This window comes from Poecilia mexicana, unplaced genomic scaffold (assembly GCF_051168715.1).
Source record: "Poecilia mexicana isolate PSO_F unplaced genomic scaffold, ASM5116871v1 scaffold_10, whole genome shotgun sequence".
In the NCBI taxonomy this organism is placed as follows: Eukaryota; Metazoa; Chordata; class Actinopteri; order Cyprinodontiformes; family Poeciliidae; genus Poecilia; species Poecilia mexicana.
In genome coordinates this window covers 14,108,232-14,180,320 of record NW_028263379.1, presented here as the reverse complement: position 1 = coordinate 14,180,320, position 72,089 = coordinate 14,108,232, and the positions used below count along the sequence as shown (strand labels likewise).

Sequence of the window (72,089 nt, the reverse complement as noted above, 5' to 3'; positions counted from 1 at the left end):
AGGGTGCTCTGGTGAAATGACTTAATGACCCCCAGGCAGATTCAGATAAACACTTTAGGTTAGGTGAATGGGTGTGGGTATATGTGTGGTTCTACAAAAAAAGAATAAACTACAAATTACAATCCATCATAAATAACAATAATCATTTTTCAAGCTATAAACATATTACAAATTTATGCTTGTCTTGTAAGCCTTACTACTAGGCCCAAAGGCCCTTATGACCTAAGCTATATTTGGTGAATGAAATAAAACGTTCTTCTCATTATTTCAGTTTTATGTGTCAGTCACTGATAAGGTTAAATAAAATAAGAGCGCAACTAACCAAAGATTTCACCATTTTAAAGCAAAACTTAGCTCTGCTTAGCCATAGCTTCTTCTGAGCAAAATGAGCTAACAGAAAATGTCTAAAGTAATAAAACATTATCCGTCTCAGAATGTAACTTACCAGTCTTATGGATGCACACTCTCATAAAAAACTTGTAAACTACCTACAAACAACTTTTGCCAATTGGCACTGCTTCCTGAACAGCATCTTTAAAACTGAACATAACATTGTTCACTAAATGGCCGCGCCCCCTAGTGCCGCAGCTAAAAACTACAATACAGTCCTTTAGAACAGCAGCAGTTTGAACCCTAACCCTATCCCTAACCCTATGACTTCACCTGCAGTTATGTGGACTTTGCTTTAGTCTGTAATACCTGTAAACAGCATGTGCTTTCAGTTTTAAGATATTTTATAAGGCATAATGATAATTATTATAATTCTATTTAGTAGGTTTGTCTGAACCCAAACAAGACTCTGAAAACGCGTTTTCTGTAGCTGTAGTAAAAAAACATTATGACTTGACACCACTAACAGGCAGCTGTACCTTTGCCCACCCAAGATCAAACAGCTTAATTCAATTCAGATTTTTATTTATCAGTAAGTCACGACAAAGGCACTTCACAAGACAATTGTATGTAACTTGTATTAGGCAAAAAAAAAAAAAAAGAAAAAGAAAAAAAAAAACAACTCTGCAAATAAAATGATGCAATATCAGTTGAAAACAGACAGTATTAATGAGGGTCTGGTGATGACGATAAACCAAAATGTAAGATGACATTTCTCAACTGCCACACCAGTGCAACACTTGGCCAAATAATTACCAAGCTGAACAAATAGGGGTAAACATAGATAGTAAAAACAGAAACCCCTCACTCAAAATTAGAATATTTGGAAGTATTTGGAACTTATCAGTATTTCTAACTTTGATTATGATAGCTACCTAGCTATCTAGATGGACATATAGATAGATCTTTTTTATTCTAGTTTATTTGTATGATCACATTTGAGGCTGTATCTCACCCGCCTCTCCTGAAATTGTAAAATGTCAACATATGAACTGAGTCTGATTGTCACGTACTTCTAAAAGGTGCAGATAAACAGAAAGCCATGACTGATTTTTTTCTAAATTAACAACCTTCTTTTATTTATCTGCTCTTATTGACGTTTGTAAACTTCAAGGAAATTAATTAGATTTAAAGAATGAGGTGTCTCAATAGTTTTCACAGTATATATATCAGAGTTACAATTTCATACATAAGAGAAATCTAGTTTCTTTGACAAAAGAGCAAAATTGTAGTTTGAAGTTGTAGTGTGAATGGAAAGCTTTTTTTAGCCTTCTGCAACAGTCACAAACTCATGAGCTGGTGATCTGTAACGATTGATTTCCGACCAACCATTTCCTGCTCTTTTGGATTCCTGATTGGCCTTTAGCTCCACTAAATAGTTCCTCAGGGTGTTGGGCAAGTGGGAAATGGAGCCATTTGAGGATTCTTTGCTATTTAAAATCTCTAAGCCGAGACTGAACTATTTGTTAGACCATTTGGCTCATAAAAAGCAAGATTACAGTCAGACATGGGAATGGAAATGGGTGTAAAGAAGTCCCACCTGTTGTCTGTGTTCCTCGTCAGATCCTCGTCTAAAGTCTTATGTCATACATTGAAGCTCTCCAGTTTAACTGTGAAGTCCTGGTTTGCTTAGCTCTTGTTTTTCAGTCTTCAGTTATCAGTTGCTACCGGTATTAGCTGTTTGCTAACTCTCTGCCGTGCTGCCTGTTCTGGACTGTTGTTGAGGTTTCATCATTAAATTCATCATCATCTTCATCACAACCTGGGTCTCTGCATTCATTCTCACCACCACCAACCACACACTTTTATTCTACTAAAGATCAATTCATATAATGATCACATTAATATTAATCAGCTACACTGTATCAACATTTATATAAAATGTCCATAAATATTAGAAGTAAACAGACCAACTTATAAAAGTCATCTAGCCAGATTTATTTGTGTAGTAAAGTTCAAAGAGCTTTACATGATTAAAACATAATACATGACAGATCATTCTGCTCCGATCTGACTTGTTACTGTAGCAATTAAATGTGCTGACATTTCAGGCATAAGCCCAGATTTTTTTTTTAAATCTTCTGCATGTGTGTTTGAAAGAAAGATAAAAGAAATATAACCTCTTTTATTAAAGAAAGGTTCCTACAGCACTGCACCTCAACCACTCACTGTGCATTACGAGGCCTGAGAGGAAAAGCATTGATCTCTTCTCATCCTAACCGTTTAGGGTCTGCTGCCAGCAAATACATCTTCATCCCCTACAATTAATCTCATCAGCCTTTTTAAAAGCATCTATTACTGCAAATGCATGATCGACTGGCAAGAGCAGAACAGTCACTGATGAATAATCAGATACACGATAATACTGATTGCCTAGCAGATCCAAATATCTCTTAAGCCTGTTGTACTTGGAACCATTTATTATGTAATTTTCTAATTTCTGTCAAAGGTTTTCATGAACTGGAGATTAGAGTAGTTTTTTACATGTGCATTTGGAGAAACAAAAAAAAAAACGGTTTTGTGCATCGTCAATTCCCACCAATTAACAGCTGTTCACAGACTGTGGCATTTTAATTTCTCTGTTCCAGAAGTGAATTATGGGTGGGGAACCACATGCCAATGTCTGTAATTAGCATTGGAATCGCACAACACCACATCACCCATGTAGAGGAAAAAGCTGCTATTGCCTGGTTCTTTAGCAGAGTGAAAATGTATATTCATAACGATAAATATGCCATGATTGGTCAGTATGGCTCATTATTATGCAGCTCACAACATTCCTATTACCCACAACATAGAAATGTTGGCATGATTGAGAACATGTCAGATTGGGAACAAACAGAACAGGAGGCACAGATTCTAAAAAGTTATGTCAATTCACAGATAGATTTTCTTGAATGGTCTCGCATGTCATTTTTTTATTTATTTATTTGTCTAAAAGGCTTTTAGGTAAGCAATGCTCTTTGCCTTGAAAACTCTCCCATGAAAGTCACTTTTGCCTACTCTCCTTCTTCCTGTAATTCGGGCCTGCACAGCTTTTGTGACTTTGATCGTTGAGCTTCTCTGCACTTCAAATCTGGAACAAACTGACAGAAAACTGCAAAACAGCTGAAACACCGAGATCGTTTAAATCAAGACTTAAAGCCCAACTGTTTAGAGTTGTTTTGAACCATAATAAATGGAACATTGACCAACATATTTGATGTAAATTGATGATTTTAAACAATGGCACTTAACAAAATAAAATGTCTGTTACTGATTTTCACAGTTGACTTTGTGATATGTTTGATGTTTTTATGTTTTCATGATGTAAAGCACTTTGAACTGCTTTGTTGTTGAAATGTGCTATATAAATAAATTTTATATAGCACAAGACTTCGTGTCTGCAGTGAACTCTTCAAATAGTTTTAGTTGGCAATACTCTCTGAAGGTGCTAAAAAGCAGGCCATGGCCACCAAAACATGTAAATATAGCAGATGCAAATTTATTTTAGGATTAATATAAAAGAACAAAAATGACATTCCTGTAAACATCTGTGTATTTTGGATTGTTGTACGCTCTGAATATTTACTGTTTCAAATATTTTCACTAGAAATATGTCTTCTACTTTCCAAGAATCTGGTGTTCCAGCTTGCATAGCCATTTAATTTGACAATGTACCCTCCTCAGTCAGCTGTGTAGGTTTTATAAATACACATGACTACGTGGAGACAGTTCTGTGGAAAGGGTGAGAACATGCTATGAAAAAAAATGGGTTCACAGAACACATAACTTGAAGCTTTTGCTGCGTAGGCATAGAAATGGATCTCTGAAATGAATGCAATTTCAGGCTAATAGGAATAAATGTGGAAGGAAAAGGAAAATGACTCAAACTCTGATATTTTCAGTTAGGCACTGATGAAGGAAAACAATCCCTTCACAAACTAGGGAAACATGGTCCATGAACTGAACTCCCCTTCTTTTATCAGATTTCCTGGTAATTTCATTTAATTAAACATGGAGTTTGTGACTCTCTTCTTTTTCCATCTCTACAAGTCTTGCAATGTCAGAACAAGTTGGGTGGTTTTTCATGTTATTGGTTAGACCACATTGCTGCATCAATAATCAGCAAGAAATCATTAAAAAGTCTTGCCTAACTCTCCCAAATTGTTTTGTGAATGTTTTTAGTTTTTTTTTTTTTTTTTTTTTACTATGACAGAGTGTTGTGCTCTTTGTGGAACAAGGCAGAAGAAGTGTCATCATACTCATGAAGTGTGGTCTGTGCACACTGATATCACTTAGTCATCAGGGTTTAATACAGGAATGGAGTCTGGCCTCATGCCCAGTCTACAACCTTATCATGCCCACATTAAGCTGGAAGCAGTCCAACTAAGACGCCGCAATGCTTTATGCTGTGCGGCTGCTTTGCACATCTTTCATTTCTCTCCCTTGACTTCGGCCAATCACAGCACATTCTCACTACACTCTCACCAGTGACTGCAACAACAAATCCTTGTCAAGGGTCAGGTGTCTTGCACAAAGAAATCTGAGCTGCACTTGCTCCTGGAGTTGGCCTTACAGATAGAGGAACGGACATAGATGTTACAGCCTCAGGTCGGAAGTAAGTTCAAAGAGTTTCTAAGCCTGCAGCCAGGATGCGCCTGTACATACCGCACTGTCAAAGAAAAGCCCTAGCAGTATGTTAACTGTTGAAGGGAGAGGATGAAGTGAAGGATAAATAGCTTAAAGCAGCGGTCCCTTACCCTGCTCTTCAGTGCCTGCTGTCCTGGATATTTTAGATGTTTCCCTGTTCCAGCACAGCTGTCCTCCTTAGGATGCCTCTGATTTTTACAGATGTCTGCTAAAACCCCATTCATTTAACCTTAACCTTTACTTAAATAGGTTGTCCTGTTGAGATGTAAGATCTTGTAAACAAAAACATTGTGTATGTTTTTTTTTTAAATGTTTTTCTGATTGGGCCCACCAAGATTTCCCGAGATATCATTTACAGAAAGTTTTTCCTTCCTGCTAAAAAAAGCTGATGGTGTTACTTCCACCACACTTGGGCCGAGTCTGATGGTGGAGGCAAAGGAACATCCCAAATATATAGTGAACTCTTGAAGATAATGACAAGGTCATGGAAACAACCTAATGCAAATTTGATATGTGACTCAAAAATGAAATGGAATAATGCACCACAGAACTGAATTTTAATATTCCACTGCTTGGCTTTATGTGACCCGGAAATTGTTCTGCATGTAAAAGTGCAGGTTATATCTAATGGCAACATGACAACGCTGGAAATGCACACAATTTGATTATAGACTTATTCAACTCACATATTTCCTGCATGCTGCAGCAGATGCTTCAAATGCTGTGCTCAGAAATGAGTGTGGGGATATAAAGAGACCGTCTGACCTTGTTTCACCCACACCACTGACAACTCATCTGTCTCGCCATCAACTCAGGTTAAGCGTTTGGGTACGTAATCTTTTCAGACCCACATCAACAACGTAACCTGGTCCACCTACTTCCACCTACATAATATTATCCTCCTCTGCCTGTCCCTCTCCTACCACCACTGCAGTGACGTGTGATGAGGTTCGTCAGTGGTGAGGCACCGACTCCCCCAGAGTCAGGCATAAAAATCCCAAATCCAACATACATTACATATTAGGTTTGACCATAACTGATTAAAATGTTTAGGTGTGCTTTAAGAAAAAAATATTTAAGAATATTTAAGGTCAAATTACATTGTTTAAAATGTTATTTTCTTTAACTGACATGTACGGAAGAGGATTAGGGCCACTGGAAAAAATTAATAATAATAATAAATTCAGATTTTAATCTCAGAATTCTACAAAAAAAAGTCAGAATTCTGACTTTTTTCTCAGAATTCTGACTTTTTTCTCAGAATTCTGAGATTAAAGTCAGATTTTTTTTTCTTGTTTCCAGTGGCCCTAATCCTCTTCCGTAGACCTCTGTTCTTTGATTATAAATGAAAATTACGTACGATCTGAAGTCCATGCACTGATCCACTCCATGTAGATGAAAAGGCTATGCATCAATTCAGCAATTTTATTTTACCATAAAAATGTTTATTAGCAATAAAACAATTAACTTAATGAGGAATAGGTATTATAGGTATTTTTTTTATCATCGTAGTTAACACCTATTTTACTTATGTACTCATTTCACTTGTCAAGCTTACAGGTGAGGCAATGCCTCACTTGATTCCCCTTATTGCACGTCACTGCACCAGTGCAGTCCTGCTCACATCTTACCCAGATTACTGCAATCCGTTCCCTTTAGTGTCCCCCATAAATCCACTTATACATTCCGGCTGGTCCAGATCGCTGCTGCCCATGTGATTTCCAAAACACTATCCACCTGAACTTCAACAGCTCCACTGGCTCCCAATCAGATACCGCCAGGAATTCAAAGTCCTTCTTTATACAGTTGAGGCTATCCATCATGTCGCTCCTTCCTGTTTGTCCGAAATCCTCCGCATTAACACTCCCTCTTGATGTATTAGGTCAGCCTTTTCCATCAGCCTCATTGAGCCACGTGTCTCTTTTAAATCTTGGATTTTAGCATTTTCACTCTGACAAAAGAGGAGTATAGTGGGACATGTTGATCAATCTGTTATCTATGTTAAAGTTGTTCTTGCTTTTTTCTTTGATAGGTGACCCTCTGTGCCCTGAAAGGCACCTTTTAAATAAAATGTATTATTGTTATCATTATTATTATTATTATTATTACAGACATCTGTAAGATATACAAAGTAAATTTATATTCAGATTACCACAGTTTATTTAGCAAACATTGCCATTAAATGTCAATTTCCGTGACAGATGGGACAATTATATGGCCAGACCCTCATGGGTGCTGTCATCAATAGGGCCGCATGCAGAAAAAGGTCAGGTTAGAAGAAGCTTAAGGGTGTGGATGAGTTTGACGTCAGCATACAAAGTCTCACTGGACTTTCTGCACTGGGAAACATACTGAAGTTTGGCTTCAAATGCCCACAAGAAAAGTCCTGGACTTCCAGCAACAATTCCAATCTCATGAAGCTTGGAAACATTGTAAAGTGAGACAACAAGAGAGTGGCCAGATATCAAGAGCTGCCCAGTTGTGTCTGGGAAGTGCTACTTCTTTTTTTCAACTGGACAATTTTTGTTGACACTGATGATGGGCAACCTGCCTGTGAAAAATATTGATATTTTGTTGATTCATCTTGAAATGGAGGAGCTTCTGGTTACACATTTTTTTAACATTTTCATTATGAGATCCATGTCCGGGTGTCTGACACATCCATCAACAGAATGTGAACAGGTCTAATGCTTCCTGAAACATATTTTTGGCATTGCCGTTTTGCAACAGGCCTGTGTCATCATGGGAGGAAAAATAAAATCTTTTGGTTGAAAAAATATGGTCACTCAATATTTCACAGATCTCAGTTTAAAACATGATGTTAATGAGTGATGAACAAACTAAATTAAGCAGTATTTCATTAAGGCACTGAAGTTTGTGTGGTATACGCCGGACATCATGTATGCATAATCTCATCTGGTGATTTTCTTAACATGATATTCCAACACTACAGCCAGAGGTGCGCTGATGTCTTATCACTGCAGTCCAACACTGAAGTTTAGATCAGGAGTCTTCAACCCTGGCTCTCAAGATCAAATGTCCTGCAGGTTTTACATGTATCCCTGCTTCAGCATAGCCAAATCAAATGAACTGTTTGCTACCAGGCCTTTACTTAATGGCATGCTGAAGAGGTGATTCAACTGTGTTGCAGCAGGGATGCAACTACTGCAGGACAGTAGAACTTGAGAACTAGATTTGGAGAACTATTGCAGCCCAAGCCTGATCCAAAATTTGGGCCTGTCTTGCCAAAGTTATATATTTTATAGTCAGATTAGACTCTGGAATCTTCTTTTTAGATACATGAAACTAAAGGAAAATGCAAAAGCATGATATAAAGTTGTCTATCTACTTACTCTATTCTAAAGAGTAGAATGGGTCGTTTACAACTACTGCGCATTTTGGCTCAGACCAGGAGAGGCTGGAGTTTTTGACACCTGATCTAAACTCTGTGCAGCACAACTACTACTTGTTCCAGGCAATACTTCCAGATTCGGAAATAGCCAAATCATTCACAAGTGGAAAAGATAAAACAGGCTACATTTTAAAGAGAAAGGAAGAAAGTGACTACCATGCATGGAAAAGAGAGAAATGCTTTGCAAAATGAGCTCCAGTAACTGAAAGAGAAAAACAGATATTGATTCTGATCAACTAGCTGAGTAGGTAGAAAACAAATCCAGCACAATGATGGCTGAAATGATAACTAAATTTAGCAATATGAGGAAAAAATTATGGAACAAATGCATTGTACTGAGAAGCGATGTAGACTTAGGACTATACGGAAAAGCTTGCAACCTAAGGCACATGACTTGATGTTTTGTTGAGATACAATGTGTAATCATGTATGCATATTTTCTGTCAATGGCAAAAAATTAGCACTAAAATACCTTTTTAAAAATACCTTTGCACTTTATGCGTTCTGGGTAGACGTCATTATAATGCCAAAAATTACATAAAAATTGGCATTAAAAAGCATTCAGTTTGGTTAGATGATGTCTGCAGAAACCTGAATCCGTGTCACATACCCTGACCTTCTTCTCCTCCTCTGGAGACGAGACTTTTCTTTTTATGACATGTATAAACTTCACTGGTAGCTAATATCATTATCTTTTAGTTAATCTTTTTAGTTCATCTCCATGAGCCAAATTTTGATTTTGTCTCACAGAAAAAATGACATTTGGTTGACTTTTACCTATTAAATACAACATGTCTCAGCTCAGAATGAGAACTAATCGAACATTTAAACAGCCTCAGGTGATAATAACTACAAAGTGACAGGCCCTATACTCCACCTTGTGTTTTTATAACCAGAGTTTATAAAAACTGCAGTTACTTCAGGAACAGAACAATAAAGCTGACTCAATAACAGATGCGTCATTAAATGCATCTGAATTTACAAAGTAAATGTAAAATGATTAAAGATGACAGTCTAAGTATTCCCTTATGTGTTTGCTTTGTCAGACTGAGTCAGGATGTTACTTAAGCATTTGACATTGTGTGATATGTAGCAGTCAAAGAGTTCAGTGTTGCTCTCTCTCTCAAAAGTCCGTCAGTCACAAACACTGTTTCCTTTTGTCAAGAGGATGTAGAAAATCCCCTTGACGACACCATACAAAAAAAATGAAATTTTAAGGAGCTGAATCAAACTTTTAAAAGCAACAAAATATATAAAGTTCAAATAATAACGGGAAACCATGAGGAAAATAAAATAAAACCTGTCATGGAGGGCTGTCAGTCAAGGCAGCGCCTGAGAGAAAAAATACTAAGCTGCCAGATTGTCACTCAAAAACACGGCTATGGAGTGAAACAAAAGGACAAAAACACCAGTTGGTTCTGCACAACAATGGAATCATAACAACATTGAAGGAGGTATGAATATTGTTCAAAAGGAAAGCTGTTTCATGTATTCTGAACTCCAAAAATGAAAGGAAAAAAAACAACAATTCAAATCACAAACATGTTTTATAAGTGTCACTCATTCTTGAATTAAATAACTTGAACTTTTTCTTAGAAAGAGAAAAGAGATTTGGCAGCATTTTAAATAATAAAACATTTGGAAGAAGATTTTCTAAAGGTATCTTGTTGTTTTGAGGCAAAAATGTCAATTTAAAAGCCATTTATTTCAATCAACTGTCCAACTGTCTTCTATACCTGGTGGGTCTTTGTAGGGATGTTGTTGCCTAGATTTAATGGTCAGTATCCAATATACAGGGTAAAAACTCCTAGGCCATTACAGAGCAGCACTGAGACAGCAGGAAACATTTAAAGTTCAAACCAGAATTTAGATAGATTGAATAAGAAAACACACACATACTCTATATTCGCTCACAGTTGAATATTAAATCAGTAGGGGGTCTGGCTCTTGCTTTAGAATAACAAAACTGTTCCTATTTAATAAACATCACAAAAATGAAAGACAGAATATTGTTTAATTTACTTTGTACTTCTTTCGAATAAAGGTGATGGGAAATTGTTGCTTTCATTGTCTTTCAAAGCTGCAGCATTAGGACATTGACCAGCACATACACTAGGTTGATTGACAATGCTAAGACATTCCTCCTGGCTCTGATGGGCTGTTTATGACTAGGAGCAGTGTATTTCTTCAGATGGCAATAGTCGCACCAAGAAGATGTGAAAGAGCCTGTTTTTTTTTTCCACATATTATCTATCGAGACACAGTGACTGTCTTAACAAATATGTAAAAAACTTGTTTTTATAAAAGTTACACATCCCAGCTGTAAGATCAGAGATGAAGACCATGAAGACACAAGCAGATCCTGTCCTGTTCTTAGTTTTTCAAAATATGCCATTTATATTGATTAACCTCAGCCTTATCGCAAAACTCTGTCCAATTTAGAAACAATAGTGGGATATGTTTTGTGAACTTTATTAGATGCATATGATTGAAAGTTTTTTTTTTTTTTATTTCCTATCTGATACATGTAATCTGCATTATTCCTGTTGTACAAAGGCGCCTCCGGTCTAAACGGGTTAATGGTCACATAATGGTCTGAATTAATCAAAAGGCAGCACACTGACCAGTTAATGTCTTCTCTTTCAGCTAAGTGGGTGTCTGGAGAAAGAAGTAGCCACTGTGATGTGGGCGTCAGACAGAGATACTAATCTATACTCTCTTTGTTTCCCTCCCACCTCCTCCATCCTTCCTCTGCTTTTTGTCTTTCCCTCCCTCAGTGGTGTCCCTTTGAAGAAATGAAAATGCTCTCTTCAAAGTCATATGTTATTAGAGTCGAAAAAGGCCAATGCTTTTAAAGTCAGCCAGTTATGGACCTCTTGCTCTTTTATTCTAAGAATAGACTGCGAGAATTATGTGCATGTACTGCACAGAAAAATCCTATTCTACACACCAAACCTGTGTGATGTGATTATATACCTCTCAGTACCGCAAAACTTTTAGCAAGTGTATCACTACACTGTAAAGAAGAGCCAAATCTCTCTGTCAGCGATCATTAAGATGAATTACTGTTATTATCTAGCTCCAGTAAAAAAGCCGATGCAGTGACTGAGCAGCATTCGTTGCCTTTTTTTTAAATTTCCTCCTCCAAATTACCTTTATTTAAACAACACACCTTTAACACAAAACTGCACAGACTAATGGAGCACACTGACTTAATATGCTGAGGTCTTATTCACACAACGTCCATGGTAGAAAATATCCTACAATAATAAAGAAAGCAAAGCGCTTTATTCAGACAAATGGTGTAAGAAACTATACAGTTAATGTGGGACGTGCTGGAGATTTAAGAGGGAAACTCGCATGACTGAAACACCTAATCTATTTTATACATATGTTAGGATCTCTCAGAAAATTATAGGATGTCCTTTGGCATTTATACTAGTGGGAACTTCTCACAGCCACTTATGTATGTGCACAAACTCCTTTTTAATTAAATGTGGTCATCTTTAGGGGAAAATAAAGACAATACCATACACCCACTCACAAAACAGTGTGTGAAATGTTCAGGTATTTAAATTAACTTTTCAGGTTCTAAGTTTCACACTCTGCTTTAATAGTACAACAGTGCTATTAAGAAAAACCTACTAGAATATATTTTAGTCTTGCTATTTTCACATCAAAAAAACAAATGTCATTTTAAAAATATTTATTATTTACTGGAAATAGCGAACAACATATCTCATGGAGTAATGCAGTTTGTCCATGACAGCCATGTTTTATGGCTGTCATGGACAGCCATAAAACTTTGGTCTTGTGCTTGTTTTATTTAGGTTTTGTCATTCTTTTTATATTCTATTAATTACTTAGATTTAGTCATTAGTTACTTTTTCTTGATAATTAGTTCCCAATTTCCGGTTTCTTTGTTATCTTTGTGTGTGTGTTCCCAGATCAGTAGCTTCATCAGTGTCTCAGCTGCCTGCTCTTCCAAGCTGTCTCCCATTTGCTCGTTAACTCACCTGTCTAGCATTCTAGTAATCAAGTTGAACTAATTACCAAAATCTGACAATTTTATCCATTTCTTTCTCACTTTCTGTAGAAAATATCTCTGAACAATTTCTCTCAATGAAACTCAGCTTTCACTGATGAAACAGTTAGCAGTTGTGGACCGCACACCCAGAGGGTGTTTAATTATGTATTCATGTAAATAACTTTGCACTTTGTTTTTGTACAATGCTGTGAAATAAATGGAATCACAAAGATTATAGGAAAATGTGGAACAGTGTATTCAGTGTCTGGTGCTCATTTTCCTCACTTAGTGTAACAGTAGCTATTACCGTATGGTGCAGCTTGAGCATTTGGTTGTGCCACAAAGATCTGACTTTTTTGCATTAGGAAATACTTCAAGTGAACTGCTATAATGACCCTGACTCATTCTGTTGACATGAGTTCTGGCTTTTGAGAAATGAACTATCCATTCTGAACAAGTGACATGCTTTTGATAGGTTTTGCGATTCGTACTAATTATTTTAAGAAATGCACTAGATGTGGTGCAATTGTTAATAGTGATGCCAGAAATGCACCAAAACAATATCACATATGCTTACTCAATAGAGAGGAAAAGTGATAGAGCATGTGTTCAACTCTGACAACTCTTGCTCTGCCAGAAATGTGTCAAACTTGAGAGTGATTCTATAATTGGAGATACATTTGGCACTTCAAGAAATGACAAAAAAAAACTTTTCATTTCTTAAAAATTTTCTTAGGTAGTCTATTGAAAAGGCATTAAACTTTAAAAAAATCTGTAATTGCCAAACATTAGCTACATATTTTATAATTTTTTCTCAGAAAAAACGTATATTTTGCGGTATGTTATGTCAACTCTGTTACGGACAATATAGACAGTGAGTGAAAAAAACAATAAATTCTAGCAGACTAAAATATTTTTATTCCATTACACCAAGTGTCCTACTACCCAAATACTTTAAATGGAGATGTTTTACTTAAAAATACATTTTAAAAAAATCAAAAGATACTCAACTTTTCACAGAGTTGTTCGCATAGGGTCAAACGTTTTTCATTAAAACTCATTGAAAACCATCATTCTTTTAGAAATAAAATTGGTCAGTAATACTAAATCACAGCAGAAGTCAACCAACAATGTATATGGTGCTCTAGACAACAGTTTTCCTTTTTTTTGGTGAAAGTATGTCATAAACATGTCAACTCTGTTACCTAACAGAGTTGGTGTTAGTAACAGAATTGACAGGACCATAATAATTTAGAACTGAAAACTCTGTTACTGTCAACTCTGTTACCCTATTTGGTAACAGAGTTGACAGTAACAGAATTGACAATTTCAAACATTTTTATTAAAAACTCCACTTGTGAGTAGAAATTGTGAAAAAACATGACACCACTGAGATAATGGTTTAAAAACCATTAAATAAACTTGTCTCTGATCAAAAATCTGTGGTATTTTTCTCATGATTCTTTGGTAACAAGATTGACGTTGAAAACGATAACACCTGGTGATTGTGATTTTTAAACTAAAATATTTCCCAGAGAATGGCACATAGACCTCTACGTGTTTCAGGTCTTATCAGTAAAAGTAAATGACTTAATTTTATGCAGTTTATATAGCCGTAGAAGGCAATTTCCCAGATTTACAGGGACAAAACCATATGGTAACAGAGTTGACAAAAAATTCTCGGACACATATTTTTTCAAAAATAAGGGTATTTTGAGTTAATTTAATGTGATGTTGTTATTAAATTGACCTTTTAGGCAGTTTAAAAAAAGACAGAAAAAACAAATTCACCAAAGAAAAATAATAAAACATAGGTTTTTGCATCATTTTTCAGGTTAATAAAAAAGACAGTACCCAACTCGGACGACAAGAAATCTTGGTTTTTCAGCTATATAAAACAATTTTAAATGTATTTACTTAAATGTTTTTACTTGTTAAATATTATGATCCATTAAAATGAGTAATAAATTACGAAAACATTTAAAAATTGAAATATTTTAATATACCAGACCAAAAATAATGACTCTGGACATCAAATGTATCTGCAATTATAGAATGACCCTTGAGGTGTGTTTTCGGCTCTGTTTGTGCGCTGTGTGAGGGAGCTCAAACAACGTTCTGGGCTCTGACCGCTGTAGCTAGGTTCTGTTCAAATATGAGATTGAGACATATTCGAAGAGACCGCAGGGAGACTCCTCCTCAAGAAAAATTTGTACTTTTATATTGATATGATATGATTACTATATTTATTAGGAGTTTTCATGAGCTTGACTTTTCTTTGTGACCCTCATCAGAGCTGAGAAACGTTTACTAAACCTGTAAAAATAAAAATAAAAAAACTTGTTTTGATTTTATTGATGTAGATGTAACAGAGAGGTATTGTACTAGGTGACTGACAACTAAACAAGAAGAGTTAGATAGAAATTAGTCTTTTGAATCTAATTTTGAAGTTTATTTATAAAATCTAATGTTGAAATGTATTTATAAAATCTGCCAAAGACATTTTTGGCTCTTGTTTTGAGCCAAAAATCTTAAGTAGTTTAACAATTGATCAGGTTCATGTCCTGTGCTGTAGTTAAAGCAAACAGAAACAGGATGCATTTCACTGACTAAATTTATTAATTATCATCTTGGTTAGAAGGGCTCCTGTCTCTTTTAAATTCTGTTTCAATCCTCACTGACTTTATTTGGTTCCACTTCTATGATGATCAAGATTGCTGTAAGCCATTTCTATCTTTCAACTACACATTAAATATGGGTCTATGCGAGGTGCAGCACAATACTTGTTCAAACTTTGTTACTTGAACTTGATGTACTTCAGCAATTAATAAAATGTACCTAATTTTTTGGGATCTGGTGAACATCTTCACTCTTTCTGATGATGATGATAAATGATTGATGTTATGTTCAAATCAAAGATTTATTTATTTATTTATTTATTTATTTATTTATTTATATTTGTGTTTTAAATAAGTCTATGAGCAAAGTGCATTTTTGCAAAGTCAAAACCTAATTTTTCTAAATATGACCTTTGACCTTTATGTAAAAGTTGTTCAAATCATTGTGGTTTTAATAAGCAACACAGGCAAAAAAAAAAAAAAACAGTGTCTGCATTCCCACCTACTAATATTTTGACGTTAACTGTGATGAATTACCAGTCTGATGTTCTTTTCAGTTCAGAGCTGTTGGTTCTAACACAGAACTCCAGCTAATAGTTGGAAAAATATAGTTCTTCCATAAATTTAAAACACTGGCTTGGGGAAGGTTCCACATAATATAACAACATAAACAAACAACACATTGAGGCCATGTTTGCATCAGGGACTTTTTATGTTTATATGTTCTGCTCTAGAGCTCTGGATTTAATTTTTAAAAAAGTAATCACATAACCATTGGTTTTTGTTTTTATTCAGACTACTAGCAGCAAAACCTACTGGATAAGTTTTTGCAAAAAATGTGAAGTCACTTTTTTTCATTTTTAAAGACAGAGTACTGCAAGTGACTCTGCTTCCTATTCAGTCAGAATTGGATTTACAATATCACTATTTTGTGTATTTTATTTTATTTTGTTTTATTTTATTAAAGCATTCACTGCACCAGAGAAATATAATACCTACACAGAAGTGATACAAGTGCAAACTACCAATTTCATTAAAACCTGTCATGCAGAGCACTGCTGCCAATGTACAGCATGAAAGCAGCCACAGTGGATATAAAAGTTTACACACTGGAAAAAGGATTGGGATGAATAATTTCAGAACTTTTTCCACTTTTAAAGTGACCTACACTTAATTAATTTAATTACCGTAGTTTAAGGGAAATAAATATTGCAGTTTCCTGTAACTGGCCGTATGTTTTCAGAATTAAGCTCATGTTCACCCACATGTAAAGTCATATAGGAGTGAGTTTACTGTTTAGTTCAGTTTGAGCTTTGTTTTAATTAGGGTTTTTCTGTCATTTTCTCAGTTCAATCTAATTGCAAAAGCCAAAATTTGAGAATTTTTGCAGCATCAAAGAGGTCTCACTGTTCAAGTATAGGTGGCATGATGGCAGCCTTTATTTACAAAAAAATAAATACGTTTAGCAAAAACAAATCCTAAATCTCCCGAAAGCATACGAAAAAAATGTGTTCTTGAATGATGAAGCTAGAACTTTGTGGCCATATTTACAAAACATATGTTTCAAATAAAAACAACACAGCACCAAAAGGATTTGCCAATAAATCCCCAGACGAGTATTCATTTAAATTGTAACTATCTATTTTAAAGTCCATAAAGTTTTACATATATATTCAGTTTTTACATATTTGCTCTTCTTAAGTGTTGTGCCATTTCATTTAGATACAATGGAAACATATGCAAAGTATGACAAAGTGTCTGTTCCTAATTGTGTAAAATTCAGGCTGTCAATGATTACTCTTTCTTTTTCTTTCAAATGTGCCTCACAGTCTCTCATCTTTTAACTCTGAAAAATGCAGCAATTCTCAGCGAGATCTAAAAAAGAAAGAAAAAACAATCGCTAAAAACAATTGACAGCCAGCAGCTATCAACGCATGCAGTCACATAAGCGACAAAGTTTATTTACAAGGCCGATAGGATAAAAACAGATTTTCTTTCAAAGGTGGGAAATCACTAAATAATTAGCATGTTTATTTATGGTTCTGTGCTTGCTAAAATCTTGCTGTAATAGTCCCTGCAGAGCACCCTCCTCCTTGAGTTCTCCTGTAGACATAAATAACAAATCAAATCAAAGTGACAGACATTAGGGGTAGAAAAGTTCAGAGTTCAGTTACATTTTTGTGCAACAGGCAATGTTCACTTTAACTTCAACTTCTCGTGTTCAACACTAACCATATTTTAACAGGATGTGTCATCGAATACAAGCACCATCCTTTGGTGCAGAAAGCATGGTTCAAATGTTCAGTGTCACTGAGCACAAATGTTGTTTCAGATGGGAGGGAGAAAGACTTGGAGTTGATTATGATGGCTTTGTGCTGAACAGCTGTAATATGTAAGTTTCCAGCAGCATCTGGGGAAACAGTGATAAAGAAATATTTTTTTTTTGATGAGGGTTGGAATATGAACAGTAGTCGACTGTTACATTGTTTTACTCAAACTTTTGATTTGAAAACTCAGCTGAGTTGAATGTGATATTGTTTCTTCTAAATTGAGACCAAAAGCTAATGATCTTCTTTCAGGTTTCAGAGGAAAAAAGGATGATACCTTGGAGATGTTAAATCATCTGGGGTATTCTTTATCTTTTACTGTCAAACTTAAAAGGTAAAGTCAATGACTGATGGTGAAAATGTGTGCAAGACCTTGTGAAAAGTTTTCAGTCTGTTCCCAATGTTTCGCTGTGCAGCTTTACAAGGAATGTATGTCTATTTGATCACATAAAGTATTTTTCTCTGGGTTCTTGTTCTCAGGGGTTTGCAGGGAGAAACGAAAACAGGCAAGAAAAATTAGATCCTGCCTTAGATATCGATTTGCTTCAACATTAGTCTACTAAAAGAGGCCTCGTGCTAAGAGCCCCTACATTTGTGTCAACACACAATGGGAGGGGCTCAGTGAGTATTCAATGAACTGCATCTCTCTGTAGTCACGTAAAACAAGTGAAAGATAGATCCATGCATTTTATAGACACCTCCATCCTTTAGCACAGTGGGCTGCAAAGGGTGCTGCAGTGGAATGGATCTCTTTTTCACCTAATGGGTTCTCTGCAATCCATCTACCTACAAATGAAATTGCAACTCTTTCACAGGAGCAATTAACTCATTATTTGGTCATCTACTCTAACTAATGAGAGGTCACAAAGTAAACCTCTGATGCAGCCAAACAAAACAGATGTTTGAAAGGAGTTTAAAACGTATTAGGAGGCTTTTGTGTTATATCTTGTATGTAAAAATCGAACTCCACTGTTGTCTATTGCGTTCCTACTTAAAGCACAGGAAGCTACCAATTAGAAGGTTTAACAATGTATTAGCTGAGAATTTTTTTTTTTTTTTCTGTTAAGGGTCATCTTTGTAGATTTATCACAAACTTGTGTCTATTTGGATAAAAGTTAAATCTGTGATTTATTATGCCATGCATCTAGTGGCTAGTCCTGCTGTTCATGTGTATTTGGATGTGTCTGAATCTTGTGACTGTGAATTGAAGCTCATGGTAAATAGGGATCCACACACATCTGCTATGATTTAAAAAAAAAAAAAAAAAAAACTTTCAGCTGTTACAGGTGTGTTTTACTGATGTGTTTTTAGTCCCAACATACAGGCTTTGTAAAGCCTGTATAAGGGAAAGATGCTAACTCTACATCAGAGGAAACTCATCAGATGTTAAAATAACAGCATCAAAACAAACAATTGAATATAAAAATACTTGCAAAATCAAAGTGTATTTCTTCATACAAATAGTTAGAAATACAAATGCAAAACATTTTGTCAGTGTTGTACTTGCAAAATATAAGTAGTTAGATGAACCAGTTCAAATGTGCTTCATCTTTTGACCCCAAAAATTATATGTTCAATAATCACTCCTGAGGCAATTTTTTTAAAGGTTTTGTTGGCTCTAGTGGCCTTTATTTGAATGTAGTTTGACAGGAAAGAGGGTTATGGGAAAGGGGGAAGACATGCAGCAAGTGTCACCAGGCTGGGAATTGAACCTGCGACCACCAGCATGAGGACAAGGGCCTCAATACATGGATCATGCTTTGACCCTGCACCACCACAGCACCCCTCTGTGGCTTTTTTTTTTTTTTTTTTTAAATAAGCCTAGGATACTTACAGAGAAAACAAAAACAAGAATGCAAAATATAAAGTTGTGTTAATCTACTCATTATAATCTAAACAGGGGAGCAGGAAGTTTAACCTGTTGAGGAAAAAAAAAACAAAGTCAGATGCAGAAGTTAATTAGACCGTAACAAGCACACCACACTACACAACTAATCCGCCCTGCTCCGCTTCTATCAATCACACATCCCACAAGACTTGCATTTCACTCACACTGTGGTAACAACAAGCACCAAAAGGAAGCTGAAAGATGCTTAGCAAAAGCTAAAAACAGAAGAAGTTGTAATAAGTCAGCAGAAAGCAAACTCAAAGATCAGGAAGCATTTCAAACTGGCCGTAGTTTAAAATAATATGTTTACTATGGCGCCAGGCCTCGAATTAGTGTTAATTAGTCATGTTGTATCGGACTTGGACATAATGTCTGTTGGCTCGGGTTGGGTTGGGTTGGATTTTTTTGGCTGCGTATAAACTCTACATCAGGCTTTAGAGCAGGGGTGTCAAAGTCAAATGGATGGAGGGCCAAATAAAAAATTTAGCTACAAGCCGAGGGCCGGATTGATCGAATGTTCATTGAATTTTTTTTAAATGACGCATATAGTCTAGTGAACCTAATTGAACCTACTGAAAACCTAACAAATATATTCCAATATGATCAGATAAATAAAGCAATATTTTCTTATGGCTCTGTCAGTAATCTTTAATTTTCAACAGACACAACTGAAATATTTTTAAAATATAATTGGATTGAAATACAATAAAATAAAGTGCAAAAATCTATTAATCCACATATGTCAGAGTCAAGGCATTTAGATGTGTCGCCGGCGACACATCTAAATTTGCAGTACCGTAATTCCGCCACACGTAGCGCTAAGTGGAAAAATTCCAACGGTTTCTGAAAGGGGAGATGTTGCACTTTCCAGCAAGTATCGGGTTAATACGGTAACTTCGCAGCTGCAGCTGCAGAGAGTGTAATTAATCCGGGGGGCACTCGTTTAATAGACGGTATATTTCGGCAATAACTTGGTGGATATTGAAAGTTCCGGTTGTTATGGATACATGGGTAAGTACATCATCTCACAGAACATTTAAAGAACTACTTACAGTTCAAATAAGGAAGATATTTTTTTTCAGACGGGGTGCCGGCTTGCTGCGGTCTGCGGGCCGGTTCTAATAATAAATCAAGATCATCCCAGGGGCCGTAAAAAACCTTCTCGCGGGCCGGATGTGGCCCGCGGGCCTTGACTCTGACATATGTGCTTTAGAGCATCAAATTAAACCCAACTCTCCACAATAATGCACAAAACAGCACATGCCAAAATGATATCCCCCACTTTCTTGGGCTTGTACAACAAAGCTTCTCCACTGGAACAAAATCAGGACTATCTCTCCTTCAGCACAATGAAGAACTCTGCCTCAGTGTCTAAAACCCCCAGTATAAAGACCACCTGCTCTGTTTTGGCTATGGAGAGACAGGTTTCCCTTTTTAAATGTCATTTTAGATTCTGGAAAAGCTATAATGACTGCCAAATGTTCAGAGCAGCCATATCAAGACTTGTGACCCATTGCCTGAAAATTTGCAGCTCTGTAGTTCTTCTTTTAAAAACCAACTATTACATATTAACAGCATTTGCCCTTAAGCAAAAAAGTTTCTTTTGAAGCAGCTCCTGGAGATTTCCATCAATCTTGCACGCCACATCGACACACCAAGGTTGGACAAAGAATGAGTGGCACTTTATGTTCCCTGAAGGTAAACTCCACACATGTCTGATGACATGTGTTTATCACCCGGGACAGACATATGAGTGACTGTCATGTGCCATAAAACTTGACAGGGAAATTCGGCGCACTGACCTAGCCACACAAAGGTACATCATCATCATCGTCGTCCAAGAAAATATACAACGCAGGCGTAACCTCCAGGAGGTCCATTCATCTCGCCGTTCTGTCATCAACTGTCAGGGGTGAGTGATACACTAGCAAGATGCTCCATGAGCTATGCAGCTATGGTCAGCTGCTTTATCCATTAAGCCTGTCAGAATGAAGGTCATTGTTTTTGCTTGAATACTTAACCTTTTTCAGCTGGTGCCATGATTGACTGGAGCTTTGACTAAATACTTGCAGAGGTGACATGAGGAGAAGGAAATAAAGATGAAGTAGCAGGCAAAATGTCACAAGAATAAAAGACTTAAAGGGACACTAAGCAGAATACGGCAATAACTGGAACATTAAACCCCTCGTTTCTTGCTGCTGAAGTAAGGCTAAACGCACATAAAAGATTAAAGTGGGCTTTCTAAATGTGCATTTTCTGGCTAAAAGTTTCTCAAGTATGATGTAATGTAATGAGTGAAGGGAATGCCAGAAATTATGAATAATCCTCAGGTACACTAGGTTCTATGTTTAGAGGGGTTAAGGAAATATATTCAAGAATCAAATGTTTGACTTGTATATCTTCAGAAATCAGATCTGTTTTACATTCACATGACTTCAGATAATAATGTGGATGTTGTTGTGCACAAATAGGCTCAAAGGGGTGTTTTCATAAGTGGCTTTTTAATACTTTCAAAGAACTATAAACACAACAATGTTGTTGTTTACATGGGGTACTCCTACTGACAAACAGTCGTTTAATAAAAATACATTAAACATCAGTTTTTGAACGGGAGCAGCTGCTGTCAACTGAGATTTCTGGCATCAAGTTTTTAATTTAAGTAACAAAGATCAGGTATGTCTGATTCAAAGATCAAATATCTGTCACTACTTTGAACAATCTCCCTTGTGCCAACACAACACACAGCTTTTCTTTCTCCAATAACATTTCACAAGGTTGGGGCATAAAAAAGGAGATAGTTTTGGCAATCTGTATATAGTCGAGAGTCCTGGATCCTCTCTGATGTTATTTTTCTTCAGGTCACCCAACAGGTGTGTAGTATTTAGGTCTTGGGATTGTGATGGCCATGGGAGAAGTTTTTTTTTTTTTTTTTTTTTTCATCAAATTGGTTCTGTGTTTATTAACCGCGTGCTTTAGGTCACTGATGAAAGACCTAATGACTGCCCTTTCTCAGTTAATTGCTAGAGGCCACTACATTTTCCTCAGTGTTTTTTTTCTTAATGAGTTCAGTGTAGGTACTTAAAAGTGGGAATGAAACGTTTTTCAACATCTTCTTGTCAAAACTCTCTAAATTGTTTGTGTCATCTGAATGAATTACAAATTCATCTTGTTTACTACTGGGATGAATCTAGGACAGAAGAGATGTTTGATTGACATGTCTTCCAGGGTTGACATGCAAATAGCAAATAATGGGGACTTGGTGACACCAAGATGCAATTTTTTGCTGCAGTTCTCTGACAGGGAGGGTTTTGTTACCCTTTTCACCATCCTCCTCACCGTAGGTGGTGGCCAGATAAAGCTGAGTGTTTAAGAGAGTTAGGGCCTTTGTGTCTCACCATATTTATACTCCAGGGAAACAGAAAAGTATTTCAGATACTCAGATCCATTTGAAAATCTAGAATATAAATAAAACATGTCTTTATTTACCAAAATTTAAAATTTTATAGAAACTGCTAGGAGGGTCAAATAAGTAAATAGAAAGTAATTTCAATTACTTCTCAGTGTGTGATATTTGTCCTGCACAATTGCAAATTGGAGAAATTCTGATATTATCCTAGTGCAATCAACATATGCATCTGTCTAAATGCTGTTAGCTCATCTTTATTTAAGATGTCAATAAGCACGGACGGTGTCTAAGGATCACACTGATGAATCATGCCAGTGTGTAAATGGTACAAATGTCTGGCTCAGACTTTAAAATAAATGTGCTGGTTTACAAATCACTGATTTGTGCCAACGTTCCAGGTCACTCTGGAAAACCACTCTCCTTCTCCAGAATGAGCGTGAACCGAACATGGAGAAGCAGCATACCGTTTCAATGCATTCAAAAAACTGGAAAACTACTGAAACACTGAGTTTCTGTATTTCTGTAAATCAAGACTCAAAGCCATTTGTTTAGAGGTGCCTTCAATTAATACTAACTGGAACACTGTATTCCAACATTTCATTATTTTCCTTTATTTTCCCACTGCAATGTAATGTAATTTGTCTGTTGTTTTGTTTTCATCATGGAAAGCACTTTGGTTGCCTTGTTGCTGATCTGAGCTGCACAAATAAACTTTCTTTGTGCAACTCTTTCCCTGTCAGCTCCAGATCGCCTCGTGCCAGTGCACTTACACTGCACATGTGCATAAATTACCCTCTATTAAGGTTGGGGGATTGAATTAATTTATCGACCGTTGATGATAGGTTGAGTCCTTCAACTGTTATTGTTTTAAGAGCAATTTTCTTATGCTTTGGCCTATGAGTTACTCTCTTAATTAGGGTAATAACAATGCCTGATTGAAGCCAAAAGAAGCAGTTCATGGGAAAATCAACAACTAATGGCATTTTTAATGGTGCACACAAACTCCTTCCAGCTGCAAGCAGAGCTTTTACTTTCCCCAGAGTGCCTCCAAATGCAGTGGTGATTTGTTTACTCACTTAGAATAGAAAAGGAGTGTCCTATGTTCAGAAAATATAGTCATTTAAATAATAACCGTAATGTTGGGATTAAGACTGGCTGTTTCCCTAGTATAATTGTAAATGTAGCAGTGTGCACAATAAACCATTTTAACATCTTTACCAACAGTGCTAAAGAGAAGTTCCAAAGGTGTGCAAGTTCTAAATATACGTGACAGCTTATATCTTCCTACCATTTGTGACGTCAATAGGAAGCATTTTTCATACATTCTTATTTGCAAGATATTTAAATTGTGCATCTGGGACAGTCCTGTTCATATTCAAACATATTTCTGCTGCTGGAAAGCTTTTTCAGAGCTTGTTGATGGAGCTGCAGCACCTGGTGAAAGCATAACGTAATCAGCTAGATGGTGAACATGTCATGCTCATGAATGTTTATCATGTTTGAGTCCTTTTGCTGAAACTGCACAGAAGCACTTTGGTTGCATCCTGTGATTTACTTCTTCATCCTATTTGAAGTCGAAGTAATTCCAAATAGGTGACTTTGTATGTTTTGGCAACAAATTCTTACATCTCTGCACTCTAGTTTTCTAAATTGGCAAATCAGTGGTGCATGTTTACATTGTTCTGCCCCCCAAAAAGTCAAAATGTCACCTTTGTCATTTTGTCATTTTGTCCATAATTATTTTTTGGACTGAGAAATATTGGATGGAAAAATGTTGCATATCTTACCCCCCACAACAGCATGAATACTGAGAAACCACATTTATTTAACATTATCCTCATCACTGGTGGCTTTCAAGGTTGTGGCCTGAGCCAATTCCTCCAGCACCTTTAAATTAGCCGATTAAAACCATCGTAGGCCTGAAACACTCCCTGACACACATTGAGCCAATCTAATGATTCCTGACAAATCCAGCAATGCAAATGTTAATATGGACCTTTGGGGTATGCATCAATAATATTTATATTTTTTTAACATCTACTATCAGCAAGGAATTTGAAAACTTTTGTTGTATATGTTTTGTGTGGAATTTTAAAATCTCAGGTATTATTTTGAAGAAAGTCATTTTTAAAGGGTGAGGGAGAAGTGAGGGCAGGTGCAAAAGAAATCCACCTGTAGTGCCTGAAAAATCCACCACATATCGAAAACATCAAAATGTAGCCCCCAGGATGGTGTCGGGCCTTCCTTTAGTAGAGGCCATTTTAGAGCTGAAACAAAATATTTCAAGTTGACTCAGGATTGCTAAACCTGAAAAGGGAATCTTACCCTGTACCTTAATTTTATTGTGAATAGCATTAACCGGACCATGCTTTATCTCAACATCAGAGAGAACATAGGCTTTGAGGGTTTAATATTTTGCATAAAGCAACAAATGTACTGAAAAATGCAAATGCACTGGCATATACTCCCAGCAGAGTGAGGCACACAGCAGTAATGAGGAAGGTTGAGAGAAAAAGTAGAGCCATGGGCCAAGAGCCAGCTGCTAAACAACAATAAAAAGCACTTGTGTTTGATAGATCAAGCTGTGAGAGGAAGATGAAGGGCACGCAGGGGTCAGATGGATAGAAAATCCTCTCTGATCTGTCCCATCTTTCACAAGGACCATCTGACATTACAAGAGACACTGAGGGGAGAGGATAGCAGACAGACAGCAAAGATACAGGGACAACAAGAGAACAAAGATGTAGAAAAAATGGGAAAAAAGGGGGAAATAACAGGCCCCTCGGTGCTGACATATAAAACCTCCACCATCCTTTTCAGACAGAAGCAAGACAGGATCACTTAGATTAAAAGAGACAAAAGAAACAAATGAAGAGACTCTTTCAGCTGTAGCTTTTACTTCCTCTAAGAACATCTGGGAGATGCCATGTTAACCTCCAGAGACTCTGTGGCGCAGTGCTTTCAGAACACATTGCATCCAAGCACTAAAACCGCTGAGAAAGAAGGCGGTGATTGTGCAAAGTGGGAAGTGGAGTTCAGGACATGGGGAATGTGGCTGAAGCTTGAACTGAAGTTTTCTCCCATTTATCATGTTCTACACAGAATGAACGTGAGCAAATGGCCCGATTTGCTCTCTGCTGCATCTCGAGGATGATGGAATACAACAAACAAATAGGACTCTCTGAAAAAAATAAAAATAAAAGAAAAGTCAGCAGGACTGGATGGTACAAACAAAAAAAGAAGAAGCTCTTCAGAGGGAGACACGAGGGACTGTATTTCACACAAACCAACCAAATCCTTTGAACTGCTTTGCTTGTTTGCTGAAGCTTGCAGGCATCTGCCTCCTTCTAGAAATCAATTAAAGTACATCCCTACCAAACGTTGCGAATGTGACGGCTGATGAGTATTTAAAAATCTTTCCATTTCTGTGTGTCTCCTCTGTTATGGATCAATAAGTCTTTTATGCTGTGTGTAATTGAAATGCAGCGAGCCTGGGGTGGTTTAGTTGGCTTTAATTTCCTTGTTCGTCATGAATACCGATAAAAGCCCAAGGACATCAGATCTTCATCCATCTACAACTGCACACCAAGTAGTACACACATTTATTTTCATTTTATCTGGTGTAGGCTTCAGTAATCCATTTCTATAATTACAAATACATTACATTGCATTAAAAATATGTGTTTCTGAACATGAATAATAAGAATAGAGTGCATTATCATAAGATTTCTTCATATACAGAGAAAGAGAAAGAAAGCACAATGAACCATTTATGAAAATATCATGTGTCCAGAACTTCTCCTCCTGTATTTTTCTACACTATATTTAAAACTGGCCATTTAAATGACTGCAGCTTCCCAGCTGCAGTTATCAGTTCATGCCAACTATTTTTATAGATGCAAAAGATCGATCACAGTCGAAACATCTGGTGGATCCTCGCTGACAGCAGAATCATCACTGACTGTCACATAGACATCTGGTTTGTTGTCTGTGTTTAAAAGTTGTTGCAAAACGAGTCAAAACTAATTAAAACTTTAAATACACTTTTTAATTTTATTCTTGCAGAGTGTTTGTCCTGACAGCAACTGCTAACTTGTGCCTTTTGTTTCCTATAACTTCCCCAGAAATGAGTTCAGTTTTCGAGCCTGTTTGATTTTGGGTTATCAAATCCACAAAATTATTGGATATGAAAAATGTACTTTTGGGTCGAACACATAAAGGTTCTCAACCAAAACCCTAGAGACAGTCCCTAACTATAAGTACATCAGTGCCATATTCACTCATATTATGCATGAACATCACGCATCCATAATTTTGTACCTTCATAGTTGTTGTTTATTTTTTAAAATAACTTATTTATACATAAAATGGTGTTTTCTCTTTTGGAAGGACTGGCAACCCCTGGAACTATCATTTTTTTCCTGTTATGATTTAAAGAAATTATGTTTTGTTCACTTGTGATTATATGTCTCCTGCTAAACTTACCTTTATGCAAATTTTCATTTTATAACATTTTTTTTTGTTAATCCTGGCTCATAATTTTTCACATTTATCAAGAATAAAGTGACCCAAACTGGCACAAGTGCCAAAACACAATAAAGTAAAGTGTTATAAAGTAAAGTAAATAAAAAATATATAACTTTTGTTAATATTTAATCGGTCGCACTCGCATCACTGTAGCTGGCACACCAATCCCCCTATCAATATCCCGATATTATTTTTCCCTTACTCATAAACAAGATCCTAAGATACTTAAAGCAATATACCATGAGTTAATTGCAGTGGTCCGAAATGGTTTGCATAGGTTTGGTGGTCTGAAATAACAAACGGCAATATCTAGAGGCAACATAAGAGTTCAAAAGGAGAGACAGATTTTATGGTTGACCATGTGTTGAGATAAGATGTGTTATTCAAAAAGAAAACGAGATCAAGAACATTCCATTCGTAATGCGGCTTATAAACTTTATTATAAAAGAAAAGAAAAATACCATTCGTTTCACTCGTGGTAATGTTCTGGCGCAAAACTTTTGTTCCAGTAACTGTTTTTGTATGTTGTCACACCAGACAAAACTCTTTCTGGTTTCACATTGTGCTTCCAGCAGCACATTGTCCACAGAGAAGACCCAATTTGTAAAGCTAAATCATTATTTTTAGACTTTCATGATCACCTCAACACCTTTTGAGAGTCACCTTTAAAGTAGGTGCCTCAGTGGGTCAGGGTTATTTTTGGCACAAGAACATACCGCACAACATTGCACAGTTGTTTTTAATGTTTTGACTGATCGGGGGAAACATTCTCATTCAACACATCACCTCCACTCCAAGCAAATTCAGAGCCAGAACAATTTGTCTCCACGAAGCCCTAAAGCTGTTTGAGAAGTGTGCAGGTTTCTATTTATTAAAAGGTAACCACTTCCCCTTTCTTTTCAGCTTGAGTGAGACACCTGCATATTCTACCCTCGGAGAAAGGCGAAATTACGAAAGAGAGAAAAGTGGTGGCAGCGTGGATAATATAGGAGGGGAAAGAGCTGAAGGAGTGGAGGACCTTGTTAAAAGCCTCTCTGTGACAGACAAGTAAAGGCTGCAGCTTGGAGCCATTAAAAGTGGCTGTAGCTGTAAAGTCTGATTGAAAAAAGGTGTATGGGCAGAAAGAAAAGGGTTTTTTTATAGACACATGTCACACAATGAGAAGCAGAGTGCTAGTTTTGAGAAGACAGATCATGTAGCAGCTCACATAGGTAAGCTTTCTGGGAAAAGTGTGGAAGCAAAGAAATCAGAAAACTAGAAAACGAACCATGCATGTAAGAAATTGAGGCTGCTCCTATCTTTTACCACAGACGTTACTATAACACTGAAACTCAATCCTCCATTTTAGGGCAAGTTTTTTTTTTTTTTTTTGTGCTGCCACACACTTGTCTGAACAGTGAGAAAAAGTGAATTAAAGAGTTGCATTTGATTGTTTTATTACATTTTCCATTCATATCCTTATTATTTAAACCCCACAAACTATAATTGTATCCACAATCCACCACTTAAAAACAGGTACATGCCAGTGTTTTAGAGCAATGTTAGAGTCAAGACACTCCAAAATGAAAATAAACCAAAAAATAGAAGTCCCATTTTTAGTCATCAGAGTCCACATCTTCACATATGTGAAGGAAAGAGAGGAGAGACATATTTTTGGCATCCTCCTCTTCAAACAGTTATATAGGTTGTTATGGAGACTTTGTGACCAAAAGATGTCACTCGTGGCTGCTCTTCCTTTACCACCTGCCTCCCTCTGTGAAGTTGACATATACACACTTACTTCCTTCTCTATATGTTTTGAAATAATGGCCTAACTCATCAAAATTAAGACATCTCCTCTATTGAACGGCACGTTTCTTTTTTGTCTTTCCCATGTTGAATAGGGGTAAATGAAGGGATTGTGGGTCATACTTATGAAAAATATAAAGCATACAAATTCCAAGTCAAAACTAATGTCTCCGTTATTTAAAATACAAAAGCTTACTAAAAAGACATTTAAACACTCTTAGCATACTATTGTTGGTTTAAAACATTAATTGAACACCAAGCCACTTTTCGTCTTCTGATGTTGCTCATTTAAAACGTATCTACTTATTGAACAGTGAAGTAAAAGATAAAAATCTTAATTGGATAATCACAGCTCTCTATCCTGTAAATGTAGCCCTGCTGATTTAAATTGCCGGGTCATTAGCAGACTTTTGCTGATCTTACTGACATGCTGAGAAAGTAATTCATTAATTTGCATCATGTGTGTTGGAGCAGTGACATATATCTAAAACATGCTGGACAGCATGAAGTGAAGTTTAGGGCTGGTAACCCGTATCTGTTAGATTTACAGACAGCGGACCCTGGGGAGTCCTTATAAATGGGAGACATCAAAAACTACCTATGTGAATGAATCTGCAAACATTCAGTTGTCAAATTCTCAGTCACATATATTGAGACTCACAAATGGGGGAAATGAATAATTCAACACTTGCAGAAGCCCGGAGAAACAATCTCTTGTGTTGTTTTGAGGCTATCTCAGAAAGTGGTGTCAATGCAGCAGTCACTAGACTTTTAATGAATGAGAAGCAAGATAAAATAGCCTATAGCAGCCTTTACATTTGCACAAAATCTGTCTGATCTTTTAGATCTCCAGGCATTACTTAAGGTTTTAGAAAATGTCTGGCTGGATATTAATGCTGGAGAGTTGCCTGGATAGAATTAAGGGAAATTTTCACAGTTTAACTTATTAAAACTATTCCCCAGAGAATACAATTTTACTCCAGCTGGCTTTTCCTGCACAGCTGAGAAGGTGAGAATTCAGTTTTCTATTGTGGTTCAAATGTCCCAGATTAATCCTTTCTCCCATGTGACTTTATCCCTGACATATTTTTTTTAACTCAGTTGCAGTCTGCCAAGTTAAGAGGAAAATGTAGCATAAAATGAGTCGAAGATGTAACTGGCTTTCCGTGTTTCTACTTTTTCTTGACAATCTTAATAAAAAATAAATAAAATAAAAAAACTACTCGTTTCCACAGAGCCTCTTTCTAATCCTAAAAGCTTTATTTTTAACAAAAATAAAAAACAACTTTTAATCAGAGTACCCTGACAGATATGGCTGTTCTTACAAGGTGTTCATTGTTACACAGGTGTTTTATCAAGATGGAAAATCAGAAACTAAAAGTTCTGGAAATCAAAAAGCAAAGGGAGAAAATTCTCCTTTGGCTGTGGCTTACACCTCATATATTAGCTTATCTTGGCAAATATGTTAAATCCCTTTGCATTTAGTATTTTCAAGAGAAGCCTTATACTTGCCTAATTCTATTAATTTGTTATGTTCAAAAGCAAACATAATTATTTTTTTGTAATATTTAATACAGACACAACTGAACAAAATGATACATACTGATATCCAATGTAAAGAAGAAGAAAAAAGTATTTATTTGCTGTATTTGATTTTCTCCAAACATGACATTATATTTTCCTGTTCCAAGAGTTGTTGGCTGCACTGACAGACTCAAACTTTAGCATTTTCCATGAGTGTAATTATAATAATCAGTGTCTCAAACCTACATAAAATTGCAAGAAACAAATCCAACCCAAAGAAAGGATGTTATCCAAATTTGATAGTCAGTCAGTCTTGCTTGCTTTGCAGGTTTAATATAGAAGTATAAATATAAAAGGCACAAATATCAGAACTCATTTTAAAATATCCTTTAACAAACAGTTTAGAAACACCCTAGTATCTATGTGTAAAAATCATAGAGATATTAACTCAGTAGAATCTTTTTAATCAATATATAAAAAGAAATGCCATTCACCATTATATGGGCTTTTGTTAATTTAAATATCCTATATGTACACAGTTTAGCCTGTAGTGCTGTTTTTTCAGCATCCTGTTATGCAGTTCCAGATGTTTGGACCAGCTGCACAAACCAAGCTGACACTGGATTTGTACAGGTTAAACATGAGCAGACAGCCAGCAAGAGTCGTCAGTAATAGAGTGCACACTATGTCCTCAAGCATTACGAACAGCTCAAATCTCTAATTCATGCATCCAAGGTTAGAGTCTGCTGAACAGGGATAGAGGGAGCAAGAAAGCAGTGGTCGATGAGGGACGGAGGGAGTCAGAAGAGAAAACATGGGAGGTGTGAGGAGTGATTCCTTCTCATCTTTTGATGAGCCTTTCATTGGCTCATAAAGAGGAGGAGAAAGAGTGGGTTGTGGGATTTGGGGGGCATGGCGGTGGAATCCCTATCTCACCCAAATTTCTTTTAAATATTTAATTAGAGCCGAGACACTCTGGTGAGTAGGAGTAGACTGGGATTAAAACCCTGCCCCAGACTTTCTGTTGAATAGACCCACCTGGTTGGAGCCGAACAGAGCTGCCCTGACGTCTCACAATATCACACCTCCTGTGCATGGAGCTTCTGTTGTGCTCCTTTTTTCTTTGACTGACAAGCTTTCTATCATCATTTCACCTACAGTGCCTCGCCAAAGTGCAATACTCTTTGAACTTTATCACATTTTCTCACTTGACAACCACATAAATCAAGGTGTTTTATTGGGATTTTATGACAGACCAACACAACACAGTGCATATCTGTGAAATGGAACAGTTTTTGCCAGTAAAGATCTACAAAGGGTGTTGTTCATTCAGCTCCTGGGAGTCATTACTTTGCACTGCAACAAACATTCTTAACTTGTGCTGATCAATAACATAACATCTTATCCAAAAACAGTGAAAATTGTGATTGCTACATCAGCAAATGAGGGAAAGTTCAGAGGGGTATTAACTTTGACATCTCTAAATAACACGATATTGTTCACAATGCTGTTCAAAGAGAATTCAGAAACTTCCTATAAGTTGAGCTGGAGAAGGTCTGCATGTAAACATGCAGGATTATTGTTCTTGAAGGCTGGACTTAGATCATAACATTGATTTCTTTGGTTTTATTTATAGTTCTCAGAAATGTGGAAAAAAAAATCATTGTGTGTATAAAATCTGTAATAGTAAAGGAGATTAATATTTTGAATTGAATTAGCAAAATCACTTCCATTCAGAAATACACAAAAATAGTCCCCTGCTAAATGTTCAAACCTTTTTCCTCATAGACACAGGAATATTAAAAGCCTTTGTTTCCCTGTGGAACAAAAGGATGATGTTGACTGCACAGCTTTGTGTGCCGATTCCCACAATTCACTTGTCATGTAAAAGTTGTGAATTTTTCATTTTCCTGTTTTACAACTTTGAATCCACTGGCAGCTGAAACTGTACATGAAAGGAGTTTCAGACAGAAATACACCATCAAAGAGGAACATGAATTATGCACAACTAAATAAAAAAAAAAAAATCACTTTAGATGCAGGCTTTTGATATATAGATATGCAACATTTTTTTTTCCTTTGTGACCACGCTCAGCTGAAAATGAAAAGTAGAGGGGGAATAAAGCTGCTGGCTGTGTGCCTGTTAAGGGTTAACTGTTTTCAAAGCGATGAGGAAGTCAGATCACATGACCAAAGTGAAACAGAAAGAAAAAGAAAGACAGGGATAAGTTTAAGCTTCTCTTAAAAGTTTCACTGAAGTCTTTATACATCAGGTAATGTTTCTGTTTCACAAGTTTATTGTGGAGTTTTATATGTGAACTTAGATGAAAATAGATTTTACGTTATAAAAATTAATTCTCTCTTTCTTTCTTCTAGAAATGGCTTCTGCCACAAGTCTAATGACTGATGATAATTTTTCTTGCTCTATCTGCCTGGATGTGTTCACGAAACCTGTATCAATTCCTTGTGGACACACTTTTTGTCAAGATTGCATCACAAAACACTGGGAAACAGTTAGTCGTCTCTTTGAATGCCCGCTGTGCAAAGAGACATATCTCTCAAAGCCAATGCTCCGGGTGAATATTTTCATTGCTGATATGGCGGAAAGATTCAAAAACGCAGTGAGAAGGAAGTCGTCTTCACCCCTTCAAGAAGCACCGGTTGGGAAAGTGCTGTGCAATCTGTGCACAGACCCCATGTCCGCTGCTGTGAAGTCTTGTTTAGTATGTTTTATGTCATTCTGCAAAACACACCTGCAGCCTCATCAAACATTACCCAACTTACAGAGACACAAGCTAATCCAGCCAGTCAATGACCTGCAGAACAGGTTATGCAAGACACACGGCGAACCTTTTGAGTTCTTTTGCAGGGGAGATCAAATGTTTCTCTGTTTGTCCTGCAAAGTCAAAGACCATAGAACGCACACAGTGGTGACTTTAGAAGAGGAGGCAAAAATAAGAAAAACTAAGCTGGGGAAAGACAAGGAAAGCACTGATCAATTGATCGAGACACGTCAGCAGATGAGTCTTGACATTCGATCCTCGTTGGACGGGGTCAGGAAAAATGCAGAACAAGCACTGTCATACAAAAACCATGTGATGGCTGCTGTTGTCGATTACATTCAGAGAAGCCAAATTGAGCTGACTGAGGTAATCAATACAAAGCTGCAACAGATTGAGAAAGAGGGGATCGATTTCACTACGGAACTGGATGCAGAAATTTTGCAAATAAAAGAGAAAAAAGAACAACTTGATAAAACTTCTCTCACAGATGATGACTTCACATTTCTCGAGAATGCCCTTTCTTTTACAGTATCTTCACCCCAGGTAAAGGACTGGGCCGATCTGAAACTTAACACTGCCGAGTTTGCAATACAAGACGCCATGGATGAGCTGCAGAGATCGGTCAAAAGTAAAATAAATACACTGTGCGATCCAACTTTTAGAGAGAAGCAGCGGTATGCTGTAGATGTGACATTCGATCCTGACACAGCACACCCTTTATTGAATATTTCAGCTGATGGGAAGCAAGTTGCCACTGGATACCAGAAAAGGAATGCCGACAACAAACCAGAGAGGTTTCAAAAGGTCCTCAATGTTCTGGCAAAAGAAGGTTTCTCCTCTGGAAAGTTTTACTATGAGGTACAGGTGAAAGGCAAACCTCAGTGGGATTTGGGAGTGGTGAGTGAGTCTATCAACCGGAAGGGGGATATCAGACTGAGTCCGAAGAATGGATACTGGACCATCTGGCTTAGAAATGGAAATGAGTTCACAGCCAACGCTGGCCCTGCTGTAAACCTGCCAGTGAGGCAGATACCTGAAAAGGTTGGAGTTTTTGTAGACTATGAGGAAGGACAAGTTTCCTTTTACGATGTGGACGCAAGGGCAATCATCTTCTCCTTTACGGGAAACAGCTTCACCACGAAGCTCTTCCCTTTCTTCAGTCCCTGCATCAATGAGGGAGGAAAAAATTCAGCTGCCTTGATCATCACTCCTGTAACAACCAACCACTGAGAGACTGTTGAAGTTCCTGGACAAGCATTGTAACAAACTACAATAGCACAACCCAATTTTCACCACACTAATCCATCAGTGGCAGTTTGAATGGTATTGTTGGATGTCAGTCTCTCAAACTGAGTTCTTCACCCTGCGGATATGCACTCCGCAGGGTGAAGAAGAGAAATGGGATTTGTGTAAGCTAAACTTGTTCTCCTGTCAAACATGTAAACTATAAAACTTTACATTTTAACTGTAATGTTCAGCAAAGCCTTGTTAGTATGTTACAGTTTTAACCACTTGTGCAAGCTGTGACTGATGTGCATTCAATGAGTGTTTTACTGTAGCACCAGCACAAATACAATCAAAGAAAAATAATCTTTAATTCGATTCCTCCATCATGTTCAGATTTTCTGATGAGTAATATCTTCTGAAATCTATTTATCAGGTTCAAACATTCACTCTGTTTTTGTTGGTCTTTGGTTCAGTGTTTTAGTTTTTAAATTATGTTTTTAAAAAGTGTTACCTGTGCATGCAATAGCTACAACAAAAGGACAATACTGGGTAATTAAAAGGAGCACTTCTGGATGACAAACCACTGACATGTGAGCAAACAATGTGTTTTTAAGCTGTCTTTTAATAAATGTTGTATTTCATGTTTTGTGTAATTTGTTTGCTTAAAGGCTGAAAGTATCAGCACTCTGGGAGATACAGATTAGATTATTTTTTAAATAGGTTAGAAAGCATTAAATTATAACTGCAGTCATCAGTACGTACGATAGCACAGACAAAAACGTGCAGTATAAAAACAGCACTTATTTGTCATTTAATGTGATTCTGTTCATATCTGGAGTGAAGAGTAAATAACTCCAGGAAACAGTTTTGCAAACTGTGGAGGAAACCAATGTAGAACAAGTTTGAAGATTCTTTTATCTACAAACTCTATTTTCACAAATCTTTTGAAAGGTGCAGAGTTTTAAAGCTCTAAGGTCCAAGTAAATGCACCCCCTGCAGTACAGGAATAGTCCGGGCAAGTGGACCAGCTCTGGCGGGTCAAGCACTCAGAAGATGCTGATCTTGGGCGAACAGCCAGGTGGAAAAATAACTGAAGGCCTGGCAGGTTAGTGATTGACTGGAGTCTTCAGGCGATCTCCAGTAAAGCACAAGACGACTGCAGGTGAGGTGAGGAGCCAGCCTGCTGGTTCCTGCGGGTTCTGGACCTCAGCGGTCTTTTGAAATGGACTGAATAGAATCTCTGAAGGCGTCTGTACTTAAACAGAGGAACTTCCTCTACACGACTCTTCTGCCAAAACATTAAATACACTTCAGAAAAAAACGAAGACGAAAACGTTGACTTAAGGAATAATAAGCTGCTCTGAAAAAGAAATTTGATACCATAGATCAAAAAATGTTATTTGAAAAAAAATGCAATTTGGAATTTGTGATGCTGGTTTAAAAAAATGTCTTAGTGAACAATTCCAATACGTGGAACCAAGTAATGAGAATTCAACTTCTGTAATGGAAAGTGGTTTCCATGTTTAGTAGATCTTGAAATTAAGGTGATAAGTCAATCACTTCAAAAGTTGTTCCAAATCAAAGAACATAATATAAACATAGATGAAGTTGCGTGTTTGTATACTCAATAATGAATACATAAGAAAAAAAATTCTAAATTTCTATTTCTTCTTTTTAAAATTATGATTAGTTAAAATCATCTCAATTTATTTGTTTTCAACAGATTCTCCATTTCACTTGAGCCGCAGACTCTCTCCTTTGAGTCTAAAAATTTACTTTCGAAACATCTATATTTACACAGATAAATTATCCCTCCATAGACAGGTACAGAGTATAAAGTACAAAGAATATCTAATTTTAGGAATGAGAAATGATGTGCCAAATAGTTTATCCAGCCAACATGTTTTTAATGACTTTTTCACCGTGCTTCTTGTGACAGATTTATCAGTGTTAATTAAACAATAACTCTTGGTGTTACTTTGTAATGCAGGGCTTCATAAACAAGTTTAACTAGCATTCAGTCTTACCGTGAAAAGCTTATTCATAGGTACCCACTGTGGCTGCATTGATCTGGGTCATTACACTGTCTTGATGAATGGCATGGTGAGAAGCAGTGTATTGTGTGTGTAGATGTGTTTCTGCAGGTGCGCGTACCTTTTGTCCAGCAGTATGTGCATCTAATGAGATGCCAAATGTAATGAGACAAATCTATCCATTAGAATCCCTTAACAAGAATGAATCCGCGTAGCTGCTAATGATTCAGGGCTCCATCAGAGAGACTTGGCGAGCCAAAGGACCTGACTCAGGCTGAAGATGACCCGAGGCCCGACAGAATCCAACCTTCTCCACCAGTAAATCCTCCAGCTCCAGCTGTTCTCCTCCAGGGAATGACTTCAAATTAGCAAGCAGCAACAACTCTGACAGACTCCATTCATAGCCAGGGAAAAAAAAAACCCCAAAAAACTAATCATCTCTAATCATTGATCTGCCATTACTGGGCCATAGTCATTAGCCTGATGAAACAATTCTCTGGTGAATTCACTTGTTACTGGAGCTAATTTTAACCTCCAGGCTGGAGCTGTGTTAAACAAGTGCCTCACATTTATGCACTAAATACAGTGCAGGAACTTGTAACTAATGTGAAAGCACAGGGCTGATATATTTCTCCAAGACACTGGAGTTAAGCAATGTTTGACCTCTGTAGCTATGATATTATTTATTAAAGAGGCTCTTCAACAGCAATTGCTTCCAGAACAAATGTGTGTTTAGTAGGCAAGTAAAAATAGACAAAAATTTAACAGCAGTAGTAAACGAGACTGAAATACTTAGCAACTATTTAATTTTGAAAAAAAATGAAACGACAAAAAAGTCAATAATAAAATACTAGAGAGATTAAGTTAGAATTTTTCTTAATTGTTTTATATGCATTATCTCTACATAAAATGTAATACATTGGCAAACTAAGCAGAAGTAAATCAAGTTTCTAATAAAACAATTTATATGCATGAAGCTGAAAAGCTGCAAATGTACCTCTTTAGTGAATCACACTAAAAAGCAAAATTAAAGCCTTACCTGTACTCATAGAAAATTATTTTACCACAAACTTTACGATTATACAAACAATATTTATATTATTTTCGAGACATTTAGTAGCCATTGTTAGTCTAGAACATAGGAGTGACACCCTTGGTGTTAAAAGAAAATAAACAATATATAAAAAGGAACTTTTTGCCAAAAAAGGACCGGGCGTTTTCTTTTTGGTACTTGGGATGAATTTGGAGGCAGTTGAGACCCAAATGGACGTGTAAAAACATGTAATATTACCATAAACAAGACATTTTAAAACATAGAGGGAACCTAAAAGCCAGTTCAAATGAATCTATGATTAATCTTATCTTAAAGGTAAAAAGAGGTGTCAACATGTCAGTGGTGCACTTGCAGCATTATTGGCACATTCACAGTCTAATCAGAGTGTTTTTAACTTTACAAACTGATGGAGTGAAAAACAATGGCTGAGTGACTTTGCTTTCTATCTCTGAGATGGAAGAGACAAACTGTGCGGCTTTCCCAGTGACAGATAAGATTTGGGCTCCACAAAAGCTTTGATCTTAAGGCTTTCTGACAGGCTTTAATCTGAGCAGACCACACACACACACACACACGCACACGCACACCTACACGCACACACGTTTTTCTCCTGATAAGCCATAATACACAAAACAGACTTATTTCCAGCTGTCTGCTTGTGGTTTGGCGAAAACCCAGAGTATAGATGGTGCTGCAGAAAACTTCTCCTGAGGACAATAAATAACAAGCAACATGTTAAAAGGTGCGTGCGTGCGTGCGTGCGTGCGTGCGTGCGTGCGTGTGTGTGTGTTGGGGACTGGGCACTGCTGCTAACTTCTTTTCTGTAAGTTGAGAACTAGAACTGCAGTGTCACTGTACTGCAGCTCAAGATTTACCACCAGTCATTTAGCAAATGACACTGCTGTGACGTTTTGTAGTTTTTTCCTCAGTATTTTGCTTCCACAGATGGCATCTGATTCAAAAAGCTTGTATTTTTAGAAAAAAAAATCTGTGAGCCATGAAAAAGGCAACATTTAATGGCATTTAAACTACAAAGAGAAAAGGGTAAACGCTGGAAAGAATATGATGTTATCCATCTCAAAGAGCCTCTTTGTCTTATCAGTGTGTGACAAAATGAAAGCTGCACCTGAATCAGATGATTGCGATATGTTCCCTGTAATCTGGAAAACAACCATTATAGAGGAACACTTTTTATTCTCTGTAATTTGCACTGTACCAGAAAAAAAAAAAAAAAAAAAAAAAACGCTCCTTAAAACAAAAACAGCAAAGTGTATGAGATTTTCCTCTTTTGTAAAAACACTGTATATATGCATATAATTGCAAGGAAGAAAAAAAAAAACCTTTTAATTTATTATTTATTTAATTATTATTAAAAGGCACCTTTTGCTTTTCCTACATTTGAAATATTATTCCATACATTTGCACAAAAAAACCCAGAAGCCAGTTTCAAAAAATGTACCTTATGTCAGGGGTGTACAAGTCTATTCAGTAAATTATTATACATGCTCCAATGAGGCTTATTTCCAGACTAAAGTTATCTTTGGAAAGCAAAAATATCTAAGCAGGTATTGAACACACTAAACCCGCATCTATGTAGAAAACTTTATTTTTGTTGGGCTGATGCAATATTTCAATCTAAACTGTCATGTTTTCATTGGCTTTAATTGGAAAAATCACCATAATTCACAGGAATAAAGGTTTTGAAAATATCAGTCTGTGTGTAATTAATGTATATAATATATTTCACTTCCTGAAAAATATTAACATTTCAGTTGTAAATATCCTGCATTTGCAGACTGGTCTACCCTTCATCCCATCGCCAACACACCCAAATCAGATGGCTAGAGTCCCCCATTCATTTGATTCAGATGTGTTGGAGACACATCTGAATCATCCTGTGTCTCCATCCTGGGACACAGGATGGAGCCTCTTAGGACTGGACTCGGGCACCCTTGAATTAACGAATCAGTGTGGTCCATTCCAACTCATGCTTAGTCAACCACATTTACCACAGGTGGACTCCAGTCTAGTTCCAGAAACATCTCTGAGCTCATTAGTGGAAATCAGATGCAGCTGAGCTCAGGTTTGAGCATCAAAGCAAGAAGGTTTGTTGACTTTTTTTTTTCTTAAATATAAAATTACAAATATGTCTAGAGCAAATTTTCTCTTTGATATTGTGTTAAATTCAGTAAATTAAAACAAAATAGAATAAGTCTCTTCCATATTGTGAAAATGTTCCGACACAATTCTCCTTTATTTTAATTTGAAATATTCTGCTGTGATGTAAGACAGAGGATTCTCTGAAGACTCCACAAGGCTGAGCCTGCACAGTGTGAAATGTTCAAATTCGGTTCTGAAACTGCAGATCATGTGATGAACTGTAGTCCTGCAGGATCTTGTTTCAAGTTTTGATGTAGTTCATGTCAGTATTCCTGTTTGTCGATGTGGCAGTGAGAGCCATTCAATGGGCTATTTCACATTTTTATTCATCACATATTTCTGGTGTTGCTAGTTAAAACAATTGGCCTCATTTCCAGTTTCCTCCTGGTTTCTCAAACTCGAGAAGTCAAACTAAACTGTGAAATCACTGCATCATTTATTGGTTTATTTCTATATCTTTACTGGGGTTGTTTTTTAGGAGTGTATCGTTTGATCAGTTTATCTTTTTCTTAGTACTTAGTCAAGCATTTATAGCATATTGAGTTTGTTGATTAAAGTATTTTAACTGTAAGGCTGAATTGTGCTTGCTGTTGCTGTAAACTGCAGGGCATTAGGCAGAAATCGTCTGGGTTTATTCCATATATGTGTAGTGCTGGAGTACCTTAATATTTTGTTTTAAAACCTAAGCCTGGTCAGGCAGGTTTTTATTAACAAGAACTGAGACTGATGAATAATTCTTTGACTATCATTTTCATGAACATCAGGTGGTGCCCCAAATTGATAATTTTGACCGAAATGACTAGCTCTATGAATAATTGCCCTAATAAGTAACTATTTTTAGTTATCAATAGCTAAATCAGACTTCCTGTTGCACAACACAGACCATGCTTTAACATCCTTAACCTAGTAATCTATCTATATATCTATCTGACAATACTGTCTTAATAAGAAAAAAATCTTGTCATGCTTAATTTTCTCAGAATTTCAGAAAAACAGCAGAGGGATGAAGTCTCTTCTCTCTCTAGCACTTCTTAAATTGGTGTTCTTGGTCATAGCATTACTTTCTCACTGTGTGTGGCATTAGACAATGTTGCCCCTTAAAATAGAAGGTAATTATCGAGGTTGGCTCCTTGGTGTAATTCAGAGCCATATACTTAAAACCAGAAAACCAGGAAATTTGAAAGAAAATGGCATTCTCCTCATCTGAAGGAGTCCTGCTTAATTTAGAAAAATAGTCTATTGCTGTTTTAAAAGACTTCGCCAAGCTAGAACATCATATTCGTCATCATAAACAGGGTAGAATAAGAATAATGCTAGTTTTTTTCTCTTTTCTTTGACTCATTACTCTGAGTCATTAATTCCTCCAACTCTGACTGGAAATGGCTTTATGGGATTCTTCATAAATAATATTGATTCTATGAAAAATAAGATCAAATGTGATTACTCAAGCCCCAGTTAGTGAACTTCAGAACATGATGTGTGTTGGACAGTTTTGAGTCAGTCAAGCTTTCTGAGTTATGAAAATTATTAGCTTCTTCCAAACCTTCAGTTTGCATGTTGGATCCTCTCCCATCCAAATTATTTAAGGAAGTGTTCCCTTTGATTACTGCACCCATTTTAGATGATTAATCTGTCCTTTGTAAACAGAGGCACAGTAGGCTGGTATTGTAGCTTTAATTAAATCTTTGCTTGAAGCTGCAGTATGTAACATTGATAAGAAGTTATATATTTTTTTCAATATATTTGTTAAAACTGTTTTTATGTAATGGCAGTATTTTATGAGATCCGTGTGGGAGGAATTGTTCCAGATTTTTGTTTAATTTGTGTTAACTAACGCTATTTTTGCTAATTCTTTTTGGAAATTGTTATTTGATGCAATTAGTACTAATAATATCTCTCACCATTTTCATTCTTTTGTTGAGAAATTGGTTTTTCCTTATTCTCGCACATAAAAAGTAGCTTTCAAGCAAGTTCTGCCTCTGTAGCATAAAATTCAGGCAATCCAGCTGAATGAAAAAGAAAAACAAGTTGACCCACATAGGGTGGAAGAGTTAGTATTGGGAACATGTTTGGCTCAACATACGATAAACTGCTCTTGAATACATTAAATATGAAAGTTGACTTGTATCTTTCAAGACTTAAACCTTTTCTCAGGATTAAAAAGAATGACCTTGCTTTCTTTTTCAGCTCTTGAAAGGTGCCAGATTTTGGCAGGTTGCACACATAGCGGTAAACATAACAAAGAGTAGAGCCGCTTCTATAAGCAGAGTTAAAGTAGATTCGGTTCGGGAGACTCTTTATCTGTAGAGGTCAGGGTTGCCGAGCTGAATAACAGAATTATGAGCTATATTATCAGGAGAAATTTGCCCCACTCATAATGTGTGGTTTGAGCTCTTAGTATTCAGAGTAACAATGGCTCTACTCAGAAAACACACTCGTCATACAAAGAATAGAGCGTCTTTTTTAAACACAATGAGATAAATGACCGAACACACAGACCTATGGTAGCCTTTATAAAAGGCAACAATGAAGGAAAGTGAGTGAAGGTTTTGTTATCCTGTAATGGAGAAACATTGTTGTGATGATGTGCTGAAGGCAGTGTCAGAGACAGAGGCCCGATTTCAAAGCATTAAATCCCAAAGTCATTTATTTTTAAGGCATGTTTGATATATACAGCAACTGCATTGTTGTTGAAAAGGAAATGTATCCATTTACTTGTTTTTTTTTTTGTTTTTTGTTTTGTTTTGTTTTCCTTTTTGTCCAGTAAAGTTTATCCAGTATATCATTTTTCTATTCATAATGTTATTTGGACATTTTGACTTTGACAGAAACTACTGTTTTGTGCAAACTGTCACATTGTTAAACTCATAAGATTTTGGCCAATATTTTATGCCTTTTGCTCTCGTCTCCAAAACTGATCATTGCACTATTCGTACTGTACATGAAAACCTGAAGACTTTTAACTAGTTGGCTGTGAACAGCAATCAGTTACAGTTGTCTATCGACATCAACCTCTTAAATTTACTCACAAGCTTTGTGGTACTCACAGCGTCATCGCTGTTATTTTCTCACTAGTAAAGGAAATGAAAGATAATGTGTAGATTTCCACCTGGGATCCCACCTCGTTTCTACTCCACTGAATTTCATATGGCCTTTGATGTTTCTGTTGACAACAATCTTGGGGGAAGGAATGAAATCTTTAGCCTTGAACCTGGCAATGTAAAGTTCAACAGACATCAACAATCTCTTAGATGTGCCTTGAAAACCCAAGACATCTGTGTTTAAATCCAGTATTACTATTATTGCTGTCGCCCCAGCTGATTGTAGCATCTCCCCGTCTCTGAAAGAACTTTTCACTCCTCCTTTCTCAATCTGCTAAAAGGCCACATGTGTCCACATACTCTAACTTACTTAAAAAGACATGGAAGGGGACAGAAGGACATAAACTGTATATGTGTATTCTAGGGCAGGACAGACAAAGCAGCCAAAGGCGTCAGCGGCTTTGAATGGCAGGAATCAAGCAGCTTTTTGTGACTTACAAAATGTCCAGACAAGCAGAGCCACAGGCTGCAGAAAGTTAATCAAAACCAGCAAAGAGTAAACAAGGCCACCTCTTTCAGACTCTCTCAGAATAACAGGATAAGAGTTTATCTCCCAGCAGCAGTTATTCAAGCAAGCCATTTAAATTGCATTCGATCAGGAGAGATCCAAACAAAAGTAGTAGCAAGAAGGCCTTAAGTAGCAAAAGACATGCTGGTTTAGCAACATTTTTACGCAATGAGAGGAACGTTTCCTTTGGTGATTATGATTATTATTAATGTTATTAGGTGAAATATTAGTTTAATAGATGTTGTACATTGACAGCAATAATGGGAGTATTCCTCCACTCTGTCGTGGCAAAGAAAGAGATAAACCTAGTAGCTGGGCTCTAGTTTGTACTACCCCATCTCCATTCCTCTGTTATGGTCTTAAGATGCAGATCATGGCTGAAGTAACAAAGCTGAACGCTTGTTCTCACAAAGCACTACCTACTCATCCAAAGCTCCTCTTTGGAGCTGCAGTATAAGCTTCCGCCTCACAAAGAACCCTTCCCCTGCACCTTCCCCACTCAACTCCACCAGACATGGTGGGATCAGCAATTAACAAATACCTGATGGTGCTGAGCTTATTGTACAAACTACTTCTCAGTCCAGTGCTCCTAAGAACTGGTGTGACGACATGCTGAAGGCAGGGAGTGTCAGAGTAGAAGCTTCTTAAAGAGACAGAGGCAAGTTTCACAGCATAAAATTCCAATTTAAAATTTATTTAATCTTATTTGTGATATATGCAGCATTTTTATAAGACAAAGTAACACAGTTATTTGATAGTGCAATTATATAGCACAGTGTGCGAAATACACCATTTTGCCCTTAAAACAGCTATTCAAACATGCTGTGAGAATCTCTTGGCAGCCCACACATTTTCCCGAAGCTTTCTCTGTGTTTCGGCCTCTGCAAATTGATCCAGGGATGGATGGATGGACAGATGGATGGAAGGAAACAGAGGGCTTTTTGTGCTTTATTTGTCTGCACAGCAGAGGGTAATTTGTCAGTACTGTGCTGCATTGTTAAAAAATGTAATATTTTGTGTAAAAACAGCATTGGGTTTTTACCACAATGAGGTAAAGCAAGCTGTGCATTAGATAGATAATTTAAAAGTAATCAAAAATCTCAGTCTGAGAGTTTATTTGGATTTTACATCGTCAAGTTCATACATGGACAAGAGCACAATTTCTTTTTTTCTGACACTTTAAGTTTGTAAGTAAATATCTTGATTAAAAATAAAACATCCAAAAATGATCCATCAAAAGTATTCATTAAACACATGACACATAAATACTGCCGAGCCTCCCGAGCAATAGATCCTTTAAAAAAGAATTTAAAAATAGACATCCAGAAGATGAGAAATTATGAATAATAAAAACAAATGCAGCGGCTGAAAATTGGTGTCAGCATCCAAACTAAATTCTGTCAAGATGGGGAATAATGTATCTCCAGCTGGAATACATTATTAATATTAATGTCTGTAAATTAACTAAATGTAATGTGAATAAAAATATTTCTCTGGATTTCAGAGCGAATCATCCAAAGCTTCCAAATGGTTTTGAAGTAATACTGAGCTCTATGAATACTTCTTTTTCACTTGCCATTTGTCATTTTCTGTCCCTTAAACAGCCTGACACACTTCAGAGTCATAAATGAAGTCCCATCTCTGAGTAATAGCAGCAGCAGTAATGCTAGAGTCGTTCCCAAATCCCAGGGAATGACAAGCAAATGTGCTGTAATGCATCATCAATTTTTTTTTCCGATTACTACAGAGATTTAGTGAACTATGTGCTTGCTTTTTGCTGCAGCAATTCTCTATAGGAGGTAGGAGACTCTGACAATAATCTTTTCTTTATTTATTTATTTATTTATTTATTTATTTTTATTTTTTATTTTTTATTTTTTTGTTTCTACTGAATAATACTGGGTGTTCGGGGTTGTAACAGCTGGTTTTTCGAATAGTCTCTTTGATCAAATAGTAACCGAGAGATCTGAATGCACTTGAGTCATGAAACTGATAATTTAATGATTTTACTTGGAAAAAGTATCTTGTTTGTTTACATTCTCACTTCCCTGGTTGTTTAATGTATGTTTGATACTTTCAGCTCTCACAAAATGAGCTACTCTGAGAGTCTGATGGTTTTCTGATGAATTATAAAAGCTCTTGATTGTGTATTCAACTTTGATCTCAGACTTCAGGGAACTATTGTTATCACATGTTTGGTTTTTGTGCAATCCTTATTAAAAGTTACTTGAGTTAGGGATTTCAAATAAAACCTACATATACTATCAATGTTCATTAACTATTTTTTTTCAAACCTAATTTTCCAGTGACATGTTTACATAGAGATATTTAAAGACCACTACAACCACCAAGGGCCTCATCTACAAAGAATGCATCAAAAACTCGTGGCACAATGTTTTACACACAACTTGGCATGTACTCATTCAGTAGTATTTTACACCAGGAGCACCAAAGCCAATTTCCTTCCATCATTTTAATATTTTGATTAAACTAAATCACATTTGGCTTCATACAATAATGCAAGTCAGAAAAAGAAAACAACTTCTTCCATTTTTGACACATGTAGATGTAAACCAGTGGTTCCCAAACCTTTTCTCCTGGCCCCCCCCACCGATTTCCAAACATTTTCTGGACCCCCCTATGGATTACAAATAGCTGTTTGGTTGAATGACGTTTGTGAGGGGTGGGGAAGAAGATTCTTAGAGACTCCATGTCTCTAAGAATGAGCAGCAGGTCTCCTTCACTGCCGCACAGGTGTAAACCCAGCGCGAGCGTCGTAGCGCTCATGTTGCGTATAAAGGCGGCTCGGAAAAACAGGTTACGACATGTTAACAACGGATTAAACAGCTTTAACTGCTGATAAAAGTGACAGAGGACACAGATATGGGAAGTGTGGAAGCCCCTACTGTATCAAATTGACATAGGAATAGCAGATAATTCGCCATTTTAAGGAAAAAACGAGCGCATACAGAGTTTGTTTTTTGTTTTTTTTTTGTTTGTTTTTTTTTCCATCCATCCAGGCTTCCCGCGCCCGCCCTACAATGGCACAAAAGTGTCTGTAATTATGGAACAACGGCAGCTTTGGCACCACTGGAGGACATTTCCAATAGAAATATTCAGAGATCACACTGATCACACTGACCTGAGTGGCTTATTAGCCACTTCAGGCTGTGTGTGGGATGTGTACTTGCAGCTGTAAGTAATTTATTTTATTTTACAAGGGTTCAGCATAAGCAGGAAGAAGGCAGCATCGTATTGCCGTTTTTATGAGTTTTCCATGTCCTGTTGAAAGTCTAATGTCTGCTAAAGACACAAAAGTACTGAAACAACAGAAGAAAACATGTTTACTGCCCATATGCTCGAATGAACTTTGCTCGGGCCATTTCTCAAAGCATGAAGCCCATGAAGTCAAAAAAGGAGCAGGAGTGACCACTGCGAACTTTGACAGCTAAGCATATGGATCATGTCAATGCAGCTGTGGTATTTTCTTCCTCTCTATTCATGAATCTGTCAAATTTATGTGTAAATCCCCACAATGTTTATTGAAATACTGCTCCATTAAGACTGTTGAAATCTTAAAAAATTTAGCAGTTTGACACTGGAAAAGCATCTCTTTCACACCAGCAGCATTTCTGTTTTGATTTTTAAAACCAGCAGATTTAAAATTTCTGAATTAGGACTACCTAATTTCACAACACAAACTCCAAACAGTTTTTGATGAAGGTGTTGATTAAAAGAAATCAAACCTACAGGCCCATGTGAGAAAATGATTTGAAAAAACTTTGGATTTTATTCTAGGCTCTTGAAAAATATTCCTTCCTACATTCTTAGCATTCGAACATTTTTTTCCCCTTACAGTTGCCTTACTGATCTCCATCTTCCCTCAGTTCTTTAGCCATTTCTTTTTTTTTATGCAGTGCACTTTCTGCACATCAGGATGCATAGAAAGTTGCCAGCAGATGCTGACATGAGATTGGCCTCATGCATTTATGGATGCATCTCAGCGTCTCCATTGCTGTTATGTCTTGGCTCTTTATATTGGACAAGACCAGACCTTTAATGTGTTTACAAGGAAATTTGGAAGCTACCTTTTGTCAGCCGAGTCTCTTTTCCATTTGTTATTAGACAAGGACAGATGGAGCCCTTCTCTGCATGGTCTTTCACAATCTGTCTTGTGTTTCACTGTGTTTAGCAGACTTTGTGTCTTTAACTTGCTGTTTGTTATGCAGGTTCGTTCACATACCAGCCTATTAGTCACACTTTTATTATTTCTACAGCAACGAACAGCTGGATATTTCTTCAAGTGCTTACTGGAAGAGCTTGGTCTGATGACAGACTTCCTTTTACACAGTACAGTAGATGTTGGAAACAGACAGAAAATAAACACTAACATTGTTGTTACTTTTAACAATAAAGTAAAAAGTTACTGTGGCAGTCAAAACTGAGGGAGAACAGAAAACTAATGAAAACTATAAAGTCTGAACAGCAGAGTAGCAGATCAGATAAACAAAACTGATCAAATTGAAACAATAAACTAATATTATTAATATTTTAAATTTCCATGCCCGGGGAACTAGTGTCCCCTATCTCCAGTCATTAGGTGAGAGAGCTTGGTTTCACCACAAAGGTGCCAGTCCGTTCAAAGAAAACATTGAAACATCCAGAACAGACAGCTATGAAGCCTCATACTCACACTTAAAGAGTTGCTTTTTATCCTAACAAGCATATTTTTAGAGAAAAACTCAGAGTACCTGGATTAAAGACGTTCACATGAAGGGAGAACAATCAAAGTCCAGGCAGAAAGATGGGATTCATTCCCAGAGCCTTCTTATTTTATGGTGGTAAAAACTTAAAGGATAAAAAAGGATACAAAGTATCAAAGGACTAAATTGCTTAACCTATTTGTTTATTTGAGGGATTTTCTTTTTAAAGGAAATAAATTCAATACCAGAAACATTACTCAACTCAGTTTTCAAAGCAGACATTTCCTACTGGGATGAAATGTGTATTTTACTTTCGTTGAACAGCTGATACTGCCATCGTTTTAAAATAAAATGTTATAAAAAAAAATAGAGAGCTGTGCAGTGCTCTCTAAAGGTGGTAGCAGTGTTTTCTTACAGAAACAAGTTCTTGGGTTTGCTTCTTAAAGAATCAAACCTGTGTGTGAATAAGATTTCCAATGGTTGAAATGGTAAAGGAGAAGCTAGTCAGGACAAAGCTTTAAGTGTTTTTTTATTATGTATGTTTCGATTGGATGGGTGTTGAAATCAATGATGCATGCTAAAATAAAATAAGAATCTTATGCAGAGGGAGATTTAAGTGCAACTGATTTCATACCAAATTAAAGAGTCAACTGATTTAGGCATTAAACTAGGATGTCTCCAGTTAAATCCCTTTGCAAGACTTTTGTACAATCTTAAGGAACCCTGGGAAAAAACTGAGTTTGCCATAAAACATGTAATCGTTTATTTTTTTATCATCAAGTGCTCTCAAAAAAGGAACACAAACCCAAAAGTGTTCAATATATTTTTAATGTATTCATACTTTAAATATATTTGCTACTTTTTGTAGCTAAAATGAACAGAATGTGCCATTTAAAGCCCTGATCAAAACTGCAGTGATGGAACAAAATATCGTATGAACACATAAATCATCAAACAAATAAATTTGGCTAAAGTAATTACAGACCGTGGGCATGTAGTTGCATTTAACGGTGTGAACATTTGCATAGTAAACCATAGCTTGTGACACGAAAAGCCAGTTTATTCTGAAATCGATTACAAAAAACTCAAAAGTCCTTAAGTAGTCTGTAATGTGTACATTTAAGAAAAACAGAGATCTTGTGGAATCCTTCTCTGACAGCGTGAGTGAAAAACTGTACAAGCATTTCTGCACAAAAAGTCCTCTCATCAAACAGAACTCCACGGTGGCAAGATCTGTCTTTCCTTAGATGCTGCAGCCCATCAACATCAATCTGTCTGGGATTTCTCCCCCACTCTGCCTTTTGTCGCATGACAGACGGAGAACAGTTTTAGTGTGTCTTTGCTTTCTGATTTGATATTTTTGTTGTCAGCCTATGAGCTGATATCTGACTACTTTTATCTAAGGCAATAAAATGCACAGAGGGAGAAAAACCAAGGGATCAGATGGTTTTTGAAGAGAATGCGTGGGCAAAGTAGACTCATGCACAATGGTTCTCTCATCAATTCTGGGCCTGAAAACAGCCTGCTACAATATAAACCTTACCTTTATGTGTCTAACATCCCTCAGAAACCATTCTTTGCTTTGGCAACTGAAAACAACCCTAAAAGGTTGTCTATTTAAGCTATTTTTTATTGGTCCTCTCCCTCTTGGTGAGAATTGTTCCCTTATATGGCAGCTAAGTAATGCATTGAGGCAACTAGACACGGCGAAGGCAACAAGCTAAAGCTCAAACTGAATATCACAATGGCAGAGAGGGCGGATGTGAAGAATTTAACCTGGTGGGGTTGTTGGTGCCAAACAGGCTTGACTGAGTATTTTAGAAATTGACGATGAATATACCTTCCTGATGTCAGAGGTTGGAGGAGAATAGGTAAAAATAATGTCATTACAAACAAGTATGTGGACAAATCTTATTTGAACACATACATACACCTGCATCAACAAAGTGTAATGCTTTTATAGCAACTGAAGTGAACCAGTCATAAAAATGTATTTATTTTTATAATGAACATTTCCTGGAAAGATTTACAGAAAATTAAGATGAAACCACAAAAAGTTGCATATAAACTAATTTTACAAGAAATCATGACGGCTCTGAATATGTGGTTACATATGGGTTTTACCATTGTCATCAGTCACAATGCCATCTCCCAAGTATATTCTGAAACATATTAATAAGATTATAAATGTACTTAAATCCCATCTCCTAATCTTCCAGTGTGCACCAAACAGACCTGTGCACACGCGGTTCAGGAAGGACAGCAAGAAATTTTTACTTTTCATGAGATGATGCCAGTGATGGTGTTTACAGCCGCAGCAAAAGGAGGAAAACATTTTTGAAAATAACATCTAAACTGAACCTCACTATTAAAGTTCTGGTTAGCCTTTTCACTGCATCACACTGACAGGAATTTTAAGAAATATTTAGGTCAAAAGATGTCTGTGAAAAAGTAAAATGACCATTTTTTTTTTGTAGTACAGAATGTACTTGCTTGAAGTACCTGTTTAATAAAGCAGTGTGAAATCTGACCACAACCATCTTGGAAATGTTAAAAACCTGTTCTGAATGAGGCACAACCCTGAGTGTTTGTCCTCCTCTTTAGTTTCCGTTCTTTGATTAGATCAGCCTTGCCTTGTTTTCCTTTTGTTCAGTCCTCGTATTTATTGTTGTTTAATTATGTTCCTTGTGTTTATTTATTCTTTGTTACAGTTAAATTCATTTTCTCAGTCCTCGTGTTTGTGTACTCACCCTCTCTCCCCTCAGCCTGCCTGCTGCTCTCTCCTTTCACACCTGTAATCTGTTGGTCAATCAGCCCTAGTCTGTTGCTCCAGCATCCACCCTCACAGTATTTGCACACCTCTCCCGCTTTTACTTCTTGCTGGTTCCCGTTACATCCCTTCATGTGCCTCCTTGTACATGCTTCCTTTTTTGTTCCTGCTTTTTGTGTCCTCCTGACTGTAAGTTTGTGTTGATTATCTTTTATATTTTTCGTTAAAAGATCACCATCCACTCGACACCCCTGTTTCTCTTCATGTGGCTCCACTTTAATCCTCAACGAATCATGACACAGGTGTTTGTGTCATCCATCTTTGGCTGAAAATAGATGCTTGTTCTTTGACATCTTGTAGTGTTAGTTTCATTATACTAAACTGTCCAAAAAAGAAAATTGCATAGCCATGAAGATTCTGAAATAATCAGGAAATACATTTCCGATAAATAAAAAGAAGGATGTTTTTACCTGGGGCAACTGAAGTATATCCAGTGCCGATTCTCAGGTGAACATGTTTGAAGTGTTTTGTCTCACAAATGTAGGAAGGTGACGGTTTGCAGCATTTTATAAAAGAAGCTGGCACAGATGTTGTTTTTTTTTTTTTTTTCTTGTTAAAGCACTTTTACATCATCCTTCTTTTACCATCTTTTAGGAAATAATTTTGAAAAATGACAAATTATATTAACAGACACTTGAACACTTCAGAGAATGAGACTGACAAAACCAAATTTCTAACCAAATATTAGGCAATCTGATACACTTGATAAGCCACACTTTGCTGTTTTAAAACTCAGCTTTTGAATTGTGGGTTACTTTCTCTTTGGATAAATTATATGCTGCAGAATGCATTACCAGATCCTTGTATTGTATTTAGAAAGGTGAAATTTTATGATTTGAAATCTTCAGTGACTTTTTTTTGTTGTTTCATTATCAAATTTTTACTCTATGCTTCTCTTACTAAAGGATCATGTCAGCATATTGAAGATCAATATTAGACAGATGTAATAAACATTTCTCAGGTCATTTTTAATCGTTAAATGGTCCGATGGCTACTCACAACTGTGTAGGTATCAGCTTTAACAAGGAAATGCAATAAAACTAAGCCACCAATGACCTTTCCATTATTACTTGAGTAACCGCTTCACAACGTGCTGAACATTGACATCCAGCCATAAGATACAAAAAAAATTAAATGAAATAAAAATCAATCATACTGACATTTTCATAGTTATGGGTGAAGTTTGTCAGTTTCCTGCTATAATAAATAACAGTTGATCACGTCAGGAGGGGTTTGACTGGAGGATCATTCAGAACATGTGTAACAGATTTGACATTTTCCTGCATCTGTAGTTATAGAGACCTTAATGACAAGAGGTGAGAGGCACTCATGACAAAAGGAAATAAAACACTTGACAGTCTAAAACATACAGCTACAAATTAATCTACGAGTCATTAGCTTCTTCACTTTATATTTCTTCCTACAGACTGAATCCAACACTTGGAGCTATAATTTAGGTAAAACCAGCAATTTTCTTTGAGTCGATAAGCTTCAGAAAGAATAAAAGATGTGAAAGAATAGTTATCAGTAGTTTCTTATTGTGTTGACACATCTTTAGCCTTAAGTAAAGAAATGAGAACTTTTTGCTACAGCTGAGGCAGAATATCTTGAAGCTCTTGGCACAAAATACCCAACCGGTTTTAAAATTGCTTCTGCCCTCTAATATTCTGACCGACATGAGAAATCACTTAACTCTGAACAAGAAAGCTTCCTTCTTTCTTTTGAAATATATACTATACATATTATGTTTTAATAAAATATCAGCCTTTCCAACTTTAACCCTCCCTATTTGTCCAAGTTTTAATGAACTGATGTCTGTTTTTATTTAGTTTTGCTTTTGCAAAGGAAGATTTACTCTACACCAATTCTGGTATCAAGATTTTCACAAGTTGGTGCTTTAAGGTTCCTGCACTTTGAGGTTGAAAACTTTAGAAACAGATAAGAGACCAACAACAGCAAAAATAGGAAAAAATAACTAACTAAATAAAACTTTATTATTACATCCAGTTAAAAAAAAAGCATGCTAGTAAAATCAAAAGAAATTTTGACGCTAAATGTGCGAAGGGCATTAATGATTTTGGCCTTAACTGTCAACAAAATAAATTTTGTTACATTATTATTTTAACAGGAGCCTGTTTGTCAGTGTAAATTCAAACCTAACAAGCCACTTTCACATCTTAACGTGATTCCTTGCTTCATCAAAGAAGGCAAAACCTTTTTAAGGTTTACAGAAAATATAACCACGCTGTCATGGTTTAAATAAATTGGTAACGCAGAGGTGGATATCCACAGTGACACCATAACCCATGGTGACAGATATGTCTTGGCAATTGTATCAGCTGCCGTTGTTCAATTTGACTGTTTCCATGGAGAGGCTCATGCAGGAGCGCTGAGGATCTCAGCTGTGCCAGCTGTCAGCTCCAAGGTATCCACACAATGAGGCTGCAAGAGACATCACATACATCGCCTCCCTCAAACAAAGAGGCACACGCTTGAGCATGCAACCACACATGGTGAGCCGCATAAGGGCACGCAGCAGGCATGCATAAACACAAACTCGAGTCTGCTCTCAATTCCAGTTCTTCACATGCAGCTCTGTCAGGACCCCTTGGTGTTATATTGTGCTACACTGTGTACCCTATTGTCTTTTTTTTTTTTATATAATGCAATGAGAGAGAGGGTATTTTTAAACAAATGCATGACCTCTTCCTGACTCCAGATTAATTATATTATGTAGGAGTATCGCCTTGTGAAAGTTTTCTGCCAAATCCAAACCACTTTTGGTGCAGAAGATGTTTGTACTGCAAAATCTGACGGGGGATGGATGTAACTAACAAAAAACTTAAAACTGTGCACTGAAAGGTGGAAATATGAAACAAAACTATACCGTTGCAGTCTTCTACTGCAACTGTTTCTATATTTATTCAGACTGTGTGAATCCTCTTTAAAGGCAGTGTTTGCACACTGTCTCATAATGCAGCAGTTGGTACAACATAGCCCCCATGCCAAGGGATTTCTTGTGGGTATGTCAGACACACTATCTACTATGACAAAACAGTTGTATTTGATACCTTGAGAAAAAAAAGAACAGGTTGCAAACACACGCCTACATGATCTCTTTGTTTTTCTGTATCATACACAGCCACATGGACTTTCCTTGCCAACACTGAAAGAGCTTCTTTGCCAAAACTAACAACTTACCAAAGCCTTATATTTCTGAAAGAAAAAGAAATGGTTTAAAAATGATTTATTGCACAGTTCACCTGTTCTGACTCCCACTTGAAGATTTTCTGGTTAAAAAAAGACATAAAACATGGCTGACATGGGTTCTGCAAGTCAAACTGCTGGTGCAATCTCTAATCGCAAAACATGAACTTTTAAATTGTTTCAACGAATGGATATGTGTTTATCTTTTTACATTTGCGTGACAAATAAAATAAATTAACCGTACAGCCTGTTCATATGTAATATTTGCACCTTCGAGTTACAAAAAATCTGTAAAAATTCCTCTTGCTACATTTTGTGGTATTTAGCAAAAAGAAAAAAAAACGATTTGTGACACTAAATACCCTAAAATAAGCAAAGTTTTGTCTGATTTAACTTTAGACAGTGAGAACAATTTTGCATCATTTCACACTATATAATGACGTAACGAAACTGTCTCAATGCTGACGTTTTGTTTGAAGGGTAATAGATTCCCAACTGATGAAGTGGCATTTAAAAACAGGACTAATAATTTATAGCGTTCATAATAAGCCAAGTAAAAATATTGTTGCTGCTCATTGTGGGACTGCACCTTCATTGACATTTTAATGTTTTCAGGACTCGTGTAAGATGTTTCACATTACCAGAGGAATATTTTTCACATTTCTTAGCGTCTTCATGATATCAGTTAATATGCTATGCATTTAGCAGGACTCAATCTCATAAGAACTCTTGTTCATGTAGCAGATTGTCTTATGGTTAAATTTAAACTAAGGAAAATGCACATACACAGGTAGTACATGTGATGCATTTGAAGACATATCGATACCATCGTGACAATATTATTCAAGTTTATTTTGGTAATTCTCCATCTCTCCCTGATCACTACACGAGCCCCGTCCGTTCAGACAAACTCCTGTTTACCTAAAGGTTAAACACGATCAGTGAGCCATCGGGCCACAATCGTGTCATCAGTATTCATTACATTGGTGACAAGGAGAAAATTCTCCCCCAGCCTCCTCCTGTCATTCCCCCAGGCCTCTGGGAATCCACTGAAGGTTAATTTATTTAAATCCCCCATCCACTCATCTCTATTCCATTAAACTCCACTAATAAATCTTTGCTTTGCCATGTAATCTGTTTTCAACTGTCAAAGACTCAAGCCTCGGCTCCATTCCCCACGTATGCTTGTGGATGTGCTCTTAACGATAATATGGCAGCCAATAAGGTCATGTTAAATTCATTCGATGTCATGTGTTTAACTGCGTGTAGATGTCTGCCCTTTGAACACAACCAAAACGTCTGGAATAATTAACCCAAGTGCAGCTCATGTTGGGGGGGGGAATAAAATCCTCTAAGAGCCTCGTGCTGCTACTGTGTCCCAAAGGTCCTGTAAAAGCCTGAGCTTATGGCCTGAAACACAATTTCCCATCTGCCCTCTGTGGGGCTTTTATCTGGTCATACCTCTCTGGTCATGATAGCGACGATTAGTCTGAGCAACAAGGGGACCTTGACTATATGGACAAGTGGTGTATCATTATTACAGCATGTCAAGTCAGCATTACACAGATGCTCCTGTGATAATGACTGTTAAAAAGCTCAGCTGTTGGTTTAATAGTGGGTGAAGCTATTCACAGTCTGTTGGGGAGGATGTCTCACTGATGCCAACGTGTTTTCTGACGTGTGTTTTTTTTTTTTTTTGTTTTTAATAAAAACCGTCTTGGAAAAGCAGTAGAGAAATGGGCTTAAAGCATGTTCCCTAAGATGTCAACACAAGTGAGCATCTGGTGAATTATCAGAGTATAAGTCAGCAGACTTTCTCAGCAGTTTGCAATGCTGTCCCAGATGAAGTAATTATAAATTTCAGGAGACCTATAAGTTTCTTGGAAAGTTGATATGCTTCCAGTAGATCTTTGGTCTTGTCAGCAACTCTGTTTTGTTTTGTCCTCAGTGGAGTTTTCACTGGGAGCATTCAGGAAGTACCAAATACCTCTCTGCCTGCTTTTAAACACCTCTGTATGTGTTGTTTTTAGGTCATTTTAATACTCCCATCCATCTACAGTGACTTTTTCTTGCATGTTAATAAGGTAGGAATGTGAACAGATAATTTAGCCGCATTGTTTTCCTTTACATTTCAAATTCTTTATCAGGGGTGTCCAAGGCCTTTCTGCCAAAACAGGTTAGTGTCACCATCCGTGTTTCTGTGCGTTTATTTTTGAGATTTCCTGTGTTCAGTCCTGCTTTTCCTGTGAGTCTCTGTCCTGTCCTCCCCGTTGATTGTTTCCTAGGTGTGTCTCATCCCCTTGATTACCCCGTGTGTATTTAAACCCACCTGTTGTCCTTGTCTCTCGTCGGATCCTTGTCGTATGTCGCCTGTTTCTCTGTGCTGTTCCCTGTTGTTCTGTACCTAGGAAATCATCATTAAATTCATAATTTTCACATACATCCTGGGTCTGCCTGTGTCTGCGTCCTCACCACAAACCACCGTTTATGACAGTTAGGGGTCTTAGCCAGAGTTTGGGGGCCAGTTGGTAACTGGATCTGTACAAGAACCGGTTTGCTTTTTTTTTTTTTTCCCCCGACTGAGTCACGTCAAAGCCATGTCATTTTCTAATCAAGAACGGATCATTTATTTATTGTATGACCACCTACCTGTTTTATTCTGTGTTTCTATGAAGAGTTGCAACATGCACAAACATTTGGATCACATAAATAATATTTATCTATATATTCCTGGAAACAGATGTTTTAAACCACTAGTTGAATGTGACGTTATCACAAAGTTGAATAAAGTCAAGAAAACAGTCAAATCATGGTGTCTGGTCTCACATACACAATAACTCTCGACCGTGATCTCAGGGGAAATAAAAAACAAAATCTGCTTCAGCAGCATTCTTATTAAACCCACACAAATATAACAATGAATCTCTGATAAGCGGAAACAGGTAAATATGCAATATTTTTAAGTATCCACTGTAAGTATGTCTGGACAACCAAGGTGCACTTAGCACGCTCATACAAATTAAAAACTGCAATATAACATGTTTCAGTTGGCAAACTCATTCTGACAACTGCGAGAACTGTAGCCACTTGTACTTTATGCTTTCAAATGAACAGCGAATAATGTTCACACAGCATGACTCTTTCTATCCCTCTTTACCTGGATGCCATAATATTTAAGAGCCATTTTACATTCAACTTTTGTTTAGAACTGTATATGATGTCAGTCAGCTTAATGCTTGTAAGTCACAATATGATGGAAATGTACAGCAGCAATGTTAAAATGTTAAAATGAACTTCCACAGTTCCTTAGTACTTTATGTCTGTATCTTTTGTTGAAATACAGATCTACCTACCAGATTATATGTTACAGATTGTGTTTCTTTTGAATGATTGAAAAGTTCTAGTTAATAATTTGATTTAACAGAGTTCCTGGTTTGGGACAAGAGTAAATGTTCAGAGATAATCTTTTAAATCAGAGCTTCCTCTTCTTTTGCTGTATAGTGTCTCTGTTTTAGTCACCTGACACTTTTTCTAAATGAAAACCCAGTATGTTTCTTGTTCTTGTCCAGTACCCGTATAAAACCTGCCCTGCAGAGGGAGTGTCTCCTCTGAGCTGTGGACTTCTAAAAGTCATCCAGAGTTATAATGGTCAAACTTATGTTTAGGTGGATCGCTCTAGTGCAGTGGTTCCCAAACTTTTTCTCCTGGGCCCCCTCAGTGATTTCCAAACATTGTTTGGGCCCCCCTATGGATTACAAATAGCTGTCTGGTTGAACGACGTTTGTGAGGGGTGGGGAAGAGGATTCTTAGAGACTCACTGTCTCTAAGAATGAGCGGGGTGGGGGGAAATCGACTTCTTTTGGGGGCAAAATGAATGTACATAGCTGGACATAGACAACAACATTGGTAGCCTATAGGCTACTTGTTAAGCTTAAGGTGATGTATTGATATTAGCTAGTCATCTTTTAGCTAGCATTACCTGCATTATTCAACTCAGTCGGTTAGTTTGGGGGAAAAACTGTGAAAAGTTCTTTGCGTTCTGATTGTTTCTGCCATGATTCTAACACACCCCTCCCACAGTTTGGGAACCTCTGCTCTAGTGTAAGATCTGGTGCATAAGCATTTTTCTTTCACACTTTAGGACTCAGAATTTCCTAAAGTGCTAAATTTTCAATAATGAAGTAATTAAGAAATTACATTTCTCTTCACTGCAGAATATGAGTGAATCAGAGTAATTCCTCTGATGTATACGACCAAACAGCCTCTAGAAGGGAAGCAATATTTGTAGTGTGTATCTTTGGTTAACAATGTCTGTCCACAAGCCTGCCCTAAAAGTCTCCATGGAAACCAGCTGATGTACTTGCCAGTGATTTGCTGAAGTCTGCATCAATCCCATCATGGCTTTCAGTGTGATCTAAAATCATTTAGGTTTTTTCTTAACCATTGTATTTTGTAATTTCTCGTATGGATACACGTTCCTGTGTGTCAACCACCTCTGAAACACCACCCAGCGCTGCTGCAATAGGACCACCCTGCTAGCATCCCCGTGTTATTTAGCTTCTGCTGTTTAAATTTGTCCTCACGGCAGTAATAATCCCCCTCTGTTGCGTTTCTCTAACAACAAAGTCTCGATGGATTTTTTCTTTAATCAGGCAGAAAGCAAATAGAGCTTAACTTTTTTTTCTTCTATAAAAGAAGCGTGATGATTACGTATGATGAAATCTGAATCAAGATGAATAACCTCAAAGCATGGACACAGGGGAGAGCTTTAATGCCAAAAGCTTTCTTTAAAAAGAAAAGGCTTTCTCTTTTAGAGCTATTCCAGTTTGCAGCTATTAAATAAGCTTAGGGAGAAAGGTAGCCAGATGGCTGCTTGTCATTCACTCTGGGTTTTATAGCTTTCAACCCTTCAAAGTGAGAAGAAATGCATTGGAATTTTGAGTTAAAATCTCCCAGAAGTATTGCAACAACGTTTTTCAGTGATAAAGTAAAGATGATATGATAAAATAAATAACTTAATCAAGGTTTCATCACAGCTAAAATATATTTTGGAATACCACAAAACAATTTATGCCACCTTTGTTAGTTGCATACTTATCAATATGTTTTGTTCAGACAATAGTGGAATTATTTGTAAATATCACAATAAATGTTATTGTTATAATGTCTTAAGGAGCGTCAGTGTGTCCCTTTCTGGAGAGAATCTTAAGCTGCATGTTTTTTTTTTTTTGTTTTTTTTTATGAATTGCCTTTCTTTAAAATGATTAAAGTTAATCAGAGTTTGCTGGATACCATTTACAGTTGTAGTTTAATATATGAGCTATTTTTTTATAACTTTCATATGCATAGAAGCACTGTATTGTTTTTAAACATTTTGATTATTATTCTGGGGTATAGGGCTTGGCTCTTCATAAGTCTGCTTCTTTAGAGAGAACATTTTGGTAAATCCAAATGAAGACAAAGATCAACTCTTTAACAAACAGAACCTGGACTTTTATAGTCGACAAGCTGAAAAGAATCGTCTAAAACAACGAAACGCAAGGGACACAGAGCACAAGTTTGATGCTTGCCTTAAGTTTGGCTGATTTTGGATTCATGATATTGGCTTCTAATCACATTTTTTTTTTTGTGTGAAACATGAACAGATGTAATACTTGCAGTTTGACTGTAAAATGAGGAGGTGGTTAGGTGTTGCGTGGTTGCATTTCTGGTGACAGGGTTGGCAGCATGTGCAAGACTGAAGACACACTTAATCAGCATCACTACTGCAGCGATCACCGGCAACATGGCATCCCATTTGGTTTGTGTTTATTGAATTTCTAATTAGTTTCTCAGCAGGACAGTGAACAGGACAAAACATGCTTTCATAACTTCCAAGCTATGTAGGGAGTCTTTTAGTAGTCATGTCTAAATTTATAATGCAGTAAATTAAATTTCACATCCAGACCAACGAAGTGCTTTCTATCAAAAATACAAATTGATAGAACAAAAATGAAAGAGATGCAAAAGTCAGTATCTGCCTTATGTAACAATCTAATGGAATCAGACACTCCACTAAAATACTCAAAGGAAAATCATAGAAGTATCCTGAGTGTCCTGATTACAAACTCTTTAAAGGAGGCTTATGTTTTGGTTATCATGCATGAATCAGAATAAAGGTGCCTTGGTGCAGATAAGCACAAATAAAACAAATATTTCAAAAACTGCCATTTGTGTTTCAAGTAGTTAGTGCTGAATAAGCTCAGGTTAGACCAGGTGTGTCCATTTCCAGTTCTCAAGATGTGGCGTTCTGCACCATTTAGATGCTTCTCTGGTGAAAAACACTACTGATCTTTAAATTTCTGTCTGTCCTCATTGGTGACGCAGGTTTGAACCTTGAACATCATCTCCGGTCGAAGAGATGCGTTGAACTCTCTCTTTCTGTCTTTGCTCATTGGTCCTGCTCTGCATCCATGAAACCTTTGACTCCTCTGGGATTTGAGGACATAGTTTAGATATTATTTATTTGAGCTTTTGAGATGATAATCACCTGCTCTGTTGTAAACAAAAAAAGAGCTTGTTAAAATGACATAACTGTCAGGAGGTGAAAAAATCCCTCCAGCTGCACAGCTTCCCAAACCAAAGAGAATAATTAATATGCGGCGCTTCACCCCCCTAAAAAAAAAAAAAAACATGAACAAAAGTCCACAAAAATAACTAATCACAACTAACAGAGCTAATCTACACGGTGCCACCATTGAACTTGTTTTAGTCTTTCTCTGATTGACAGATTAAACAGATTGCATTTAATTGCAGACAGTTCTGAATTCCTGGAAAGAAGAATACGCAGTGACTGCAACTGAAGAGAAATCGGCTAATATTTCAGAAGCATTATTTTAAGCTTTGTCATGGAAACAGCTGTTGTGCTTCCACTTGGCACATTTACTTTATTAACTCCTACAGAAGCAGACTAAGAATAAACAGAAATGCCCTGCCAAACTGCTCATGCAGTCATGTCTTATAATAATTTTTCATCTCTCTGACAGAGAGCATAGTTCAAATTATTCAAGTTAAATATTCTCTGCAGGCCACAGTGTGTATGTAAATAGTTGACTCAGAAGTTTAAAGCACGATAAGGGGTCTCGAATGTGAGGGTAATTCAGCAGTTCATGTTTATAAATTGGTTGATGACATTATGGTGTAACACAGTAGTAAAGGAGGTGCTGATTTTCACATATGGACCAACACACACGGGCAGTTCTTCAGTGGATTCAGGCACATGGGTTAGATTTTAAGGACGCATTTTAAGCAGCACAGTGACTCATTTCAATATAAGAACAGAAGGCAAATTGAATTATGTTTAAAGCCATTCTGCAACAAAGAGAAATAAACCATGTGTGGTAGTGATTCAGAATGGCTGCAGGACAAACAGATGGCTTCCTTCCTAAAGGGTTGTCCTTTTTTCATATTTACTATGACAAACCTTCATATTTCTAACAGTGAAAAGGATGTGCAAAAAGATTTCAGACTGTGTGTCTGTTGGGAATTCGGACAAAGAAAAGGGAAAACTACCGCTACACTCAGTCAGTGAGTAATAGTGTAGTTTGTGTCCAGTCAGGTCCCCTGAGCTCCTGTTGTTGAACTTTTGCTAAGAGAAAAGGAGAATAAGCTTCCCACATGTTTCTTGTTTTAGTAGTTACCAATGTCACCCTGCACATGGGCATACCTGTGTTACTTCATCCATGCCTCATGTATTCCCCTTTAAGGAGATGACTTACAAATAAACAAATAATAAGGAGATAAGGAGAAAGAAACAAGTTTACCTTGCTGTCCTACCCAGAAAGTAGTGCATCATTCAAATAAAGTTACATTTATGGAAAAAAAAAAAATTAAGAGCCCACTGCACTGAGCCCCGTTTGCAGGATTATCCTTCTTCTATAAATGTTGCTTACATTCCTTCTATTCATCCCATGTATGTGCAGGTGTATGGGCTGTGTGCTGAAAAAGTCTGCGATGTCAGAACATTTTTGTGCATCTATTTTAATAGCTCTGTGACAGCTTTCAAGTTATTTGTAGTCATCTTGGACTTTTTAATCATAAGTGCTTTATATATATTTTGCAGTCAAAGTTTCACAAGCTATAAGATCAATATACCAAGATACTTTCTCAACTGTAGCCACCCGAATTAAAATCTTCCCCCCAACCTACAGGTTGAGTTTATCTTTATCTACGATTTCTTTCTCCTCAACTTCCTCTCAACAATTTACTCACTGTACAAAAAGAAGCGGTTTGAAACAAACTGTATGGCATTACCATTTTTGCAAAATAAAAGCTTTGTGTAATTTTGGATAGACACTCAACATGTTTTTGTACTGCCACCAGTTTTCTCATCCCTTGATCTTTTTTGTATTTTGTCTTTTTACAGTTGCAAACTTCAATTCAGTTTTGTTAAAGTTTGTTATAAGCAGAGCTCCTTACAGGTGGTTTTTCAGGATTGCTTATTTTGCTCCATCCATCCGTCTATCAAATTTAATTAGATTTTATGTTGTCGCTCGAAATAAAAAGCAAAAAAGTGTTTAGATGGATTCAATTGCAAATTCTTTAAATTTGCAATTAAAGAAAGGTTCAAATGTCAGGAGCATAAACTTTGTAACCAGTTGTTTTGTGTTTATCTCGTTTCATCATATGAAAAATAATCATTTCACATGAATAATAAAACTGTAAAACTAGAAAAAATGGACTGTTTTACTACACCTGCTGTTGTGAATCCTACTTTTGCTTTCTCCCACCATCCAACAAGATTTGTGATCTACAATAGGAACTCCATTAAATCAAAGTGATAAAAACTCTCTTTTTCTCCAATAATAGACCAGTGGAGCAGAGAATAACAGCAGTAATTCTCAACAGGAGAAAATATGTAGATAAAGTCTATTTGCACTCCATTCCTAACCTCTAATGTCCAGCATTAATGCTGTCGAATGGCCAGCTGGCACAGGTTGCAGCTCCTCTGTTTTAGAGCTTCCACCTCTGATTAATGAGACGAGACAAGTGAACACAAGACCCTACTCCAGCTGGAAGGAGGGGGTGATACCTGAGGGGACACAAAAGAGAAACGCACCCTTACACACACGCTTAGTCAGCTACTCCTGTTGGTGCACCCACTGCAAAGATGTAAAGAGTCACACCCATGTTTTTCCCCACACAGTCCCTACCTACAAATACAGCCTAGTGAGCAGCATCCTTTAAATCAAATCACGACCTTCAGGACCTCATCAGATTAGCATTTGGCTGCATTTAAGTTAATAATCTAAGTTTAGGTTTACAGTTCTTTATAAAATATTCATACTCCTTCAGAATTTTCAGATTTCATCGCCGACCTGGAGGTATTTCATTGGGATTTTAAGTAATACAACACAACAACATCGAGCCATATCGGTGTAAGGAAAATAATTGATGATTAAAAATTTTGCATAAATGAAAATCTGAAACGTTTGGCCCTGTTACTCTGGTGACAGTTGAATGTCAGCGCTATAAAACATGATGGCATCATCGTGCTGTGACGTTTCTTTTGAAAAGCATGAACATGGTCATTTTATGCTTCCCGATTGCTCAGTCAAATTTCTGTTCACAGACGCTTTCCATTTAATTTCCCAAAGAACAGACAAAAAATTTCAGTTTCTAGATGCTGAAGGCTGCTTAGAGACATACTGTAAATGATTTGCAGCTATGCCAATAGTAAAAGGATAATTCCTCAAATTATTAAATGGGGAGACCTCAATACAAATGCAAAGAACAAATTCCCAGTTTTTATTTCAAAATTTACAGAACAGTAAAAATTAAAATTTCAGTACTTTACAATTTTGTGTCACTTTATATTGATCTTCCCAGTGAAGTACAAGCATACGTGTATGTTTGGATTAAGATTAATTTCAATGCAATACATTTTCTGTGTTATTCTCTTGTAGACACACATGTTTTCTCTGTGCATTGTACTTCTACTCTAACAAGATGTGATTGTTGATTTCCCCTAATACACTAAATGTACTCTAGACCTGGGAAGTCTTTGAAGCACCTGGTGTAGTTTCTGATTGTTTACATTCACTCAGCCCTCCAAATACATTCCAATAAATTATTCAAATTAAGTCTATCTCATCTGAGTGTCTGGCTTTCAGGAAGAATCTAACTGAATTTGATAATAAACGGTGCACTGCCAGTTTTCATTCTGCTGGCATTTTGTACTGTGAGCTAATATTTCTTTGAAGACTAATGAAGAACTGACTCCCTTCTCGTTAACTGGAGTTTTTCTATGACCTTTTTATACAAATTAATTTTACTGGGTGCTTAGGCAGTTATCGGACTGCTTGAACTTTTAGACTTTTGTTCCAATATAACCACAAACAATTTATTTTAATATGTAGAAACAAGACAGAAAAGAAAATGACACATGGTTGTTAAGTTAACAAAATAATATCTGAAAAATGTGGCATTCGTGTATACTTTGCATATTTACCTTTTTTTACAGATGATATGTTCCAAACTGTGAGATATAGAAAGATTGTGATTTTGTCAAGCAAATTATGAAGTCTTTATTAATTCAGTTAACTGCACTAGATTTCAATTAGAATCAAAAAGGTTGGAAACATGTTCACCATAATTTTCAGATTTTTAATTTTTTTGATGCCAGCTACTGCCTTCCTTTTAGTTAAAGTGTCACACTACTTTATGTTTGTCCATCACAAAATCCAGATAATAAATACGTACGCATGCAACTACAATTTGACATTATGTGGAACAATTAATTTGGTATTCATGCTATGTTGAGGGATGACATATTTTTTTAAAGTGAAATAATACTGTGAATAAAATTAAATTGAAAAGATTGCAATGTTCCAACATATCCATTCATCTAATCTGTGCACTCTCCTAATCCTGTTTAGGCTTGTCAGGGCTGACATGTTTCTTTGCAGCCAGTGAAAGGGAAAGTGCACCGAATGCAGGCTTTTTCCAAATGATGTATATGTCTTAGAAACTACATGATTTTCATTTTTTATGTGTTCTGTATCCTGACGGTAGCCTCACCTGCCCATTTAGAGCATGTGATGACGTAAACTGCCTTCTTCTAAGAATAAGACCACACTTTGCTTTAGACAGTACAAAAGCTATGAAGCGACAAAAGGCTTGAGTTTGTTTGGCTTTTGGTTGCGGGTCTCTCTAAAGCAGAGATTTCTTGAATAAAAGAGGTTATACGTTTGCAGTCACGTTGAAGGTTTATTCAAGAATACTTAATTATTTTCAGTAGACTGGCAAATTATCTCCCTATCTCAACCAGTAATAATGTACAGCTTTGGAAAAAAATAAGAGACCATTTAAAAGTTTCTCTGATTTTACTTATATATATATATATATATATATATATATATATATATATATAGCCAACACACCGTGGCTTTCAGGTAGATTTTCTTGTTAACATGTAACTGTCATGACATTTAAACTTGGTACATTATAATTATAAAAAAAAAAAAAAAATTCCCCTCTCACCCTCTGTGGGTGGTCTCTTTCATCCTCTGAGCTCGGGTCCTCTACCAGAGGCCTGGGAGCTTGAGGGTTCTGCGCAGTATCTTGGCTGTGCCTAGAACTGCACATTTCTGGACTGAGATGTCTGATGTTGTTCCTGGGAACGGTTTGAGCCACTGCTCCAGTTTGGGGGTGACTGCCCCGAGGGCCCCGATGACCACAGGCACCACTGTGGTCTTCACCTTCCAGGCCTTCTCCAGTTCCTCTCTGAGGCCCTGGTATTTCTCCAGTTTCTCATGCTCCTTTTTCCTGATGTTGTGGTCACTTGGTATTGCTACATCCACCACAACGGCTTTCCTCTGTTCTTTATCCACCACCACAATGTCCGGTTGGTTCGCCATTACCAACCGGTAATATATATATATATATATATTACATATATATATATATATATATATATATATATATATATATATATATATATATATATATATATATATATATATATATATATATATATATATATATATATATATATATATATATATGAATGTAGCAGTGACCTTTGGTGCCCCTTGTGTCATTTTATGGCCATTATAAAGCATAGTCTCCATCCACCTCAGTACATGTTTTATGCAACAAAAACAGATATATATATATATATATATATATATATATATATATATATATATATATATATATATATATATATATATATATATATATATATATATATATATATATATATATATATATATATATATATATATATATATGTATAATGTACCAAGTTTAAATGTCATGACAGTTACATGTTAACAAGAAAATCTACCTGAAAGCCACGGTGTGTTGGCTGAGGACTCTGGGTCGTACAGTTTTAGTTGTTTGTGGAATTTATCAGAATCTGTTGTTCATCTTATCCAAATGATTGTTGATATAAGCAGCTTAGCGTCTTTTCACTCAGAAAAGATCAGCATAGGGCATGAACCATGCAGGATGGGTATTTGCAAAATAATCAAAACTCTCTAAAACATTGGTTGACTTTAAGGAAAATATAGCAGCTGGTGTAAATATTCCATGAAAAGCCTGAGCTGTGGATTTATATATTTTTTAAGTGTTTTACTAAGAACTCCTACTGGGAATTGATTATCTGAACTGTGTTATAAAGCACCTTCTAGCACATCCCCTGTAGCCACTCTTTGAAATGGCTTCACAGGAGTTATGGTGGTCAATGCAAATTAATGTAGCAGTGATTCATGAGAAAGCTTCCCTTTGGTGCCCCTTGTGTCATTTTATGGCCATTATAAAGCATAGTCTCCATCCACCTCAGTACATGTTTTATGCAACAAAAACAGATGTGAAGTAGGGCAATAGAAATGAGAGCAGAAGGGGGGAAAAAAGGCAGGAAAAAAAAAAAAAAAAAAAAAAACGCCAAAATGTCTCGGATTGAGCCACCAATCTTGACTGAGTTCCCATTTGGTTTTCACATGACAGCTCTGCCACCTGATCCCCATGTTACACATCAATAGAGTGCTGTGAAAACGTAGTTGGCCTCATTTTTTGGTCACACTAAAATGTTTCAAACAATCAAGCAAAGATAACTTAAAAAAACACTTTTGACATTGTTGTGGCGGAGTTTTGACCTTTTTTTTCAGGATTTTCAAGCAAGAACAGCCTGTATAAGGTCATAGTTCATGTCAAGGAATTTTAATTTAATTGGTGTAGAATACATGTAGAATCCAAAATAAGAACGACTTGCTGGTTTGCTTTGGATCATTTTCTGGATGTACCTGTAGGATTTTCTGCTAAGGTTCTTTCAATTTTTGCCTGTTGACAAGTTCCTGAAGCTTCACGACCATCTCAAATCATTACAATTTTAACTCAAGAGTGCACAGAACATTTTCACAAATGTCTTGGGTTCTACAAGTTTTTTAGGAAATGTGAGATGTGCCTTTGTGAGTTTTTTTTTTTTTTTTTTTTTTTTTTCTCTGCAGCAGTTTTGGCCTTGAATACCATATTTGTGCCTTTCAAATTGATGAATCATGAACACTGGTATTAACTGTGCTATTTGATCCCTGAATTGCTTTTTATACTGTTTTAGGTTCTTTGATGACTGGGATGAGTCATCTATACAACCACTTGACTACTGTTACCCCATCTGTTGAGCCTAAGCTCTCATTTGTAGCTTAGGGTTATTCATCGGAGTCCCAAAGCCTTACAAATGGCTTTATGAGTCTTTCTAGTCTGATGGAAGTCAATGACCTTGTTTCTCATATGTTCTGGGATTACTTTAAATCCAGGCATGGTGTATAGACTTTCATTTTATTTTTTAAAGGTTGTTTTATGGTGCTAGTAGCCTTTAATCAACAGTAACTTGACAAGAACAAGAAGAAGAAGAAGGAGAAGATGTGCAGCAAAAGGCACAGGAAACTTACTCTACTACTGAGTCACGTAATCCCACGATGTGTTGATTGTTTTAGATTTTAACTTAATATCAGACAGGTTCTATTTAGGTGATTTCTTTATTCTACATATCTGGGAGTGATCAGTCAACTTTCAAAAATGTGGTTCATCATAGCTAAGTAAAGATCTTACATAATAACTCATTTCCATAAATATGTTTATTTTCATAAGAATAAACATATTTATAAAAATATGTCTGTTTTTTTACATACATACATTTTTTTTTATATTTCGGTTTGCTGCAGCTGTGCTAATGGCAATCTTGAGCTCTTACACAGTGTAGTACAGAGGGTGTGAGCAGCATGTACACAAGCATGATCCCTAGTGCCCTCCTCCTGGCTCTGATTGGTTCATTTCGCTCTGATATTAAAATTTGTTGAGAAACTGAAGGAATCAGCAAAAGGGGAAATGCCTTTTCACAGCCCTGTAACAGAAACCACGTCTGTAATTCTTACCTTGTGCATAAATGATTCTGTATTTTTTAAATATTCTGGAAAAAATGCTACAACTCTGACACAATAAAAGCCTACAAGGCTTGAACAGATTAGCTAACAGTAGGAGAAAAACACAATTTAAAATAAATGAAATGGAGAAGCTGGGAGCCAAATGATTCATTGCATAGGCTAATGAAACAGATTTCCTCCCTCCAACAGCTTGACTATTTATTTTCATGTATTTAAAGTGGTCAAAATGAAAAGGAACGAACAAGCAAAAGATGTCTGCCAACACACATGGCAAAGAGTCTGGGAAAAAGAGCAAATCCTTCATATGTCTAAACTGGTAAATTCTGTTTGTTCAAAATGTGACTGAGAGAGAGAAAGCAGCATCTTGTTGTTTCAGCTCCTCAGAGAAAGTCACAGTACATTGACCTGGTTTTTACTGAAACTGTTCATTTGTGTAACCGCAATAGGGAAACGGAGCACTTTGGGCCCTTCAGGCTTTCATGAGCAAAGAATAGGAAAGCAGAGGTTGGCATCAAGCCCGCTCTTCTTTATTTTGGTTTCACACAGCAGCAAAAAAGCAGGATAATTATTAGTGACAAAAAGCCATCTAAATAAGGAGATGGCACAGAGCTCTGTCAGGTTTTCCTCGCCTTCAAGACTCTTCTTCTCTCCAACCGCACTTCTTCTCTTGATAAGCCAGTCAAATAAAGCCAACGCCGAAGGCAGCTCAGTGCAAGCTCCTCTGACTTGCATCAACATAACATATTTAAACTGAGTGGGAAAAAGGCAAATGTCTCGCCAATTAAACAAAGGACTGATGAGACAATGCTGCTAGGCACAGGCCTGCAACAGTGCATAAAAGCCAATAAAGTGTCTTACTCCACATTTAAACCAGATGTACTGTTCAGATCCCAGGAAATCGGAAAAGGGATTTTCACTGTAAAGTCTCCAGTTTATTTGAAAGCAATCAGACTTCTTGGCATTGAAATGTTTTTGCTTTGTCTCTTCAACAGCTGAAGACATTTTTAGGCAATAGATTGGAAACTGAAGAAAGGAAGGCTTTTTCACAGATACGGTGTATACCATTACCCATTACTGGATTCTCCTAATTAAAATCAAATGTAATCCCTACTACATTGTGTAGATATTTTTGAAAATAAGCTGCCAATTATTTAGCATTTCTTAGAATTGACCAGATGCACCCGAATAAAAAATAAGCTCAAGGTTGATTTGACATCTCTCTGATCCTCTTATTTTCTAGCCAACTTTCTAGTAAGTTTTCTGTGTTCGCTTTAGGGCTCATTTGAATGAAGAAGCACCAAAAATTAGTCTAGAAAAATCACCGTTTGAAAATTATCTCATATAAGACCCCTTAATCCCTAAAACAACGTTGTAACGTCATAAGTGAGGGTCAGAATACTGATGGGCTGGTAACTGGACAATTTTGCGTTTCACCTCAACTTTTTTTTTCACCACAATCGAAGAGCATCCACAACCCTGAAGGCTGTGAACTGAAGATACCAACAGAAGCACATCAATTTCAAGAAGGAAAGATGGCACTCAATCACCCTCCCTGAGGACCAGTGTCCTGCAACTTCTAGATGCTTCAACACACCAGAATCAAATAATCAGGTCATTAGCAAAACTTTGGAGAACTTGACAACTCACTTAGGAGGTAATTCAGCCGTTTTATTCAGGTCTGTGGAACAAGGGACACATCTAAAAGTTGCACAATCCTGGCAAGGGTAAATTTGACGAAAGTCCTCTTCAGGAAGAAATCTACCTTGAGCATCTCTCTTATCTCCACAGTGGTCTATTTCCCTTTGGGAAATGATGAACGCATTATGAAAACAAACTTGTCACCTGTCATGACTTTACTAATATCTTTATGACACAGACTGAAAATAAGGCATAATTTCTGACAGGACTTTTGATGGTTTTTGCTTTGAATGTATTTATGCTCCATGAAGGATCAAGATTAAAATGAGTTCTTCAAAATCTACTCTTTATTATCCTCTTTTTCAAGTCCCTCTTCTCTAAAATGCAAATCAAACAAGCCAATAATAGGAATTAACATCTCATTATACCTCTGTGACACAGTTAATCCAAGTGGACAATGGTTCTGTCATGATACCGCTGCCCCCCGGCCCTTAGTTTGTGATTGTTATTCCTCTCTAGAGCCCTGCATTTGTCTACAAGAAACTCCTGACTGATGCCGCAGCCCCAAATGTCTGATAACCATGGTGATGGCCTGCCCTTGCTCACATCCTCATTAGGAAAGTACAGGACAAGGAGTAAGTTGGGTAAACAAGCTCAATCCATTCCATTAATGGCTGTGGGCTCTCCTGTCACAGCACCGTTAATTATCTGGTCTTACACATAGATTAGACAAGGGAGAAAACACCAAGCAGTGTGTGCCAGCATCTGCTGCTTGGAGGTTTGCTGGCTTTTTAATTAGATGTACATTCCGTCATAAGGCTGACACTCGAATAGGATTCTCATCTGAAACATATCAAGCTCCGACGCTGTGAAGCATTTACTTTAACCAACATGAAGCAAATATTGTGCTGATCAAAACCCAAATTGGACTCCCAGAGGTGAGGCAGTTAAAGAACCACAAGGAGGGAAAGAGCAAAGTTACAAATTAAAACTCCTCACAGCTATGGTCCTAGAAGAGACACACTCAGCCAGGCAGGTCACAAACTCAAGAATAATACGTAAATTTAACTGAACACAGTGTCAAAATCAAACTGTGAGATTTAATACACATTTCTCTGAGTGGAGGCACTAACAGAGACAGACTGTCAGGACGCTGTTCACTTTTATGCTTTTCCTGTTTTTCTTTGCTTCACAGTCCACATTTGACCGGACCACCAAGGAAGCCTCATCAAAGAAATACTTGAAAATTGCAATATCTGATGGAGACACACCATGTGTATAAATTACCCGCCCACAACCACCAGCCACGAGTCGTCGTCTGCCACATCCTGTGCACAGATGAATAATCCTTTTTTGAATAGTTTTCCACAAAAAATCCCAAACGAAAAACCTTACTCACTGACTTTTGCTTTTCCAGGTATTTTTTTTTTTTCTGTAATTCAAAACGCTACCAACCCACAGGCACAACTCAACACCCCATCTGTTGAAATATTAATAAAAGCGATCATGGAATGCAAATGTTTACTTTATTTAACAGAGCATGGCACATGGCAAGCTGATCATGCCTTCCAAAAGTTTTAGCTTTAACAAATGGCGATAGTTGCTACATCACTTTGAGGGACTATTGGTCCACTCCTCTTTCTTGACTTGTTTTATTTCAGCCGCATTTTGGAGAGTTTTTGCATAGCTTGTTAAAGTCATTTCATAGAAATATCAATTGCATTTATATTCAGACTTTGACAAAGGCACTTTAAATCCTTCATTTATTCAGATGTGGGTTTGCTGGAGTGCTTCAGACCTTCGTCCTGCTGCTTACCCCAAGTATACTTGAGCTGAAGGTCACAGATGACCTGACATTTATCTTTAGGATTTTTTTTTTTTTT

General features: G+C 36.8%; 1 protein-coding gene across 1 annotated transcript; it reads left to right on the top strand.

Moving 5' to 3' along the window:
• Positions 1–32,718: 32,718 nt before the first annotated feature.
• On the top strand, positions 32,719–35,190 carry LOC106918472 (E3 ubiquitin-protein ligase TRIM21-like). Its single transcript, XM_014988291.2, has 2 exons — positions 32,719–32,812; positions 32,916–35,190. Exon 2 carries the CDS (start codon positions 32,918–32,920, stop codon positions 34,550–34,552), a length of 1,635 nt encoding a protein of 544 aa, XP_014843777.2. The 5' UTR covers positions 32,719–32,812; positions 32,916–32,917; the 3' UTR covers positions 34,553–35,190.
• The last annotated feature ends 36,899 nt before the right edge of the window (positions 35,191–72,089 follow it).

Bases quoted from the DNA above. Each gene is read 5' to 3' on its own strand.
- LOC106918472 (XM_014988291.2), top strand. From the start codon at position 32,918: ATGGCTTCTGCCACAAGTCTAATGACTGATGATAATTTTTCTTGCTCT.